This window comes from Pleurodeles waltl, chromosome 4_1, assembly GCF_031143425.1.
Source record: "Pleurodeles waltl isolate 20211129_DDA chromosome 4_1, aPleWal1.hap1.20221129, whole genome shotgun sequence".
Classification (NCBI taxonomy): Eukaryota; Metazoa; Chordata; class Amphibia; order Caudata; family Salamandridae; genus Pleurodeles; species Pleurodeles waltl.
The window spans coordinates 60258667-60330755 of NC_090442.1; positions in this window are offsets into that span (position 1 = coordinate 60258667).

The following is a 72089-nucleotide window of genomic DNA, read 5'->3' on the forward strand; positions in this document are numbered from 1 at the left end:
GTGTGCATGAGAAATTGTTTCATCTGTTTTTTTACCCGCTTGATAGTGGAAAGGAAAACAGATGAAAAGTCTGCTCCGAGCGAGTGGGAGGGGTTTTGCTGCTCCCACCAACTGTGAGCGGACTTACAGTTTGCTCTTGCTTGGTAGGAGTGGTCATAGCTCCCACAAAGGACAGCAAACTATTACGTCCTGAGGGTGGGCACCTCAGGATATAGGGAGCTGGCCCTGGCTCCTGGAGGGCAGCCCCCCTCCTTTCTGTTTGTAGTGCCAGCCTCAGGGAGGTGGTGGTCCCTGGGCCAAAAAAGCCTCCCAGTTATAATTTGGCCATGACCCGTAGAGGAGGTGGTCCCCGGGGGCTTAGTATGGCCCAGGAAGGGGGCTGCCTCCTCTTTTAAAAATTACCATGGCCCCTTGGAGAGGGTGGCCCATGGGGCCCGAAGGGCATTAGAGGGGGGTCTCTGTGGCCCCCCTCTTATTATAAAGGTCAAGCCCTGGGCAGGTGGTGGTCCCCGGGGCTGGATAATGCCTACAAAGAGGGGCTGCGCAACCTGTCCCTGACATTTACATATTGACCTGGCCCTGGGGAGGTGGCAGTCCCTGGGGCCCATACTGGCCGTGAGGAGGGAGGCCACATGCGCCCCCTCCACATTATATATATAAAAACTGTATAAGATATGCCCCCAGGACTTGGCCCACCCAGGGGCCCAAATAGAAACAAGCACAGGAGACCATGCTTGTTTTTTTTCAATTTTCCCCGGATCCACAGATCCTTTGTGGTGTTGCAGGAAATGTACTTTAAATGAATGCATTTTGGCCCTGGCGGGGTCCCTAAGGGACCCTGCGCCAGGCCTGGGTGGGGGGGTCAGGGTAATCTTACCCTGTCCCCTTCTCTTGCCTAGACGTCCTGTCTAAAGTGGTGTCAGCCAATCAGATCTCAGCATGAGATCTGTCAGATCCGTTAAGGCTCCACAACCCTAGATATACAATTTTGTTTTTTCTTTAATTACTCTAACACTTATTAATGGATTTTCACCAAATCATAAAGAGGGCTCTATTTGGACCAAGAACGAACTTTCTGACAAATGTATTGTCATTCCGTCCAGCGGTTCAGGCTGTAGTCGTGTCTAAAATACCTATGTGAAATTGCATGGGGAAAACACATTTTGGGACCCACCATTTTTGCTATCCTCCACTTGACTAATCAGCCCAAAACATTCAAGACAGCAGCTGACGTGAGTGATGTATTAGTTTTGTAAGTTTCCTGAATATTCATCAAACAGAGCCAAAGCGGCAAAAAAATGCTTTTCCTCTGGAAACTACGGGTCTGAGCTACAGTTTGGCGAAAGGGCACTGAGCAAGGAGCCAGGGTATGGTTCTGTGTCTACAACAGCCATGCTGACTGTCAGTGTGAAGCACAACTTGCTGTTTGAGATGCATGGCCGGACCTACAGAGAGTGTGACGGGATGCCTTTTGTGACACTTTGCAGGTGGCAGTGAGACAGGGCTTCTGGCACAAATGGACCTAAGCCCCCCGTTCTCAACAGTGTTTTGGGGTATTGTAAAGTGGGAGTGCTCCAGCCAGTCACACTGTTTGTAGGAGTGGGAGGAGTTCTGCAGAATATCGCAGAGTTTTTATGTAACTCTGTGGAATTCTGAGGAGTAAAACACTGTGAGTTCTGCCAACCCCTAGTATATAAATATTACTTATATATTAATATATATGTATATATATATATATATATACATATATATATATACACTAACCATAGTGTTGCAATTCATGAATTATTTAATTAAATAAAAAATAAATGAATTCCTTAATCTTAAAAGACTGGGTGGAGTCATGGTTAGCACATGTTGAAGTTTCGTCTTTCACATATTTACAGCAAACAGTTGTTGCGTTTAAAACACCCACTAAGTTTATTTCCCATCCATGTTAAAGATTTCTTCATTGTAAACCTAATAGGGAGATACTATGTTGGAGTGATACTAAGTGTATCGGCTGTCATGTCATTATCAAGGGACTTTTGGCAACAAGCCTTGCCAGATCATAATCCATTGTTAAAACAGCCCAATAGTTTCTTACAACATTACATAAAAATCTCACTCTATTGACTTTTTTTACATTTATGCTTATGTTTCAATTATTGAGTGCCTAACTGGAAAGGTAAAAAAGAAAACATGTGCCTTAAAAGAAGGCAGTGTAATGACAAAGTAAGGACGTCATGCTCCACGGATAGGACAAACACAAGAAGGAAAGCCGCACAGCCAGTCTTCGAAGCAGGTTTGACTGCATTGATAGGTTGATTTATTAAAAGCAAAAAATAGGCCAGTGAGTCAATATGTAGCTAAATATTTCTTAATCAGTGATATGACTTAGCTTTCCTAGATGCCTAGATGCATAGTTGCAAGTGAGTATAGGTTACTCAATAAAAAATGCAAACATAGGTCACAACTTTCCATGAAAACAACAATCAAGTAATTAATTGAAAATTGTTGTTAAAAAATGAACAGCTTCTACAGGAATTGAGTGCGAGGTTGAGTGAAAAGCTGCTGCTGGTTAGTGTAGGGAGGGTATTGTGGCAGTGAGGGTGGTGGTGAAGGTGGTAGCAGAGAGGGTGGTGGTGGCGAGGGTGGTTGTAGTGAGGGTGATCAATGTGGCTGTGGCGGTGAGGGTTGATGATGATGGCTGTTAGGGTGGTGGTGGTTAGGGTGTGGTTGCTGCGAGGGGGATGAGAGTGATGGTGGCAAGGGCAGTGGGGGTAAGTGTGGTGTTGTGGTTAGGGTAGTGGTAATACTATGATAGTGATAGTAGGGTGTTAGTGGTAAGGTGGTGGTGGTGGTACAATGGTGGTAATGATGAGGGGGTTGTGGTGGTTGGGAGGATGGTGATGGTGAGGGTGGTGGTGGTTGTGGTTGTGGCGAGGGTGTTGTTGAGGGTGGTTGAGGTTTGAATGGTGGTTATAGTGGTGGTGGGTAGGGTGGTGGTGATGGTTAGAGTGGTGCTTAGGGCAGGGGTGGTTACGGTGCTCAAGGCAGGGTAGTGGTGGTTATTAGAGTGGTGGTGGATAGGGTGGTGGTGGTGGTGATGATGGTTAGGGTGGTGGTGATTAGGGTGGAGTGGTGGTGTTTAGTGTATGGTGCCAGTGGTTATGGTAGAGTTGTGGTAGTTAGGGTGATGGTGGTTAGAGTAGTGGTGGTGGTTGTGGTTGGGGTAGTGTGTAGGGTGGTAGTAAGGGGTGGGGTTGATGGATGGAGGTGGAAGAGGGTGGAGTGTGATGGATAGTGGTAGTAGAGGGTGGGGTGGATGGATGGAGATGGTAGGAGTAGGGTGGTGGAAGATAGTTTTAGTGGTAGTCCAAGGTTGGTGGAGGGTGGTGGTGGGCTGGTTAGGGTGTTGGTGGTTAGGTTCGTGGTGGGTGTGGTGGCTAGGTTGGTGTTGGTTACAGTGGTGGCAGATTGGTGGTAGGATAGTTGTGGTAACATAGTGGTAAGGTGCTGGGTTGTAGGGTGATGTGATGGTGAGGTTGGTAGTGGGTTGTGTTGTGGTTGGACTGGTGGTAGTTAGGATGTTGGTGAGGGGTGGTGCTGGTGGCTATGGTAGTGATGGTTGCTAGGGTGGTGGCTAGGATTTGGTGGTGGTTAGGATGTTGGTGGTGCCTAGTGGAGGTAGTTATGGTGGTGGTGGTAAGGGTGGTTGAAGAGGTGGTGAGTAGGGTGGTGGTAGTGTGGTGGTTAGGGTATTGGTTAGGGTGGTGGTTATAGTAATGAAAGGGAGGGGGTAATAGAGTAGGAGAAGTGGTGGAGCGGGAGGGTGGAGGTTAGGGTAGCAATGACGGTGTTGAGGATGGAAGTGGTTAGGCTGATGGTTAAAGTGGTTGTGGTGGAAGTAATGGTGAGTTCAGTAGTCAAGGGATGGCGATTAGAGTGGTGGGTATAGTGGCAGAAGGATAGGTTTATAGGGTGGTGGTATGGTGGTGGGGAAGTAGAGTTGTTGAGGATGGCAGTGGTGGTTAGGAGGTGGTGGTTAGGCTTGTGGTTAGAGTGGTGATGGTAGTTGCTAGGGTGGTGGTTAGGATATCTGTGGTGGTTATGATGGTGGTGGGTAGGGTATTTGTGGTTAGGTAAGTAGTGTTTGTGGTGGTAGTTAGGGTGATGGTGGTGGTTAAGGTACAGTGATGTGGTGGTTAGGGTGGTAGTGACGGTGGTTAGGGTAGGGTTCTGGTGATAGTGATAGCCAAGGTAGGGTAATGGTGGTTAAGGTAGGGTGGGGGTGGTTGAGGTGGTGGTGGTTGGGGTGGTGCTCAAGGTGGTGGTGATTATGGTGGTGGTGGTATTTTGGGAGGTGGTGGTAGATAAGGTGGTGATTAAGGTGGTGGGGTGGTCATCGTGGTGGTAGGCTGGTGGTATGGAAGTGGTGGTAGGTTAGTGTTAGGCTGGTTAGGGAGGTGGTGGTTAGGGTGGTTGTAGGGTGATGGTAGGGTGGTGATTGGGTGGTGGGGATGGTGGTTGTAGAGTGGTGATAGGGTGGTGTTAGGGTGGTGATGGTGATATTGGTAGGTTGGTAGTGGTAGGGTGGTGATAGGGTGGTGGTAGACTGGTAGGGTGGTGGAAGGGTGATGGTGCTTGTAAGTTGGTGGTGATCAGGTGGTGTAGTGGTAGTGTGGTGGTGGTAGCATGTTGCTACGGTGGTGGTAGGTGGTTGTGGTAGAGTGCTAGTGTCACTGTATTGCTATGGTGGTAGTACTAGGGTTGTGTGGTGGGGTGGTAGGGAGAGGATAGGGTGGTATTTGTAGGGTTAGGATAGGTTGTGGTAAAGGGGTGGTAGTGTGATTGTGGTAGAGTGGTGTTCATAGGGTGGTGGTGGTATGTTAATGGTAAGGTTAATATGGGAGGGTGTTGGTGGTAGGCTGGTTAAGGTGGTGGTTAGGGTGGTAGTATTGTGATGGTAGGGTGGTGATGGGGTGGTGGGGATGGTAGTTGTAGGGTAGTGGCGCTGATGGGGTGGTGTTAATGCAGTGGTGGCAATTCTGGTAGGGGTAGGATGATAATAGGGTGCTGGTAGACTGGAAGGGTGGTGGTGATAGGATGTCATGGTGGTAGGGTGGTGTTGTTGCTAAGTTGGTGGTGGTCAGGCGGTGTGGTGGTAGTGGTACGGTGGTGGCAGGCTTTTGCTAGGGTGGTGGTGGTAGGTGGTGGTAGGGAGGTAGTGGTAGGGTGGTAATGGTACAGTGGTGCTAGGGTGGTGGTGGAAGGGTTGTGGTGGTGGGTAGTAGGGCGAGGAAAGGGTGGTGTTGGTAGGGCTATGACAGGAGTGTTGGTGGCGTGATTGTAGTAGGGTGGTGTTCATATGGAGGTGGTAGGGTTATTATGGTAGGGTGTTGGTGGTAGAGTGGAGGTAGGGTGGTGGTAAGGCAATAGGGTGTTAGTGTGGTGGATGTAGGGTGGTAGTGGTAATGTGGTGATGGTCATACAATGGTAGAGTCGTGGTAGGGTGGTAAAGTGGTGGTGGAAGAGAGGTGGTAGTGGCGGTAGGGTGGTTGTGGCAGGCTGGTGGTAGAGAAGCGGTGGTAGCGCCGTGGTATGGTGGTGATAGTGATTAGATGTTTGAAGGGTGATGATAATGGAGTTGTGGTACAGTGGCAGTGTGGTGATAGGATGATTTTAGCATGGCTGTGATAGAGTGGTGGTGGCAGGGTACTGATAGGATGGTTGTGGAAGAGTGATGGTAGGAATGATGCAGTAGAGTGGTGGCAGTAGGGCGGTGGAAGGGTAACTTGGTAGGATGGTTCTGGTAGGGTAGTAGGGCATTGCTATAGTGGTGGTAGGGTGGGACTGGTGTTAGGGTGATAAAGTGGTGGTGGTGACAGGCTGGTTGTGGTGGGTTGGCAGTAGTGTGCTGGTTGTGGTAGGGTGGTAGTGGTGGGGTTGTGGTAGTGTGGTGAGGGTGTTGAGTGTAGTAGCAGCAGTTAGGGTGGTGGTTAAGGTACTGGTGGTGGTTATGGTATTTAGGGAGGTTTGGGTATAGAAGTGGTTAGGGTGCTGACAGTTAAGGTAGGGTGGTAGTAGTTAGGGTGGTGGTGGTAAGGGTGGTAGTGATGATAGTTACAGTAGGGTGGTGGTGGTAGTGGTTATGATAGGACTGTAGTGGTTTGGGTACATTGGCAGTGATGATTAAGGGTGTTTTTGTTATGGTGGTGGTTGGGGTTGTAGTGGTTAGGATGGTGGTGTTGGTTAGGGCAGTGTTCATGGTGGTTAGGGATGTGGCAGGATGGTAGTGATGGTAGGGGAGTAGTAGCAGGGTAATGGTGATAGGGTGGTGGTGGTGTGGATGGAGGTGGTTGGCTGGTTATAGTGATGGTTTTAGTGGTTGTTCTTATTGCAGTTGTTAGGGTAGTAGTAGGGGGATGGTAGGGCAGTAGTGATGATAGGGTGGCATTAGGGTGGTGGTGGTGATGGTTATGGGTGGTGCAGTAGTGGTAGAGTAATAAGGTAGTGGTGGTAGTAGGTAGGAGGTGAGAGGGTTGTGATGGTTTGATGGTGATGTAGTAGGTTGGTGGTGGTGGTAGTGATAGCATGTTGGAGCTAATATGGTGTTCCTAGGGTGGTGGTGGTAGAGTGGTGGTAGTAGGGTGACAGTATTGTGGTATTGTTAGAGTTGTGGTAAAATGGTTATGCTAGGGCTTTAGGGTGGCTGCAGTAAGGTGCTGGTGGTATGGTGGTTGTGTAGGTGGTAGTGGGGTGGTAGGGTGAAGGGTGGTACGGTGAATGTGGTACGGTTATGGTAGGTTGGCGGTGGAAAGGGGTTGGTAGTAGAGTGGTTGTAGTGTGGTGGTGGTAGGGGGTTGGGCCCATGGTAGTAGGGTGATGGTTGTTTTAGGGTGGTGGGTTTGTGGTAGAGTGGAAGTGATTGGGAGGTAGTGGCAGTAGGGTGTTGGAAGGATGGCAGTGGTAGGGGGGTGGGGTTGTTCAAAGGTGGTGGTGGTAGGGTGGTAATAGGCTGTTGTTAGTAGGGTGGTGGTAGGGGGATTGTGGTAGGGTGGTTGTAGGATGGTAGTAGGGCGACTGCAGTGGGATGTTGGTGGTAGGGTGATTGTGGTAGGGTGGGGGTAGAGAGATTGTGGTGGGTGGTAGAGGTGCAGTGGTGGTAGAGTGATTGTGGTATGGTGGTGCTGGTAGGGTGATGGTGGTAGAGAGGGTGTAGGGTGCTACTGGAATGGTGGTGGTAGGGTGGTAGAGTGTTAGTATGATGGTGTGGTGGTAGGCTGGTGGTGATAAGGTGGTAGAGTAGTGGAGGGGTGAAAGAATGATGGTATTAGGGCAGCAGAGAGGTGGTGGTCGTATGGTGGTGGTGCCAGATTGGTCGGTAGGGGGTATTGGGTAGTGGGTGTAGGTAGTGGATGTTGTAGGTTATGCATTTGGTGTGCCTGTGTATGCCTCAGTGGGTGTGTGTGAGTGAGTTTGTTTAGATTTTATAATCCTATATGCACCCATACAAATATAACCCCAACAACATTTTTCAGAAAGTCTACATGGAATAGCATTTTAAACAGGCAAAAGGAAATTTTGAAAAAAGACAGCTTTGGAGATGGGATAATACGTAGATGAAGTAAAATGTATTTGAAAAATGAGACATGAAGCGTTATGAGGCCCTGTTAATGACAGATGTGCCATATAGAATACATATCATAATAACCAGTTATATTGTGAAACACTGCTCGTTATCCTAAACACATTGTGCAACCACGAACAGGGCCCTGCTCTTTACCCACCCCAATTAAGTCAGGAAGCATTTATCTCATCCCACATTTGCCTTGTCGGCCACACACAGCGTGAATCAGCCTGCGTGCATTGTGCATCAGCAGCACACAGCAATGCAGGACTTGCAGTGTCACTTGTACCTTTTCAATGTTCAACTCCGCATTTGTGGAGACAAGGTGCTGCGTATTAAAAAGGCAGTTCTGTCTCAAAGCTCCACACATGTTATGCGCCCACTTAGGGGTACATGAATGTCGTGGAGGTTGTGAAATTGTGCCTATGAGTTAGTAGGTGGTGAGCCAGTGGTTTGCTTTAGGGCAATCATGGGTGTTTCAGGGGCACACAGTCACCATAAATGTTCCTTTTCTGTCTGACACTAACAATGACAAAATAACATTATGTGCAACGTTGGTTGCCACAAACCTCACATGATGTGCTAGTTTTATGTAAAATAGGATTAGCCGCAGTACGGTCAACACTGTGGCTTTTTTTAATAATCCTTTTGGCACAACACGGAGAGGGGTGGGAAGGTGAAAAGGGGAAAGCAACAATGTAGAGCCGGATGGGAGAGGGAGATGGTCAGCAAACACATGCACTCTAACTGAGTGCTGCAAGTAATATATAAAAAATAAAGTAACTCCAAAAGCTCAAGAGTAGTGGAAGGACATTGGGTGTTGCAAGAAAGAAGAACCTGGGAAACACACAAAGGGAAAGTGAGGCTGGCACATGCTGACCAAAGAGAAGCAAGGAAATGAAACTGAAGGTGAAGCCAACATTAGTAACTGAAGAGAGGGCTATCAACCCCTTTAAGTAAGCAAAACGTCCTGCAAGGGTCAGTGAGAAGGCTCGGTGGGGGACAAATAGCTAGAAATCACTGTTAAAAATATACCAGGGCAAGCCAACGTGCTCCCTTGGGAAATAGGAGACTTCCACGCACTAAAAAGTCAAACCACTCATGAGCTAAACAGCTTAGAAAAACAGGGAGAGGCAAAGGGGGAGAGCAGGGCTTCTGGGTGGACAGAAAACATCAGTTTGGAGATCTGAGGCCTTCAATGATTTAGGATGGGGAACAAACTGTGTTAGCAAGAAGGTGGTGTTTGAAACAGAAAATACTCAATGTATCTATTTATTTACTGTTCTTTAAAGTAGGTAGACTAGGATTGCGGGGTCTATCTATTGTGGCTTTTTCCTTGTTTGGCATTTGGCCTGGCAGTTCGGGCTGGACTGTTCCCATGGAAGCAGGGTCAAGACTGATTTGCCTATGGCTGGGTCCAAACTAGGATGGCATGATGGGCAAAGAAACAATTGATTGAGATGCAGCCCAAGCGAGTGCCAGTGGCTGAGATTAATTCAGGCATTCCATCCATCACTTTGTTGTTTTTGCATCCTCCTTGTTTGGGGCAAAAAGTAAGCAACACAGGGTTTCTAACACTGGTTACTCATTTCTCCAAAGCATTTTCAAATCTTTTTCTGATTTAGCTCCACTGCTTCTGTTAGAAGACACTCTGATGCTTTTATCATTCTTTCTGTGTGAACCTCGTTACACTCCTGCTGAGCATCCACCCCCCAAGAAGTCATGCTGCGCGATGACTTGACCTTGCACATGTTACTCATTGTAGCAGAACAGTGAAGGGAACACCCGCAGGTAATACTGACTTGAGCTCAGAAAATAGTAGATTATTCATTCGCTGGGAAGCGGAAAGAGCTATGGATTATCAACATGCAACTAAGACACACCAGGAAAGGAAAAGAGCAGATATGAAAAGTAAGATAGTGCAAGCAGCACCACTCATTGACTCTTCAGTGACTACAGTAACTAGCGATGTCCAGTGATGCTGGGTGGCCAAGCCTTTGAGTGGTTCATGTGAGAAAGGATCCGTTTTTTCCATCCATGCTTTAAGATGATAATGAAGTCTGGCTTTATTACCACTAAAAATAGATTTCAAAAGTTACTATGATTATCTCTTGGTTAGACAAGTTCCAGAGAAGCACCATCCCTGGATAACGTTTCCCTGTTGCTTCCAACCACCATGCACCCTTCAAGTTGGTCGTCACGGCTGAAATGTCCACTGGTGGGGTGGACCGCTGCGGACATCACACTGGTCTTCTGATCTTATATCCAAACACATTCACTATAACCAAGAAAGCAGTTGGATAGGAGCTCCAGGAAGGATCTCTCCACTGGCCTCTACAGATGGGCCTCTGGGTCACCTCAAAGGCTCCTACCATGTTTCCATAACTGGCCCTTGCACCGCTTTCCCCAATATGTTCGATTGAGTCCCTGTAGAAAACAAGGACATCAACCCCCCATATGGCTATGACACTGGTGGTCTCCTGAGTGGATGTTGCGCTACACAGCTCTCTACCTGGCTTCAGTGGGCAAAGATTGGCAACTGGCCTGCCTGAGCGGAAGCCATTGACACCCATTTGCCCTCTACAAGCTTTCTGCGTCCCCATGGCGTAGCAGCTGAGAGCTCTGTGGTCACCCGCGTGGAGGCCAAAGAATACATGCGCCTGACTGCGGTCTAACCTAATGGATTCCTGGCCAACAATCTGCCCCTGACCGACTTGTAAAGTGTGGCTTTTGGACGGGTGCTGCTTGTGTCAGGGAACACCAACCAAAGACATAGCAAGTCAGCAGGGGGTCTCAATGGAAGCATCTGGGACCGTCCACTCGTCCTCATTAAGGCTTGAGCAAACAGACGTGCACCAAGTCCTCCTCCAGTCATAGATACATTCAATAGCCACATGGCAGCCATCTTGCAGGCTCACCTGATGGGGAAATTCCAGATCTAGACTGCACAAGCATTTTGATGGATTTCACCTTGTGGGGGTGACATCTCATTTCTAGAGAAAGCCCCAGCATTCATCTTTGCTGGACAGTTCTAACCTTGTGCAGTAATAAAGCACTGGACATATAAAGTTTTCCTGTTAGCTTTGTGAAATGTACTGTGAATTTATAACTATGGTTATGCAATTTGAATATGTTCTTTTGAGAATATGGAAACTTTCCATCTGTAAATGGTTGCATGCAGTGAATGATACATGTGAGCAGGTCTTTTGAAAACCTTATAAACGGTTCTTTTGCAAAGCGCCCTGATAACCATTTGGGTCTTGTTTGCACATTATTTAAAAGTGAAAAATAAATAAATACATATTTGTGCTATTGAATGAAGTACTTAGTTTAGAGATCCATATGTGGCGGGATATACATGGTTTTGGGATACCATGATTTTATTCTATTTGTAGAATTATTTGTGGTTTTAAAATTCTCTGTATTATAGTATGTTTTCAATTTAATTTGAAATCATTATTTTTAGGTACCTACACATTTTTCTTTTTTCTGTTTCAATGTTTTGTATACTTCCTTATTCTTTTCTCCTGTTGTACTTTAAATTTATCAGGCCGATCTGTTCAATCAATAGAGCTGTGATCATTGTCTCTGCATAATAAATGCATGCCACACGTCTCTAATTAATAGCCGTAATTCGGCTACAGTATTCTCACAGGCTTGTCACTTCTTGTTTCTGACACATGGCTGCAATGTTTCTGAATGAGGTCGGTGTCCAGCTTCTTGGAAAGCACAGTCACCCTAAAACGACCTCAGTGCATTACAAATAACTTCATGCGGAAGGGCGCAAGGGAGAACAGACTTAGAAAGATTCCTGCAAAGGATAAGGACACCAGCAAGCAGCGACCCATGAACTCCCCAACATTATACTAACATTTACAAGATAATCCTAGGTCTGGAGAAGCAGACACCCAACTCAGAGGTAGTTAACTGGCCTGGGTGGAATTGAAACTACGCCGACGTAATTTGCGTAATTACAAAATTTCGTGTTTGTGTTTGTAATACAAAATTCACAAAATTACTCCACTTTCCACAGCTATGCACCAATTCGCAGTTTTTGTGTACTTTTTTAGCACGATGTGCATTGTTACCTCAAATATAGACGTGTGGAGGCACTATGGGCTAACATTTACCCCTAAATGATGGGTTTGCATGTCCTGTAATTACGCATAATTTTCATGAACTTTAGCAGAAGTGCGTGAAAGAAACCTACACGAATTTCTCACAGTCATAGTCAGTAAATGTGCCATACTCCCAGGAAAGTTCCAGCCTCCTACCTGCTCCTAGTGCTGCCAAGAGCAGCTTGCCTGTCTGTGCCTGCAGATGCCACGTCCAGACCCCGGACAAGTAAAGCACCCCCACCCACTAGGCCTTAAACTGGTAAGAGTTCAGGTCATTGCCATTTGCAACGTAAAACAATATTGCTCGTGTTAATCCCACGGTAGTTGTAAGTAGTGGATTAATCAGCACCTCTAAGTCTCCTAAACAAGCCACAGTCACTAATAGCCGCCTGAGAGGGGAGTAGGGCGCTGAGAGACCTGTTGGCGGGAGTGGGGAGATGTCATTGGCTGACAAGGTGTCTCACTTTCTAAACGATATGAAGAAGCTTGGATTTGTGGCAGGCATGGACTGGGATCCAGTGGGGATCCTTGAGGGTTGGGGAGGGATGGCCATGTTTGTATTGACTCATAACCAGATCTGATGTCTGGAGTGGGGTCCCAGGGGGTGCAGTGTCAGGTCATCATGCCCATAGCTTTGTCCCCATCAGTGAGGCAGGGGACAAGAGGCTTTGCATTGGAACAGATGGTTTGGTTAAGGAGAAGGGGTTGAGTGTCCTTGAGGAGAACAGGTTGGACAATGCATTGGGTTCTGATCTGGTACCTGGTGGACTGGACCTTTTTTAATGTGTTCATTGAAGCACATCAGGGATTAACGTGGAAGCCCAAGAATTGTGGCTCAATAGGCAAAAGAAGGAGAGTCGCCTGAAGCTTCAGTGGGACTGAACCAGAGGCTCAGGTGTGCCTTTGTTTATGAGAATAACCTCAGGGGCATATTGGCACACCGGCGGCGCAGAGTGCAGACCCCTATCTACGAGGCCACTCAGTGTCACTTTGCTTGGCTTTTCATGGCCTCCTAGATATGGTGTAAGGCAAAGCAGTGCAAGTCACTGTGTTGCCTTACTTTGCATGAGGCGGGCATTCCGAGGGCGTTGTTGTGGGTTTTCCCATGCAACATCCATGGGGTTCGACCCATTCCCCCATTTACAAGTCTTTATAAACCTGGGAATGTGTCAAAACCGTGTTCCTTGCCAGCGACGGTGTAACGAGAAGAAATGTTTACTTGTGCTGCAGCATTCTGCGTGCTGGTGTTCCTAATTACTTGAGCAATTTTCCAAGAGGTGTCAATAAGTAACTAATAACTCTGAGAACTCTGGGTTTGCATGTCCTGTGATTACGCATACATTTCTCACCCTCGTAGCCAGTAAATGTGCCATGCTCCCAGGAAAGTGCCAGCCTCCTACCTGCTCCTAGTGCTGCCAAGAGCAGCTTGCCTGTCTGTGCCTGGAGATGCCATGTCCAGACCCCGGACAAGTAAAGCACCCGCACCCACTAGGCCGTAAACTGGTAAGAGTTCAGGTAACTGCTGTTTGCAACGTAAAACAATATTGCTCTTGTTAATCCCACAGTAGCTGTAAATAGTGGATTAATCAGCACCTCTGAGTCTCCTAAACAAGCCACAGTCACTAATAGCCGCCTGGGGCCATCCCTCCTCATGAAACAGGAATAATAGACATTTATACAGCATTCACCACAAACTAAATTACCAATTAACTTTTACACTTCCCATATTACTTATATTACCCAACTCCATGACTCCTTCTAAAGACTTCCGAAGATTGTAAACCTGTGTGGTCCTATCATGTTTGAAAGCTTTGAGATTAAGTTTTCAGAGAGATTTCAGCAGCAGGTGCTCAACCCACTGAGCTATGACAATGGTGCCTAACACTGAGAGCCATCATCCTGTCTGTAAGGATTAGAGAGTGGAAATTGCTGGGCTGTGGAGGAATGAAAGGAATACAAAGCACTAGTGATAGGCCCTTTGGGGGGACCTAGTGGAATACAGTTACTGGAGAGAGGAGTAGGGTGCCGAGAGACCTGTTGGGGGAGTGGGGAGATGTCATTGACTGACAAGGTGTCTCACTTTCTAAACAATATGAAGAATCTTGGATTTGTGGCAGGCCTGGACTGGGATCCAGTGGGGATCCTTGAGGGTTGGGGAGAGATGGCCATGTTTGTATTGACTCATAACCAGATCTGATGTCTGGAGTGGGGTCCCCGGGGTGCAGTGTCAGGTCAACATGCCCATAGCTTTGTCCCCATCAGTGAGGCAGGGGACAAGAGGCTTTGCATTGGAACAGATGGTTTGGTTAAGGAGAAGGGCTTGAGTGTCCTTGAGGAGAACAGGTTGGACAATGCATTGGGTTCTGATCTGGTACCTGGTGGACTGAACCTTTTTTAATGTGTTCACTGAAGCACATCAGGGATTAATGTGCAAGCACAAGAATTGTGGCTCAATAGGCCAGAGAAGGAGAGTCACCTGAAGCTTCAGTGGGACTGAACCAGAGGCTGAAGTGTGCCTTTGTTTATGAGAATAACCTCAGGGGCATATTGGCACCCCGGCGGCGCAGAGTGCAGACCCCTATCTACGAGGCCACTCAGTGTCACTTTGCTTGGCTTTTCATGGCCTCCTAGATATGGTGTAAGGCAAAGCAGTGCAAGTCACTGTGTTGCCTTGCTTTGCGTCAGGGGGGCATTCCGAGGGCGCTGTGGTGCGTTTTCCCACGCAACATCCAGTGGGTTTGACCCATTCCCACATTTACAAGTCTCTATAAACCTGGGAATGCGTCAAAACCGTGTGCCTCCCAGGGAAGGTGTAACAAGAAGAAATGTTTTCATTTTGTCCCGTTTTTTCCTCTTTCCATTTGTGCTGCGTTATGCAGCACACATAGAGGGCCTGATTCACAAAGATAAACTTAGACCAAAAATCTAACTTCACTCATATTAAAGTTAGACTTTTAGGCTAAGTTTTGACTTCTGGTCTAAACTTAGAACAAGTCTAAAATTAGATCAAAAGTCTACCTTTACTGGTAGTAAAGTGAGACTTTAGGTTTAAACTTAAGCCTTTGGTCATATTTACTTTTGTAAATCGGGACCATAAAGAGGAAAGCCTCTCCAGTGATTGTTTTTGTGCCGGAAGGTGCCCTTTCCTGCACAAAAGCAATCCCGATTACAACGCAGGCACCATGGTGCAAGGCTGCCTGCATTGGCGCTAAGCAGTCAATTGTGTGCCAGTGCAGGGGGAAGGGATAGGAATGTACTATTTCGTAAATATGGGGCTTATTTACAAGCCTCAGGGCAAGGGAGCGTGCTGTGCTGCCCTGAGCCACAGTGAAAGGGCAGAAATACACCATATCTACAACTTATGGCACATTTCTTTTGTGTCCCCCTACACAGGCTCAAAATGGGCTGCCTAACGCCGATGCAGGCACCCTTGCACCATGGTGCAAGGATGCCTGCGTCGCAGACACGATTGTTTTTGTGTAGGAAGGGACACCTTCCCTAAACACACAATCCATGGAAGTGTTTTCCTCTTCCTATGTGTGCTGCACAAAAAAACGAGGCGAAATAAAGATATTTTCCTTGTTGTGCCTCCCCTGGGAGGCGTAAGATTTTTGACACATTCCCAGATTCAAGTTGCCTTGTAATTCTGGGAATGTGCCACAACCCACAGCAACGCCCATGGAATGCTTCCGTGATGCAGTGTGAGGCAACTCAGCGACTTGCACTGCGCTGCCTTACACCATCTGCAAGGCCATGAAATTGGCTTTGCATGCATTGTAAATATGGGTCTGCACTATGCACTAATGGTTCATCAGGAAAAGTGATGCACCAGCGGCGCACAAGGCTTGTAAATAAGCCGCAGTGCATTTCTGTCCTTTTCCTGTGGCGCAGGGCAGCAATGTCACTGCCACTTTGTAGTAAATAGGCCCCCAGTCTAGTGCTTAGAGCAGTACATGTGCATCACAAGGGGCGTGCCAAGAATGGACGAAAGGAAGAGTGTCTTAGGTGTGTGGGGGTACCATGCCCATCAAGAGTGGTGCTTGTGTGAGTCCCATGAGTGTGTTTGTGTGTGTCTGACCTGTTTTTGTATGCGTAATGAGCTGTAGCCGACTTACTCTAACAGGTCTTGAGGCTTTTATGATCTTGTACAGTCTTTAGACTGTGTTAAGGGGGGGACATGAGAGAGGGAACTGACTGCTCAGGAGCAGAGAAGGTCTGCAGGACTTGTTGCAGAGTCTACCAGCATGGCTCATGACGTCATTTGAAGAACTGCTGTTTAAAGTCCCAGTAATTCTGAACTAGCATACAATTGTTTTGTACTTTCACAGTTTTATAAAATGAGAACTTGCCCTAGGGGCGTTCAGAGCTTTACAAGAGTACTTGTCCACATTACAGATGTTTTTGCCACTGGGAAAGTTGTTCCAAAGTAAGTAAACCGAGTGGCTTTAGGTGAGTGGATGTCTGACAATGTTGGTGTTCATTTGCTTAAAGCTGCAATGAACTAATTATGTTCTGCAGATAAATCATGTTACTTGTGCTGCAGCATTCTGTGTGCTGGTGTTCCTCATTACTTGAGCAATTTTCCAAGAGGTGTCAATAAGTTACTAATAACTCTGAGAACTCTGGGGTTGCATGTCCTGTAATTACGCATACATTTCTCACACTCATAGCCAGTATATGTGCCATGCTCCCAGGAAAGTGCCAGCCTCCTACCTGCTCCTAGCGCTGCCAAGAGCAGCTTGCCTGTCTGTGCCTGGAGATGCCATGTCGAGACCCCAGAAAAGTAAAGAGTTCAGGTAACTGCTGTTTGCAACGTAAAACAATATTGCTTGTGTTAATCCCACGGTAGTTGTAAATAGTGGATTAATCAGCACCTCTGAGTCTCCTAAACAAGCCACAGTCACTAATAGCCGCCTGGGGCCATCCCTCATCATGAAACAGGAATAATACACATTATGCAGCATTCACCACAAACTAAATTACCAATAAACTCTTACACTTCCCATATTACTCATATTACCCAACTCCGTGACTCATTCTAAAGACTTCAGAAGATTGTAAACATGTGTTGACCCTATCATGCTTGAAAGCTTTGAGATTATGTTTTCAGAGAGATTTCAGCAGCAGGTGCTCAACCCACTGAGCTATAACAATGGTGCCTAACACTGAGAGCCATCATCCTGTCTGTAAGGATTAGAGAGTGGACATTCCTGGGCTGTGGTGGAATGAAAGGAATACAAAGCACTAGTGATAGGCCCTTTGGGGGGACCTAGTGGAATACAGTTACTGGAGAGAGGAGTAGGGCGCTGAGAGACCTGTAGGGCGCTGAGAGACCTGTGGGGGGGAGTGGGGAGATGTCATTGACTGGCAAGGTGTCTGGCTTTCTAAATGATATGAAGAATCTTGGATTTGTGGCAGGCCTGGACTGGGATCCAGTGGGGATCCTTGAGGGTTGGGGAGAGATGGCCATGTTTGTATTGACTCATAACCAGATCTGATATCTGGAGTGGGGGCCCAGAGGGTGCAGTGTCAGGTCAACATGTCCATAGCTTTGTCCCCATCAGTGAGGCAGGGGACAAGAGGCTCTGCATTGGAACAGATGGTGTGGTTAAGGAGAAGGGGTTGAGTGTCCTTGAGGAGAACAGGTTAACCCCTTCGCTGCCAGGCCTTTTCCCCTCCTGTGCCGAGCCTTTTTTTGGCTATTTGGGGCAGTTTGTGCTTAGGCCCTCATAACTTTTTGTTCACATAAGCTACCCATGCCAAATTTGCGTCCTTTTTTTCCAACATCCTAGGGATTCTAGAGGTTCCCAGACTTTGTGGGTTTCCCTGAAGGAGACCAAGAAATTAGCCAAAATATAGTGAACATTTGTTTTTTTTTAAAACAAATGGGAAAAAAGGGCTGCAGAAGGCGGCTCGTGGTTTTTTCCCTGAAAATGGCATCAACAAAGGGTTTGCGGTGGCAAGAACACCATCTTCCCAGCTTTCAAGAACAGGCAGACTTGAATTGAAAAACCCAATTTTTCAATACAACTGTGACATTTTACTGGGACATACCCCATTTTTACTATTTTTTTGAGCTTTCAGCCTCCTTCCAGTTAGTGACCAAAATGGGTGTGAAACCAATGCTAGATCCCAGAAAGCTAAACATTTCTGAAAAGTAGACACAATTCTCAATTCAGCAAGTGGTCATTTGTGTAGATCCTACAAGTGTTTCCTACAGAAAATGACAGCTGAAAAAAATATATATTGAAATTGAGGTAAAAAAACAGCCATTTTTCTCCACGTTTTACTCTGTAACATTTTCCTGCAATGTCAGATTTTTTAAAGCAATATACCGTTACATCAGCTGGACTCTTCTGGTTGCGGGGATATATAGGGCTTGTAGGTTCATCAAGAACCCTAGGTACCCAGAGCCAATAAATGAGCTGCACCTTGCAATGGGTTTTTATTCTATACCGGGTATACAGCAATTCATTTGCTGAAATATAAAAAGTGAAAAATAGGTATCAAGAAAACCTTTGTATTTCCAAAATGGCCACAAGATAAGGTGTTGAGAGGCAGTGGTTATTTGCACATCTCTGAATTCCGGGGTGCCCATACTAGCATGTGAATTACAGGGCATTTCTCAAATAGACGTCTTTTTTACACACTGCCTTACATTTGGAAGGAAAAAATGTAGAGAAAGACAATGGGCAATAACACTTGTTTTGCCATTCTGTGTTCCCCCACGTCTCCCGATAAAAATGGTACCTCACTTGTGTGGGTAGGCCTAGCGCCCACAAAAGGAAATGGGCCAAAACACAACGTGGACACATCACATTTTTTTCCCAGAAAACAGAGGTGTTTTTTACAAAGTGCCTACCTGTGGATTTTGGCCTCCAGCTCAGCCGGCACCAGGGGAAACCTAGCAAACCAGAACATTTTTTAAAACTAGACACCTAGGGGAATCCAAGATGGGGTGACTTGTGGGGCTCTGACCAGGTTCTGTTACCCAGAATCCTTTGCAAACCTCTAAATTTGGCCACAAAAACACTTTTTCCTCTCATTTTGGTGACAGATAGTTCTGGATTCTGAGAGGAGCCACAAATTTCCTCCCGCCCAGCGTTCGCCCAAGTCTCCGGATAAAAATGGTACCTCATTTGTGTGGGTAGGCCTAGCGCCCACGAAAGGAAATGGCCCAAAACACAACGTGGACACATCACATTTATTCCCAGAAAACAGAGGTGTTTTTTACAAAGTGCCTAGCTGTGGATTTTGGCCTCTAGCTCAGTCAGCACCTGGGGAAACCTAGCAAACCAGCACATTTTTCAAAACTAGACACCTAGGGGAATCCAAGATAGGTTGACTTGTGGGGCTCCGACCAGGTTCTGTTACCCAGAATCCTTTACAAACCTCAAAAATTGGCTAAAAAACACACTTTTTCCTCTCATTTCAGTGACAGAAAGTTCTGGAATGTGAGAGGAGCCACAAATTCCTTTCCACCCAGCGTTCCCCCAAGTCTCCCAATAAAAATTGTACCTCACTTGTGTGGGTAGGCCTAGCGCCCACGAAAGGAAATGACCCAAAACACAACGTGGACACATCCCATTTTTTCACAGAAAACAGGTGTTTTTTACAAAGTGCCTACCTGTGGATTTTGGCCTCTAACTCAGCCGGAACCTGGGGAAACCTAGCAAACCAGCGCATTTTTTAAAACTAGACACCTAGGGGAATCCAAGATGGGGTGACTTGTGGGGCTCTGACCCGGTTCTGTTAACCAGAATCCTTTGCAAACCTTAAAATTTGGCCAAAAAAACACTTTTTCCTCTCATTTCGGTGACAGAAAGTTCTGGAATATGAGAGGAGCCACAAATTTCCTTCCACCCAGTGTTCCCCCAAGTGTCCCGATAAAAATGGTACCTCACTTGTGTGGGTAGGCCTAGCGCCCACGAAAGGAAATGGCCCAAAACACAACGTGGACACATCAAATTTTTTCACAGAAAACAGAGGTGTTTTTTACAAAGTGCCTACCTGTTGATTTTGGCCTCTAGCTCAGTCGGCACCTGGGGAAACCTAGCAAACCAGCACATTTTTCAAAACTAGACACCTAGGGGAATCCAAGATAGGTTGACTTGTGGGGCTCCGACCAGGTTCTGTTACCCAGAATCCTTTACAAACCTCAAAAATTGGCTAAAAAAAACACTTTTTCCTCTCATTTCAGTGACAGAAAGTTCTGGAATGTGAGAGGAGCCACAAATTCCCTTCCACCCAGCGTTCCCCCAAGTCTCCCAATAAAAATGGTACCTCACTTGTGTGGGTAGACCTAGCGCCCACGAAAGGAAATGGCCCAAAACACAACGTGGACACATCACATTTTTTCACAGAAAACAGGTGTTTTTTACAAAGTGCCTACCTGTGGATTTTGGCCTCTAACTCAGCCGGCACCTGGGGAAACCTAGCAAACCAGCGCATTTTTTTAAACTAGACACCTAGGGGAATCCAAGATGGGGTGACTTGTGGGGCTCTGACCCGGTTCTGTTAACCAGAATCCTTTGCAAGCCTTAAAATTTGGCCAAAAAAACACTTTTTCCTCTCATTTCGGTGACAGAAAGTTCTGGAATCTGAGAGGAGCCACAAATTTCCTTCCACCCAGTGTTCCCCCAAGTGTTCCAATAAAAATGGTACCTCACTTGTGTGGGTAGGCCTAGCGCCCACGAAAGGAAATGGCCCAAAACACAACGTGGACACATCACATTTTTTCACAGAAAACAGAGGTGTTTTTTACAAAGTGCCTACCTGTGGATTTTGGCCTCTAGCTCAGCCGGCACCTGGGGAAACCTAGCAAACCAGCACATTTTTGAAAACTAGACACCTAGTGGAATCCAAGATCGGGTGACTTGTGGGGCTCTGACAAGGTTCTGTTACCCAGAATCCTTTGCAAACCTCAGAATCTGGCCCAAAAATAACTTTTTCCTCTCATTTCGGTGACAGAAAGTTCTGGAATATGAGAGGAGCCACAAATTTCCTTCCACCCAGCGTTCCCCCAAGTCTCTGGATAAAAATGGTACCTCACTTGTGTGGGTAGGCCTAGCGCCCACGTAAGGAAATGGCCCAAAACACAACGTGGACACATCAAGTTTTTTCACAGAAAACAGAGGTGTTTTTTACAAAGTGCCTACCTGTTGATTTTGGCCTCTAGCTCAGTCGGCACCTGGGGAAACCTAGCAAACCAGCACATTTTTCAAAACTAGACACCTAGGGGAATCCAAGATAGGTTGACTTGTGGGGCTCCGACCAGGTTCTGTTACCCAGAATCCTTTACAAACCTCAAAAATTGGCTAAAAAAAACACTTTTTCCTCTCATTTCAGTGACAGAAAGTTCTGGAATGTGAGAGGAGCCACAAATTCCCTTCCACCCAGCGTTCCCCCAAGTCTCCCAATAAAAATGGTACCTCACTTGTGTGGGTAGACCTAGCGCCCACGAAAGGAAATGGCCCAAAACACAACGTGGACACATCACATTTTTTCACAGAAAACAGGTGTTTTTTACAAAGTGCCTACCTGTGGATTTTGGCCTCTAACTCAGCCGGAACCTGGGGAAACCTAGCAAACCAGCGCATTTTTTAAAACTAGACACCTAGGGGAATCCAGGATGGGGTGACTTGTGGGGCTCTGACCCGGTTCTGTTGACCAGAATCCTTTGCAAACCTTAAAATTTGGCCAAAAAAACACTTTTTCCTCTCATTTCGGTGACAGAAAGTTCTGGAATATGAGAGGAGCCACAAATTTCCTTCCACCCAGTGTTCCCCCAAGTGTCCCGATAAAAATGGTACCTCACTTGTGTGGGTAGGTCTAGCGCCCACGAAAGGAAATGGCCCAAAATACAACGTGGACACATCAAATTTTTTCACAGAAAACAGAGGTGTTTTTTTACAAAGCGCCTACCTGTTGATTTTGGCCTCTAGCTCAGTCGGCACCTGGGGAAACCTAGCAAACCAGCACATTTTTAAAACTAGACACCTAGGGGAATCCAAGATAGGTTGACTTGTGGGGCTCCGACCAGGTTCTGTTACCCAGAATCCTTTACAAACCTCAAAAATTGGCTAAAAAACACACTTTTTCCACTCATTTCAGTGACAGAAAGTTCTGGAATGTGAGAGGAGCCACAAATTCCCTTCCACCCAGCGTTCCCCCAAGTCTCCCAATAAAAATGGTACCTCACTTGTGTGGGTAGGCCTAGCGCCCACGAAAGGAAATGGCCCAAAACACAACGTGGACACATCACATTTTTTCACAGAAAACAGGTGTTTTTTACAAAGTGCCTACCTGTGGATTTTGGCCTCTAACTCAGCCGGAACCTGGGGAAACCTAGCAAACCAGCGCATTTTTTAAAACTAGACACCTAGGGGAATCCAAGATGGGGTGACTTCTGGGGCTCTGACCCGGTTCTGTTAACCAGAATCCTTTGCAAACCTCATAATCTGGCCAAAAAATTACTTTTTCCTCTCATTTCGGTGACAGAAAGTTCTGGAATATGAGAGGAGCCACAAATTTCCTTCCACCCAGCGTTCCCCCAAGTCTCCGGATAAAAATGGTACCTCACTTGTGTGGGTAGGCCTAGCGCCCACGTAAGGAAATGGCCCAAAACACAACGTGGACACATCAAGTTTTTTCACAGAAAACAGAGGTGTTTTTTACAAAGTGCCTACCTGTTGATTTTGGCCTCTAGCTCAGTCGGCACCTGGGGAAACCTAGCAAACAGCACATTTTTCAAAACTAGACACCTAGGGGAATCCAAGATAGGTTGACTTGTGGGGCTCCGACCAGGTTCTGTTATCCAGAATCCTTTACAAACCTCAAAAATTGGCTAAAAAAAAACACTTTTTCCTCTCATTTCAGTGACAGAAAGTTCTGGAATGTGAGAGGAGCCGCAAATTCCCTTCCACCCAGCGTTCCCCCAAGTGTCCCAATAAAAATGGTACCTCACTTGTGTGGGTAGACCTAGCGCCCACGAAAGGAAATGGCCCAAAACACAACGTGGACACATCACATTTTTTCACAGAAAACAGGTGTTTTTTACAAAGTGCCTACCTGTGGATTTTGGCCTCTAACTCAGCCGGAACCTGGGGAAACCTAGCAAACCAGCGCATTTTTTAAAACTAGACACCTAGGGGAATTCGAAGATGGGGTGACTTGTGGGGCTCTGACCCGGTTCTGTAAACCAGAATCCTTTGCATACCTTAAAATTTGGCCAAAAAAACACTTTTTCCTCTCATTTCGGTGACAGAAAGTTCTGGAATATGAGAGGAGCCACAAATTTCCTTCCACCCAGTGTTCCCCCAAGTGTCCTGATAAAAATGGTACCTCACTTGTGTGGGTAGGCCTAGCGCCCACGAAAGGAAATGGCCCAAAATACAACGTGGACACATCAAATTTTTTCACAGAAAACAGAGGTGTTTTTTACAAAGTGCCTACCTGTTGATTTTGGCCTCTAGCTCAGTCGGCACCTGGGGAAACCTAGCAAACCAGCACATTTTTCAAAACTAGACACCTAGGGGAATCCAAGATAGGTTGACTTGTGGGGCTCCGACCAGGTTCTGTTACCCAGAATCCTTTACAAACCTCAAAAATTGGCTAAAAAAAACACTTTTTCCTCTCATTTCAGTGACAGAAAGTTCTGGAATGTGAGAGGAGCCGCAAATTCCCTTCCACCCAGCGTTCCCCCAAGTCTCCCAATAAAAATGGTACCTCACTTGTGTGGGTAGACCTAGCGCCCACGAAAGGAAATGGCCCAAAACACAACGTGGACACATCACATTTTTTCACAGAAAACAGGTGTTTTTTACAAAGTGCCTACCTGTGGATTTTGGCCTCTAACTCAGCCGGCACCTGGGGAAACCTAGCAAACCAGCGCATTTTTTTCAACTAGACACCTAGGGGAATCCAAGATGGGGTGACTTGTGGGGCTCTGACCCGGTTCTGTTAACCAGAATCCTTTGCAAGCCTTAAAATTTGGCCAAAAAAACACTTTTTCCTCTCATTTCGGTGACAGAAAGTTCTGGAATCTGAGAGGAGCCACAAATTTCCTTCCACCCAGTGTTCCCCCAAATGTCCCGATAAAAATGGTACCTCACTTGTGTGGGTAGGCCTAGCGCCCACGAAAGGAAATGGCCCAAAACACAACGTGGACACATCACATTTTTTCACAGAAAACAGAGGTGTTTTTTACAAAGTGCCTACCTGTGGATTTTGGCCTCTAGCTCAGCCGGCACCTGGGGAAACCTAGCAAACCAGCACATTTTTGAAAACTAGACACCTAGGGGAATCCAAGATGGGGTGACTTGTGGGGCTCTGACCAGGTTCTGTTACCCAGAATTCTTTGCAAACCTCAGAATCTGGCCAAAAAATAACTTTTTCCTCTCATTTCGGTGACAGAAAGTTCTGGAATATGAGAGGAGCCACAAATTTCCTTCCACCCAGCATTCCCCCAAGTCTCTGGATAAAAATGGTACCTCACTTGTGTGGGTAGGCCTAGCGCCCACATAAGGAAATGGCCCAAAACACAACGTGGACACATCAAGTTTTTTCACAGAAAACAGAGGTGTTTTTTACAAAGTGCCTACCTGTCGATTTTGGCCTCTAGCTCAGTCGGCACCTGGGGAAACCTAGCAAACCAGCACATTTTTCTAAACTAGACACCTAGGGGAATCCAAGATAGGTTGACTTGTGGGGCTCCGACCAGGTTCTGTTACCCAGAATCCTTTACAAACCTCAAAAATTGGCTAAAAAAAACACTTTTTCCTCTCATTTCAGTGACAGAAAGTTCTGGAATGTGAGAGGAGCCACAAATTCCCTTCCACCCAGCGTTCCCCCAAGTCTCCCAATAAAAATGGTACCTCACTTGTGTGGGTAGACCTAGCGCCCACGAAAGGAAATGGCCCAAAACACAACGTGGACACATCACATTTTTTCACAGAAAACAGGTGTTTTTTACAAAGTGCCTACCTGTGGATTTTGGCCTCTAGCTCAGCCGGCACCTGGGGAAACCTAGCAAACCAGCACATTTTTGAAAACTAGACACCTAGGGAAATCCAAGATGGGGTGACTTGTGGGGCTCTGACCAGGTTCTGTTACCCAGAATCCTTTGCAAACCTCAGAATCTGGCCAAAAAATAACTTTTTCCTCTCATTTCGGTGACAGAAAGTTCTGGAATATGAGAGGAGCCACAAATTTCCTTCCACCCAGCGTTCCCCCAAGTCTCTGGATAAAAATGGTACCTCACTTGTGTGGGTAGGCCTAGCGCCCACGTAAGGAAATGGCCCAAAACACAACGTGGACACATCAAGTTTTTTCACAGAAAACAGAGGTGTTTTTTACAAAGTGCCTACCTGTTGATTTTGGCCTCTAGCTCAGTCGGCACCTGGGGAAACCTAGCAAACCAGCACATTTTTCAAAACTAGACACCTAGGGGAATCCAAGATAGGTTGACTTGTGGGGCTCCGACCAGGTTCTGTTACCCAGAATCCTTTACAAACCTCAAAAATTGGCTAAAAAAACACTTTTTCCTCTCATTTCAGTGACAGAAAGTTCTGGAATCTGAGAGGAGCCACAAATTCCCTTCCACCCAGCGTTCCCCCAAGTCTCCCAATAAAAATGGTACCTCACTTGTGTGGGTAGACCTAGCGCCCACAAAAGGAAATGGCCCAAAACAAAACGTGGACACATCACATTTTTTCACAGAAAACAGGTGTTTTTTACAAAGTGCCTACCTGTGGATTTTGGCCTCAAGCTCAGCCGGCACCTGGGGAAACCTAGCAAACCAGCGCATTTTTAAAAACTAGACACCGAAGGGACTCCAAGATGGGGTGACTTGTGGGGCTTTGACCAGGTTCTGTTAACCAGAATCCTTTGCAAACCTCAAAATTTGGCCAAAAACCACTTTTTCCTTTCATTTCGGTGACAGAAAGTTCTGGAATCTGAGAGGAGCCACAAATTTCCTTCCACCCAGTGTTCCCCCAAGTGTCCCGATAAAAATGGTACCTCACTTGTGTGGGTAGGCCTAGGCCCACGAAAGGAAATGGCCCAAAACACAACGTGGACACATCACATTGTTTCACAGAAAACAGAGGTGTTTTTTACAAAGTGCGTACCTGTGGATTGTGGCCTCTATCTCAGCCGGCACCTGGGGAAACCTAGCAAACCAGTGCATTTTTGAAAACTAGACACCTAGGGGAATCCAAGTTGGGATGCCTTGTGGGGCTCTGACCAGGTTCTGTTACCCAGAATCCTTTGCAAACCTCAAAATTGGGCCACAAAAACACTTTTTCCTCTCATTTCGGTGACAGAAAGTTCTGGAATCAGAGAGAAGCCACAAATTTCCTTCCACCCAGCGTTCCCCCAAGTCTCCCGATAAAAATGGTACCTCACTTTTGTGGGTGAGCCACTGCCCGCGAAAGGAAATGCCCCAAAACACTATCTGGACACATCAAAATTATCAAATACAAAACTACCTGTTTTTGCGGGGGCACCTGCGTTTTGGTCCTGGGCTCAGCAACCTTCTAGAGCAGTGGTCTTCAAACTTTTTAATGCCGCGCCCCCCAAATTGAAAAGTAAAAACCATTGGGCCCCCCTCAGAATTTCTCACAATTATTGTAGAAAGATGGCAATCTTTAAATAAGTCTAAACCTATTTAAACATTACAGTTAAGTGCTGTTACCTTTTTAAAACTGCAATAACATGCTTCTGCTTAAAACAAAGGCATGTTATCTGTATAATATTTATTTTGGCCAGAGTTTGGCACCCCCCCTGGGATCACTTGAGGCCCCCCTAGGGGGGCCCGCCCCCCAGTTTGAAGACCTCTGTTCTAGAGAAACCTACCAAACCCAGACATTTCTGAAAACTAGACACCCGAGGGAGTCCAGTGAGGTGTGACTTGCGTGGATCCCCCAATGTTTTCTTACCCAGAATCCTCAGCAAACCTCAAATTTAGCTAAAAAATCAAATTTTCCCCCATTTCTGTGTGGGATCACTGCACTGGGACACATTTCATACTACCCAATGTTCCCCTCAGTCTCCCGGTAAAAATGATACCTCATTTGTGTAGGTGGGCCAAGTGCCTGTGAAAGGTAAGAGCCAAAAACATGTCGACATTGAGGGGGAGCCAGAGGGGATCCAAAAGGGCAGTTTGCAAAAAAACATTTTTAGGCTGACAAGTGCAGCAGAATTTTTATCGGTATAGATGAGACAATGCTGGGTGGTAGGAATATTGTGGATTCCTGCAGATTCCGGAAGGTTCCATCACAAAAACGTGGGAAAAAGGTGTGATTTCCAACAAAGTTGGAGGTTTGCAGGGGATTGTGGGTACAAAAATGGTGCGGAGTGCATGTGAAACACACCACCCTGAAATCACCCAGATGTTTAGTTTTCAGATGTGTCTAGGTCTTGTGGATTTTTCTACATGGCAGCGTCCCAAAGTCCATAAAGTGCAGCCCTCACCATTCCAAGTGGGACGATTTTGAGAGTAAGCCAAGCTCTCATGGCCCAAATGTAAAACTAAAACCCAAAATAATCAAATGTCTTCTTGCTTGCTGTGGGATAAGATGTTTTAGAGTGCGGGGAGAGCTGAAAGACTGTTACCCCCTTCAGTTGAGGTGGGAGCGTAACCAGGCCCATACTGGTATGGTAGCCACCTCCCCAATATATATATTTTTTTTAAATTCCCTGGCATCTAGTAGACTTTCTGCCCCCCCACCGGGGTGAGGATCAGGGGTAATTGCCCCATCTGCCCACTGGTGGGCAGAACAACTTTGGCCCCATTTATTTGGGGTGGGGTTATGGCCAAACCCCCAACCTCTTATTTTTGAAAAAAAAACTTCCCTGGCCTCTGGTGGTCTTTCTGCCCCTCAGATGGGCCTTCCAAAAATAGGCATGGGGCAGATATGGCAACAGTAATGTGCCCCCATGGGGAGCAATCCTTACCCAAGGGGCTGACCCCTAAAGAAAACACACACATACACACACACCAATCCCTGGTGCCTAAGTGGTTTCTGCCCCCAAGGGGGCAGATTGGCCTAAAAAAAATTGGCTGATCTGCCCCCAAAGGGGGCATAAATGGTCTAAATACAATTTGCCCCCCAGGGGAGTGACCCTTGACTAAGGGGTCGCTCCCCACCTCTAAAAAAACAAAACAAAAAAAAATCAATTTTGTTTTTATCCCTGGCGCCTAGAGGTTTCTGCCACACCTGGGGGCAGATCGGCCTAATAACAATAGGCGAATCTGCCCTCAGTGGGGGCAGAAAAGGCCTAAAATAAATTTGCCCCCGCCTCCCACGGGGAGCGACCCTTGCCTCAGGGGTCCCCCCACCTCTAAAAAACAAAAACAAAAATATATATTTTTTTATACCTGGAGCCTAGAGGCTTCTGCCCCCCAGGGGGCAGATCAACCAAATAGCAATAAAATAAATTTAACCCCCCCCCCTCCCAGGTAGCGACCCTTGCCTAAGGGGTCGCTCCCCACCTCTAAAAAACAAAACAAAACAAAAAATCCCTCAAAAATGTATCCCTGGCGCCTAGAGGCTTGTGAAGATTGGCCTAGTAACAATAGGCCGATCTGCCCTCGGGGGGCAGAAATGGCCTAAAAAATATTTGCCACCCTGCCCCCCCCAACCCCCTTGGGGATGGACTCTTGCCTACGGGGTCGCTCCCCTTGCGTGACATTGGCGCAAAAAAAAGATCCCCGGTGCCTAGTGGTTTCTGCCCCCCTTGGGGGCAGATTGACCTAAAATCGGCCGATCTGACCCCAAAGGGGGCAGAAATAGCCTAAATACAATTTGCCCCTCCAGGGGAGGGATCATTGCCTAAGGGGTCGCTCCCCATCTGTAAAACAACAACAACAACAAAAATCCACGGTGCCTAGTGGTTTCTGCTTGGGGGCAGATCGGACTAATTAAAATAGGCTGATCTGCCCCCCCAGTGGGCAGAAATGGCCTAAAATAAATTTGCCCCCAAGAGGAGCAACCCTTGCCTAAGGGGTCGCTCCCCTTACGTGAAATTCACAAAAAACAAAAAAACTTCCTGGTGTCTAGTGGTTTCTGTCCCCCTTGGGGGCAGATTGGCCTCATAAAAATAGGCCAATCTGCCCCCAAGGGGCGCAGAAATGGCCTAAATATAATTTGCCTCCTAGGGGAGCGACCCTTGCCTAAGGGGTCGCCCCCACCTCTAAAAAACAAAAACAAAACAAAAATAAAAACAAAACAAAAACAAAACAAACAAAAAAAAATGATCCCTGGTGCCTAGAGGTTTCTTCCCCCCCGGGGGCGGATCGGCCTAATAGGCCGATAGGGGGGGCAGAAAAGGCCTTAAAAAAATGCCCCCCTGGGGAGCGACCCTTGCCCAAGGGGTCGCTCCCTTTATGCCAATTTCATACATAAAAAAAATCCCTGGTGTTTAGAGGGCATTTTAGCAGCCGGATTGCTTTGCAATCCGGTTGCTAAAATGCTCAGAGAGACTTCAAAGGGAAGGAAATTCATTTCCTTCCCTTTGAAGCCTCTCAGGCCTCCTCCACGTGATCGGAAGAGAAATGCTGATAGGAGGAGGCCTCTGTGAGATCAGAGCGCGATCGCGCACTAATGTCACAAGGGGGGTGGGGGGCCAGGGGGCTGTCGGGGGTGGAAAGGGCTTCCCCTTCCATCCCTGCCTTTGGGGGGTGGGAGGGAAGAACACAGATGGTTCCACAACTGGCCCTTGCACCGCTTTTCCCAATATGTTCGATAGAGTCACTGTAGGAAACAAGGACATCAACCCCCGGATGGCTATGACACTGAGAGACAGATGGTCTCCTGAGTGGATGTTGCACTACACAGCTCTCTACCTGGCTTCAGTGGGCAAAGATTGTCAACTGGCCTGCCTGAGTGGAATCCATTGACACCATTTGCCCTCTACAAGCTTTCTGTGTCCCCATGGCGTAGCAGCTGAGAGCTCTGTGGTCACCCGAGTGGAGGCCACAGAAGACACGCGCTTGACTGCGGTCTAACCTAATGGATTCCCGGGCAACAATCTGCCCCTGACCGACTTGCAAAGTGTGGCTTTTGCATGGGTTCTGCATGTATTAGGGAATGCCATCCAAAGACGTGGCAGGTCAGCAGGGGGTCTCAGTGGAAGCATCTGGGACCGTCAACTCATCCTCATTAAGGCTTGAGCAAACAGACGTGCACCAAGTACTCTTCTAGTTATAGATACATGTGTTAAAAACATGGCAGCCATCTTGCAGGCCTACAGATCTAAGAATGTCCTCAAAACGGGAACCCGTCCAAAAGGCTTTGGAAGCCATAGCACCTCTGGAAGAGTGAGCTCCAAAAGTGGAGGTATCAATCCCAGCCAAAGACATGATCCACTTAACCCAGCGGGCCAAAGTACCCGAAGACACAGGCTTATAAGGTTTCCTGAAGGAAATAAGCAATTGATGAGTTGAGGACGTTCTTAGATGAGCAGTCATGAGTTCATAAGCTTTTAAACATTGTGCAACACATAATTTAGGATGATCCGGAAAGTATGGATAAAAAACAGACTGTAAATGTGTTTTTGTTCTTCGAGACACAGTAAATAACACACCAGAAGGAGTAAACTGTCTTGCGGAGATATCTAGAGCTTTGACATCAGAAAGTCGTTTAATAGAAATAAGGCACAACAACATAGTGAGTTTGGCCGACAACATCTTCAAAGAAAGGGAAGAATTGTCGGGCCATGAGAGGAAAAAATTCAGAACTACATTAACATCCCATAACAATCTGTATTTAGGTAACGGAGGATTGGCAAACTTTACTCCCTTTAAAAGACGACAAATAAGCGGGTGTTCACCCACCGGTTTTCCGTTGACAAACTGGTGATTAGAAGAAATGGCTGACCTGTACAAATTAATAGTACGATATGCTTTGCCCTTACTAGCCTCAGCGGCAAGGAAATTCACTATAAAGGTGACATCTGCTGAAAGGGAATCAATGTGTTTTCCCAGACACCAGTTATGCCATAAAGCCCAAGCTGACTTATAAGCTTTTGTTGTTCCAGGAGCCCAGGACTGTCTGATGTATTCCGAAGCTTGTGACAAAATGAGAGGGAAATGTTGGGAATTCCCGAAATTTTCCATGCTGAAAGAGACAGGATGTTGTCGAGAATGAGGTTGTGCGGACGTTGCAGAGAATCCAATAGAAGGTCTGGGAAAGAAGGGATGAGAAAAGGAAAATCTATGGCTAATTCCAGAAGAGTTGGGAACCAAATCTGGGATTGCCAGAAAGGGGCAATAAGAATTAAAGTAGCTTGCTGACGGCGGACCTGAGCTAACACCCTGCTGATCATAACAAAGGGGGGAAAAGCATATGAAAGGAATTTCGACCAATCTTGAAGGAATGCATCAGAAGCTAGGGCCAAAGGATCCGGAAGCCAGCCGAATAATTGAGGGAGTTGTGAGTTGAGATGAGATGCAAACAAATCAATCGTCATGGACCCCCATTTGTTCTGAAGAAAATGGAAGATCGTGGGATGGAGCTTCCAATCGCTTGAGTCGTGGAGATGACGAGAGTGCCAATCGGCAACAGAGTTGAGAGTTCCCGGAAGATACTCTGCATGAACCGAAATTTGGCTTGTAAGGCAAAATTCCCAAAAGCTCTTTGCTAATTCTGCTAGGGGTTTGGATCTTGTACCTCCGAGATGGTTTATGTAACGGACCGCTGAAATATTGTCCATCCTGAGAAGGATAGCGCAACAGACTTTTTTCTTTGCGAGACTTCTGATTGCAAAGGAGCCTGCAAGCATCTCTAAACAATTGATATGCAATATGGACTCCTCTAACAACCATGAACCTCCAGTCGAGATTGTGCCACAGCGGGCCCCCCAGCCGGTTAGACTTGCATCTGACTCTAATACAAGATCTGGGGCTGATGGAAAGATAGTTCTCCCGTTCCAAGCGTCTAAATGGTCTGTCCACCATTGCAACTCTGTACGGGAATCGTAATCCAGAGGAATCACGTCTGCATAAGAAAGCCCTTTGCGTAAATGTTGAATCTTTAGACGCTGAAGTGCCCGGTAATGCAAGGGACCTGGAAATATGGCCTGTATGGAAGAGGAAAGAAGAACGACGACGCGAGCGAGAGATCTTAGGGAAATGGATGAATGACGTAATACTTGAAGAATCTCTGACTTTATAGATTTTATTTTTGCAGAAGGGAGAAGTAGGGTGGCCGAAACTGAGTTAATTAGAAAACCTAAGAATTCTATACTTTGGGTAGGAAGAAGAAGAGATTTCTCCTTGTTGATAATGAATCCCAAGTCCGAGAGGAGAATACAGGTTAGATTGAGGTGCGTTGTGAGTAATTGTGGCGATTGACTCATGAGGAGAATATCGTCTAGATAGATGAGGAGCCTTACACCCTGAGCTCTGAGGTGTGCCACCACTGGCTTCATGAGTTTGGTGAAACACCATGGCGCTGAGGAAAGACCGAAAGGTAGAGATGTAAAGTGGAAGAATTGATCGAGCCATTGGAATTGGAGAAACTTCCTGTGTTCTGGATGTATCGGAATGACCAAATAAGCGTCCTGCAAATCCAAACGAACCATCCAATCGTTCTGCAATAGGGAATCCCTGAGATGGAGGATAGTTTCCATCTTGAAGTGGCGGTAAACAACAAACTGGTTGAAAAACTTGAGATTGATAACAGGTCGCATCTTCTTGTTCTTCTTTTGAACCAAGAAAATGGAGCTGGTGAAGCCTGCAGGATCTGGGTGAGTGAGAGCAATAGCCTGCTTCTGGAGAAGGGACTGAACTTCCGAAGAAATAAGAGCAAACATGTCTGTAGAGAAACGAGGAAGAGGAGGGGCGATGGTTTGCACTGGGATTGAATAGAATTCTATCATATAACCCTGAACAGTGCTTAGAACCCAAGGATCTGAGGTGATTAATAACCAATTTGGGAGAAAATGACAAAGACGACCGCCCACGGAGATATGAGAAAGGAAAAGATTTACCTGTTTGGTTGGTATTTCTGGTATTTTTGAAGCCTCTGGTGCGAAACCCTCTGGTCCTTTGCGGATAAAACTGAGGTCTGAATTCTTGGTATCCTGTGTTGTAATTTCCACGGGAGCCTTGATTGTAGTAGGAGCGGCCGGCAAAGCGGCTCCTGCCGCTGCCGGTCCTGACAAAAACCTGCTGATGAAATACCTTCTTTAAAGACTGTTGAGCCTTGTCAAGCGAGGTGAAAGTGGCTACGTATTTGCCTATTTCTTTAATAAAATTGTCACCAAATAAAAAACCCTCGGTTTTTACCTGAGGTTGGAGAGTGGCCAGGTGTACCAGTTTGGGATCTAGTTTGAGTAGAATGCCTTTGCGCCTTTCCTGAGAAATAGCCGAATTAGCGTTTCCCAGAAGGCAAACCGACCTCTGGACCCATAAGGACAGTTCTTCGGGATCAATAAAAGACCCGTTAATCCTGGCGGATTCAGCCATGTCAAAAATCCGGGTAAGAGGACCAATGATATCCAATAATTTGTCCTGGCATGAGGACCAGGCTTTATCGATTCCTTTTCTAGGATCTTTGCCGAATTTGGTGAAGAATGTTAAAATGGGTTAGTCAATAATGGGGTAGTGGAAGACTTGTGCACAAGAGAGGGACGAGGACACTCTGATCTGAGATTGGCCCGAGTTTGTTTGTCCAGTGAACTAAATAATTTGGCTGACACATATTCCCCCACATGAGCTGCTGGATACCATTCAGTCGAATTGGGGTGTAAAATGAAGGAGGGATCAAACATAGGCACACCATCGCAATCCAGAAGTGGGTTTGAGGTGCCTGCGTCAGAGGAAGAAAGTTTAGACTTCTTAGGAATGGGCGAGGAGCAAACATCATCATAGTCAGATGGATTGACATCTGAATCTGCATCAGGTACATCGTCATCAGTGTCAGGTATAGAGGAAATTATTAAGGGAGATATAACATGTTTAGTTTTGGCCTTGCGTTTTTGAGCTGTATCTTCTGAAATTTTATTCTCCTTACTTGGAGTCCTTTGAGGAGCCGCGTCCTCTGCCATGGGTGAGGGAACCTCACAAATCTTTAGTGCCGATTTTTGTAAAAACATTTACCTGGGGGAAGGGCGCTGTCTGCAATCCCCTGCAGACTGGGCAGATAAAGACTTGTTGAGCATCTTTAAAACCGAAGATTCTAGATTTTTTGATAATTTATTAATAGAGGTATTGACTGCTTGTTGTACAGAATTTTGAATAAACATATTAATGTCTTGTTTAATAGCAGACACTTCCTCCTGGTCAACCTGAAGGGAAGTGGAACTGCCAGACTCCATATTTGCTATGCAGTACTGAAGGACCAAGAAAAGGATACAAAACCAGTCAAACTAGGCACTTAAGGGTTAATGTGCAAAGGAGGGGGAGTTGCAAAGTCCAATAAGCCCCGCCCCGGGGTGTGAAACTGAGACGGCTCGCAACCAGGCGAAAAAAGGCAGGGGAGCACGTCAAGAAGAGGAGACCAGCAGGTAGGTGAAGCGGTGGGGACGCGCTGAAACAGCTTGAGGGAAACACGAGTAGTCAGGAAACACCCCTCTCCTCAAGCGCGAGCCGAAATAACGGCTGAACGCTTGAGGAGCGGGTGAAACTGTTCCTCGAACGCAGCGCGCGTGAAGGAAGCGCGCCAGGCTACAAAAGAAAAAAATCAATAAAATAAACATGCAGCAACTTGCCGACTGGGCAGAAAAGTTAAAGGAAACACCAGTTCACACAGCGCGCGTAAACACACCAGAAAATATAAAGACAGGATAGCATTTACTATATAATATACAAATAACACGGAGTAATGAAGAAAAATGACTTAACTGGCTGCGAGCAGCAAGAAAAGAGGGCTGTTCGCAGTCCAGTTACGTCATAATACCATACATTAATGTTCATTGGTTACTGTTTATGGACTTCAGATTGTTTCCCATTGGCTGGTTTTCTCTACGCCCATGGGAATTGTAGTTTCTTTACTTGCTGCTGTTTTATTAAAGCAAGAAAAGAACGCATAATAGGAGCCTCCGGTCTTGTCATAAAATTCTAACCTCGTGCAGTAATAAAGTACTGGACATATAACGTTTTATTGTTAGCTTTGTGAAATGTACTGTGAATTTGTAACTATTGTTCTGCAATTTGAATATGTTCTTTTGAGAATATGTGCTTTTGGAAACTGTTCTTCTGTAAATAGTTTCATGCAGTGAATGATGCATGTGAGCAGGTTTTTGAAAACCGATTCAACGGTTCTTTTGCAATGCGCCCTGATAACTATTTGGGTCATGTGTGCACATTATATAAAAGTAAAAAAATACATAAATACCTATTTGTGCTCTGGAATGAAGTATTTAGTTTAGAGATCCACATGTGGCGGGATGTACAGGGTTGTGGGATACCATGATTCTATTTTATTTGTAGAATTATTTGTGGCTTTAAAATTCTATGTAATATAGTTTGTTTTCAATTTAATTTGAATTCATTTTTTTAAAGTACCTACACAGTTTTCTTTTTTTCTGTTTCAGTCTTTTGCATACTTCCTTATTCTTTTCTCCTATTGTACTTTGAATTTATCAGGCCGATAGCTTCAATCAATAGAGCTGTGATCATTGTTTCTGCCTAATAAATGCATGCCACACTTCTCCAATTAAGAGCCGGTAATTCGGCTACAGCATTCTCACAGGCTTGTCACTTCTTGTTCCTAACACATGACAATTTGTCTCTGAATGAGGTCGGTGTCCAGCTTCTTGGAAAGCAGAGCCACCCTAAAACGACCTCAGTGCATTATGAATACCTTCATGTGGAAGGGCGCAAGGGAGAACAGTCTTAGAAACATTCCTGCAGAGGGTGAGGGCACCAGCAAGCAGCGACCCATGACCTCCCCAACATTATCACTGCAAGACTCACATTTACAAGATAGTCCTAGATGTGGAGAAGCAGACACCCAACTCAGAGGTAGTTACCAGGCCTGGGTGGAATTTAAATTACGCCGAAGTAATTTGTGTAATTACAAAATGTCGTGTTTGTTATACAAAATTAACGAAATTACTCCACTTCCCACAGCTATGCACCAATTCGAATTTTTTTGTGAACTTTTTTAGCACAATGTGCATTGTTACCTCAAAAATAGAGGTGTGGAGGCACTTAGGGCTCAAATATACCCCTAAACGATGGGTTTGCATTTCTTGTAATTACGCATAATTTTGATGAACTTTAGCAGAATTGCGTGAAAGAAACTTTCACGAATTTCTCACACTCATAGTCAGTAAATGCGCCATGCTCCCAGGAAAGTGCCAGTCTCCTACCTGCTCCTAGTGCTGCCAAGAGCAGCTTGCCCGTCTGTGTCTGGAGATGCCATGTCCAGACCCCGGGCAAGTAAATCACCCGCACCCACTAGGCCTTAAACTGGTAAGAGTTCAGGTAACTGCTGTTTGCAACGTAAAACAATATTGCTCTTGTTAATCCCACAGTAGCTGTAAATAGTGGATTAATCAGCACCTCTGAGTCTCCTAAACAAGCCACAGTCACTAATAGCCGCCTGGGGCCATCCCTCCTCATGAAACAGGAATAATAGACATTTATACAGCATTCACCACAAACTAAATTACCAATTAACTCTTACACTTCCCATATTACTTTTATTACCCACCTCCATGGCTCATTCTACAGACTTCAGAAGATTGTAAACCGTGTGGCCCTATCATCCTTGAAAGCTTTGAGATGAAGTTTTCAGAGAGATCTCAGCAGCAGGTGCTCAACAAACTGAGCTATAACAATGGTGCCTAACAGAGAGAGCTATCATCCTGTCTGTAAGGATTAGAGAGTGGAAATTGTTGAGCTGTGGAGGAATGAAAGGAATACAAAGCACTAGTGATAGGCCCTTTGGGGGGACCTAGTGGAATACAGTTACTGGAGAGGGGAGTAGGGCGCTGAGAGACCTGTTGGGGGGAGTGGGGAGATGTCATTGACTGACAAGGTGTCTCACTTTCTAAACGATATGAAGAATCTTGGATTTGTGCAGGCCTGGACTGGGATCCAGTGGGGATCCTTGTGGGTTGGGGAGAGATGGCCATGTTTATATTGACTCATAACCAGATCTGATGTGTAGAGTGGGGTACCAGGGGGTGCAGTGTCAGGTCAACATGTGCATAGCTTTGTGCCCATCAGTGAGGCAGGGGACAAGAGGCTCTGCATTGGAACAGATGGTTTGGTTAAGGAGAAGGGCTTGAGTGTCCTTGAGGAGAACAGGTTGGACAATGCATTGGGTGTTGTTCTGGTGCCTGGTGGACTGGACCTTTTTTAATGTGTTCATTGAAGCACATCAGGGATTAACGTGGAAGCGCAAGAATTTTGGCTCAATAGGCAAGAGAAGGAGAGTCACCTGAAGCTTCAGTGGGCCTGAACCAGAGGCTGAAGTGTGCCTTTGTTTATGAGAATAACCTCAGGGCATATTGGCACACAGGCGGCGCAGAGTGCAGACCCCTATCTACGAGGCCACTCAGTGTCACTTTGCTTGGCTTTTCATGGCCTCCTAGATATGGTGTAAGGCAAAGCAGTGCAAGTCACTGTGTTGCCTTGCTTTGCGTCAGGGGCATTCCGAGGGCGCTGTGGTGGGTTTTCCCAAGCAACATCCATGGGGTTTGACCCATTCCCACAATTACAAATCTCTATAAACCTGGGAATGCGTCAAAACCGTGTCCTTCGCCAGGGAAGGTGTAACGAGAAGAAATGTTTTCATTTTGTCCCGTTTTTTCCTCTTTCCATTTGTGCTGTATTATGAAGCACACATAGAGGATCTGATTTACAAAGGTAAACTTAGGCCAAAAGTCTATTTTTAGACCAAAAGTCTAACTTCATTCATAATAAAGTTAGACTTTTAGGCTAAGTTTAGACTTTTGGTCTAAACTTAGAACAAGTCTAAACTTAGACCAAAAGTCTCACTTTACTGGTAGTAAAGTGAGACTTTAGGTTTAAACTTAAGCTTTTGGTCATATTTACTTTTGTAAATCGTGACTGTAGGAGGCTGGCCTGGCTTATAGTGGGTACCTCATGGTACTTCCACCTTGTGCAGGTCCAGTTATCCCTTATTAGTAGATTAGTAGTATTCTAGCAGTTTAGGCTGATAGAGGTACCTATAGCAGAGCAGCTTCGGCTGAACTAGGAGACATGCAAAGCTCCTACTATACCACTTATATCATATAGCACTATATCATAATAATCACAAAACTGAGAGCTACTAAAAATAAAGGTACATTATTTTAGTGACAATGTGCCAAAAATATCTCAGAGGATATACTCCCTTAGGAGGTAAGTAAAATACACAAAATATACACACAACCAAGATCAGGTAAGTAAACAGTTAGAAAAGTAGTGCAAACACTGTAGAATACAATAGGATGCAGTAGGCCTAGGGGCAACACAAACCATATACTCTGAAAGTGGAATGGGAACCACTTAGGGACACCTGGCCTAGTGTAGTGTGTCGAGAGGGTCGCTGGGAGTGTAAGAAAACACTAAAGCCCATATTTATACTTTTTTTGTGACGCATTTGCGCCGCTTTTTGACGCAAAAGCGGCGCAAACTTACAAAATACAATTGTATTTTGTACGTTTGTGGCGCTTTTGCATCAAAAAGCGGCGCAAATGGAGCACGAAAAAAGTATAAATATGGGCCTAAGGGTGTCCAAGATACCCCACCCCAAGACCCTGAAAAGTAGGAGTAAAGTTATCCTACTTCCCCAGAAACACACTAAAGTCGTGATAGGAGATTCTGCAAAGACCACAACAGACTGCAAAGCACTGAAGACGGATTCCTGGACCTGAGGACCTGCAAAGGAAGGGGACCAAGTCCAAGAGTCACAAAAGTGTCCAGGGGGACAGGAGCCCAATAAACCCCGGATGAAGGTACAAAATGGCTGCTTCTGGGCGGAAGAACCTGAAGATTCTGCAACAACGGAAGATACCAGGAACTTCTCCTTTGCACAGAAGATGTCGGACGGATTGCTGGAGGATGCAGAGTTGTTTCCATGCAAAAATACCGCAAACAAGCCTTGCTACCTGCAAAGGTCGCTGTTGAAGAAAATGGGTGCTACCCAGGCCCAGGAAGGACCAGGAGGTCGCCCCTTAGAGGAGGAGACAGAGGGGGCGCTCAGCAACACAGAGAGCCCACGTAGAAGCAGTCAGAACCCGCAGAAGCACTTGAACATGGGTTCAAGAAAACTGAGCACGGCAGTCGTCTCAACACCACAAAGGAGGGTCCCACTAAGCCGGTGGGCAACTCAGCGAGTTGAGCAATGCAGGATGGAGTGCTGGGGACCTGGGCTGTGCTGTGCATGAAGGATTCCTTGCAAAAGTGCGCAGAAGCCCTAGCAGCTGCAGTTCACTCAGTGCACAGGATTACTGTCTGGCGTGGGGAGGCAAGGACTTACCGCCACCAAATTTGGACAGATGGACCACTGGGCTGTCGGGGTCACTTGGATCCAGCTCCTGTGTTCCAAGGAGCACGCGCATCAAGATGAGAGGGGACCCAGAGGACAGGTGAAGCAGAAGTTTGGTGCCTGCGTTAGCAGGGGGAAGAGTCCTTCGACCCACTGGAGATTTCTTCTTGGCTTCCAGTGCAGGGTGAAGGCAGACAGCCCTCAGAGCATGCACCACCGGGAAACAGTCGAGAAAGCCGTCGGGATTAGGCGCTACAATGTTGCTGGTAGTCTTCTTGCTACTTTGTTGCGGTTTTGCAGGCGTCCTGGAGCAGTCAGCGCACGATCCTTGGCAGACGTCGAAGAGGGAGATGCTAAGGAACTGTGGTGAGCTCTTGCATTCGTTATGTGATGAGAAACCCACAGGAGAGACCCTAAATAGCCCTCAGAGGAGGATTGGCCACCTAGGCAGGTAAGCACCTATCAGGAGGGGTCTATGACGTCACCTGCTGGCACTGGCCACTCAGAGGCCTCCATTGTGCCCTCACACCTCTGCATTCAAGATGGCAGAGGTCTGGGACACACTGGAGGAGCTCTGGGCACAACCCCTGGGGTTGTGATGGACAGGGGAGTGGTCACTCCCCTTTCCTTTGTCCAGTTTCACGCCAGATCAGGGGCTGGGGGATCCCTGAACCGGTGTAGACTGGCTTATGCAAGGAGGGCACGATCTGTGCCCTTCAAAGCATTTCCAGAGGCTGGGGGAGGCTACTCCTCCCCTGCCCTTAACACCTATTTCCAAAGGGAGAGGGTGTAACAGCCTCTCTCAGAGGAAATCCTTTGTTCTGCCTTCCTGGGACTGGGCTGCCCAGACCCCAGGAGGGCAGAACCCTGTCTGTGGGTTGGTAGCAGCAGTAGCTGCAGAGAAAACCCCAGAGAGCTGGTTTGGCAGTACCCGGGGTCCATGCTGGAGCCCCGGGGATGCATGGGATTGGCACCCCAATACCAGATTTGGCATGGGGGGGACAATTCCATGATCTTAGACATGTTACATGGCCATATTCAGAGTTACCATTGTGAGCCTTCATATAGGTATTGACCTATTTGTAGTGCATGCGTGTAATGGTTTCCCCGCACTCACAAAGTCCGGGGAAATTGCCCTGAACTATGTGGGGACACCTTGGCTAGTGTCAGGGTCCCCTCACACTTAGTAACTTTACACCTAACCTTCACCAAGTGAGGGCTAGACATTCAGGTGACTTATAAGTTCCTTAAGTGCAGTGTAAAATGGCTGTGAAATAACGTGGATGTTATTTCACTCAGGCTGCAGTGGCAGTCCTGTGTAAGAATGGTCTGAGCTCCCTATGGGTGGCAAAAGAAATGCTGCAGCCCATAGGGATCTCCTAGAACCCCAATTCCCTGGGTACCTAGGTACCATATACTAGGGAATTATAAGGGTGTTCCAGTGTGCCAATCAGAATTGGTAAAAATGGTCACTAGCCTGCAGTGATGATTTTAAAGACAGAGAGAGCATAAGCACTCAGGTTCTGGTTAGCAGAGCCTCAGTGATACATTTAGGCACCACACAGGGAGCACATTCAGGCCACAACCTATGAGCACTGGGGTCCTGGCTACCAGGATCCCAGTGAGACAGGCAAAAACAAACTGACACACAAGTAAACATGGGGGTAACATGCCAGGCAAGATGGTACTTTCCTACAGGGACCATAAAAAGGAAAGCCTCTCCATTGATTGTTTTTGTGCTGGAAGGTGCCTTTTCCTGCACAAAAACAATCCTGATTACAACGCAGGCACCATGGTGCAAGGCTGCCTGCGTTGGCACTAAGCAGTCAATGGTGTGCCAGTGTAGGAGGAAGGGACAGGAATGCACTGTATTTCGTTAATACGGGGCTTATTTACAAGCCTCGTGGCACATGGCTGAAATACACCATATCTACAACATATGGCACATTTTTTTTCTGTCCCCCTGCACAGGCTCAAAAAGGGCTGCCTAACGCTGATGCAGGCACCCTTGCATCATGGTGCAAGGATGCCTGTGTCGCAGACACAGTTGTTTTTGTGTAGGAAGGGGCACCTTCCATAAACACACAATCCATGGAAGGTTTTTCCTCTTCGTACGTGTGCTGCACAAAAAAACGAGGCAAAATAAAGATATTTCTCCTTGCTGAGCCTCATCTTGGGAGGCGTAAGATTTTTGACACATTCCCAGATTCAAGTTGCCTTGTAATTCTGGGAATGTGCCACAACCCACAGCTATGCCCATAGAATGCCTCCCTGATGCAGTGTCAGGCAACTCAGCGACTTGCACTGCGCTGTCTTACATCATCTGTAAGGCCATGAAATTGGCTTTGCATGCATTGCAAATATGGGTCTGCAACATGCGCTGCTGGTTCATCAGAAGAAGTGATGCACCAGCGGCGCACAAGGCTTGTAAATAGGCCACAGTGCATTTCTGTCCTTTTCCTGTGGCGCAGGGCAGCAAGGTCACTGCCACTTTGTAGTAAATAGGCCCCCAGTCTTGTGCTTAGAGCAGTACATGTGCATCACAAGGGGCACGCCAAGAATGGACGAAAGGAAGAGGGTGATAGGTCTGTGGGTGTAGCCCGCCCCCCAGGAGTAGTGCTTGTGTGAGTCCATGTGTGTGTTTGCGTGTGTCTGATCTGTTTCTGTTTTCGTATGCGTAATGAGCTGTAGCCAACTTACTCTAACAGGTCTTGAGGCTTTTATGATCTTGTACAGTCGTTACACTGGGTTAAGGGGGGGGCATGGGAGAGGGAACTGACTGCTCAGGAGCAGAGAAGGGCTGCAGGGCTTGTTGCAGAGTCTACCAGCATGGCTCATGGCGTCATTTGAAGAACTGTTTAAAGTCCCAGTAATTCTGAACTAGCATACAATTGTTTTGTACTTTCACAGTTTTATAAAATGAGAACTTGCCCCGGGGCACTCAGAGCTTTACAAGAGTACCTGTCCACATTACAGATGTTTTTGCCACTGGGAAAGTTGTTCCCAAGTAAGAAAACCGAGTGGCTTTAGGTGAGTGGATGTCTGACAATGTTGGTGTTCATTTGCTTAAAGCTGCAATGAACTAATTCTGTTCTGCAGATAAATCATGTTACTTGTGCTGCAGCATTCTGTGTGTTGGTGTTCCTAATTACTTGAGCAATTTTCCAAGAGGTGTCAATAAGTAACTAATAACTCTGAGAACTCTGGGTTTGCATGTCCTGTGATTACGCATACATTTCTCACCCTCGTAGACAGTAAATGTGCCATGCTCCCAGGAAAGTGCCAGCCTCCTACCTGCTCCTAGTGCTGCCAAGAGCAGCTTGCCTGTCTGTGCCTGGAGATGCCATGTCCAGACCCCGGACAAGTAAAGCACCCGCACACACTAGGCCGTAAACTGGTAAGAGTTCAGGTAACTGCTGTTTGCAACGTAAAACAATATTGCTCTTGTTAATCCCACAGTAGCTGTAAATAGTGGATTAATCAGCACCTCTGAGTCTCCTAAACAAGCCACAGTCACTAATAGCCGCCTGGGGCCATCCCTCCTCATGAAACAGGAATAATAGACATTTATACAGCATTCACCACAAACTAAATTACCAATTAACTTTTACACTTCCCATATTACTTATATTACCCAACTCCATGACTCATTCTAAAGACTTCAGAAGATTGTAAACCTGTGTGGTCCTATCATGTTTGAAAGCTTTGAGTTTAAGTTTTCAGAGAGATTTCAGCAGCAGGTGCTCAACCCACTGAGCTATGACAATGGTGCCTAACACTGAGAGCCATCATCCTGTCTGTAAGGATTAGAGAGTGGAAATTGCTGGGCTGTGGAGGAATGAAAGGAATACAAAGCACTAGTGATAGGCCCTTTGGGGGGACCTAGTGGAATACAGTTACTGGAGAGAGGAGTAGGGTGCTGGGAGACCTGTTGGGGGGAGTGGGGAGATGTCATTGACTGACAAGGTGTCGTGCTTTCTAAATGATATGAAGAATCTTGGATTTGTGGCAGGCCTGGACTGGGATCCAGTGGGGATCCTTGAGGGTTGGGGAGACATGGCCATGTTTGTATTGACTCATAACCAGATCTGATATCTAGAGTGGGGTCCCAGGGGGTGCAGTGTCAGGTCAACATGTCCATAGCTTTGTCCCCATCAGTGAGGCAGGGGACAAGAGGCTCTGCATTGGAACAGATGGTTTGGTTAAGGAGAAGGGGTTGAGTGTCCTTGAGGAGAACAGGTTGGACAATGCATTGGGTGTTGTTCTGGTGCCTGGTGGACTGGACCTTTTTTAATGTGTTCATTGAAGCACATCAGGGATTAATGTGCAAGCACAAGAATTGTGGCTCAATAGGCCAGAGAAGGAGAGTCACCTGAAGCTTCAGTGGGCCTGAACCAGAGGCTGAAGTGTGCCTTTGTTTATGAGAATAACCTCAGGGGCATATTGGCACCCCGGCGGCGCAGAGTGCAGACCCCTATCTACGAGGCCACTCAGTGTCACTTTGCTTGGCTTTTCATGGCCTCCTAGATATGGTGTAAGGCAAAGCAGTGCAAGTCACTGTGTTGCCTTGCTTTGCGTCAGGGGGGCATTACATGGGCGTTGTGGTGGGTTTTCCCACGCAACATCCAGTGGGTTTGACCCATTCCCACAATTACCAGGGTCTGTAAACCTGGGATTGCGTCAAAACCGTGTGCCTCCCAGGGAAGGTGTAACAAGAAGAAATGTTTTCATTTTGTCCCGTTTTTTCCTCTTTCCATTTGTGCTGCGTTATGCAGCACACATAGAGGGCCTGATTCACAAAGGTAAACTTAGACCAAAAGTCTAACTTCACTCATATTAAAGTTAGACTTTTAGGCTAAGTTTAGGCTTTTGGTCTAAACTTAGAACAAGTCTAAACTTAGACCAAAAGTCTCACTTTACTAGTAGTAAAGTGAGACTTTAGGTTTAAACTTAAGCCTTTGGTCATATTTACTTTTGTAAATCGGGACCATAAAGAGGAAAGCCTCTCCGCTGATTGTTTTTGTGCTGGAAGGTGCCTTTTCCTGCACAAAAACAATCCTGATTACAACGCAGGCACCATGGTGCAAGGCTGCCTGCGTTTGGCGCTAAGCAGTCAATTGTGTGCCAGTGCAGGGGGAAGGGACAGGAATGCTCTATTTCGTAACTACGGGGCTTATTTACAAGCCTCATGGCAAGGGAGCGTGCTGTGCTGCCCTGAGCCACAGTGAAAGGGCAGAAATACACCATATCTGCAACATATGGTACATTTCTTTTCTGTCCCCCTACACAGGCTCAAAATGGGCTGCCTAACGCCGATGCAGGCACCCTTGCATCAAGGTGCAGGGATGCCTGCGTCACACACAGGATTGTTTTTGTTTAGGAAGAGACACCTTCCATAAACACACAATCCATGGAAGTGTTTTCCTCTTCCTATGTGTGTTGCACAAAAAAACGAGGCGAAATAAAGATATTTTTCCTTGCTGAGCCTCATCTTGGGAGGCGTAAGATTTTTGAAACATTCCCAGATTCAAGTTGCCTTGTAATTCTGGGAATGTGCCACAACCCACAGCAACGCCCATGGAATGCCTCCCTGATGCAGTGTGAGGCAACTCAGCGACTTGCACCTCGCTGCCTTACATCATCTGTAAGGCCATGAAATTGGCTTTGCATGCATTGTAAATATGGGTCTGCACTATGCGCTGCTGGTTCATCAGGAAAAGTGATGCACCAGCAGCACACAAGGCTTGTAAATAAGCCGCAGTGCATTTCTGTCCTTTTCCTGTGGCACAGGGCAGCGCAGCAATGTCACTGCCACTTTGTAGTAAACAGGCCCCCAGTCTAGTGCTTAGAGCAGTACATGTGCATCACAAGGGGCGCGCCAAGAATGGATGAAAGGAAGAAGGTGATAGGTCTGTGGGGGTAGCCTGCCCCCCAGGAGTAGTGCTTGTGTGAGTCCATGTGTGTGTTTGCGTGTGTCTGGCCTGTTTTCGTATGCGTAATGAGCTGTAGCCGACTTACTCTAACAGGTCTTGAGGCTTTTATGATCTTGTACAGTCTTTACACTGGGTTAAGGGGGGGACATGGGAGAGGGAACTGACTGCTCAGGAGCAGAGAAGGGCTGCAGGGCTTGTTGCAGAGTCTACCAGCATGGCTCATGACGTCATTTGAAGAACTCCTGTTTAAAGTCCCAGTAATTCTGAACTAGCATTCAATTGTTTTGTACTTTCACAGTTTTATAAAATGAGAACTTGCCCTAGGGGCGTTCAGAGCTTTACAAGAGTACTGGTCCACATTACAGATGTTTTTGAAACTGGGAAAGTTGTTCCCAAGTAAGTAAACCAAGTGGCTTTAAGTGAGTGGATGTCTGACGATGTTGGTGTTAATGTGCTTAAAGCTGCAATAAACTAATTATGTTCTGCCAAAAATCATGTTACTTGTGCTGCAGAATTCTGTGTGCAGGTGTTCCTCATTACAGGGGTGTCAATAAGTGACTAATAAATCTGAGAACTAGAGTAGTGGTTCCCTACCTTTTGACTTCTGTGTACCCCTACTTTATCATTACTGGAATCAGGAGACCCCACTGAATCAGTATTGGAATCTGGGGACTCCCTCCCACTGAGTCATTACTGGAAGCCAAGGGACCCTGACCTAAATATTGTCGATGGTTTGAAATCCAAAACAATTCACACAAACAATATAGAAAAAGAATTCATCAAGCACATAGACAAATGATAACACATTTTATTTAATTTCCAAACAAATATAAATAAAAAAAGATAATTTTAATAGGAAGTTTGGAGCTTTTTGAAGTTCAATTGAAGCCACACATCGTCCATACTATATTCTGTTTGATGCCCCTGCGCTGCTCCCACAAATCAATCTGAGGATACTAATTTCACGTCTCCCAATTTCAAATTCCTTGAAATTTACGGTATGTTTTAAAATTTTAAATTGTACATTTAGCCATTTTATTTATATACACTTTAATAATCTGTTAATTATATGTAATTTTCTGAGCAATCGTGGACCCCCTGAAGAGACTTAGCAGACACCGAGGGGTCTCTGGACCACTGAGTGGGCACCACTGAACTAGAGCACTCATTCTTTCTTTGTAACGTTGTTGTTACACTGGCTGCATGACGGAGTTAGAGCAGCCTTTAAAGCCTTGAATGAAGGGATGATCACATGCTTGGTTACATAAAAAACCTTTATACTGACAAAGCTGCTGTATTAGTGTCCTTAAATTTGGTTTAAAAAACACCATAGACGAGTGGGTAACAGTGAGAAGGCTCAGTGGGCGACAAATAGCTAGAAATCACTGTTCAAAGTATACCAGGGCAAGCCAACGAGCTCCCTTGGGAATTAGGAGACTTCCACCCACTCAAAAGTGTACAACAGTCACACCACTCATGAGCTAAACAGCTTAGCAGAACAGGGAGAGGCAAAGGGGTAGAGTAGGGCTTCTGGGTGAGCAGAAAACATCAGTTTGGATATCTGAGGCGTTCAATGATTTAGGATGGGGAACAAACTGTGTTAGCAAGAAGGTGGTGCTTGAAACAGAAAATACTCAATGTATCTATTTATTTACTGTTCTTTAAAGTAGGTAGACTAGGTTTGCGGGTCTATCTATTGTGGCTTTTTCCTTGATTGGTGTTTGGCCCGGCAGTTCGGGCTGGACTGTTCCCATGGAAGCAGGGTCATGACTGATTTGCCTATGGCTGGGTACAAATTGCGGTGGCGTGGTGTTCAAAATAATGATGGAATGGGATGTGGCCCATGCAATTGTCAGTGGCAGAGATTAATTCAAGCATTCCACCCATCACCTTGTTGTTTTTGCATCCTCCTTGTTTGGGGCAAAGAGTATGCAACACAGGGTTTCTAACACTGGTTACTCTCATTTATCAAAAGCATTTTCAATTCTTTTTCTGATTTAGCTCCACTGCTTCTGTTAGACATTCCTCTGATGCTTTTATCATTCTTTCTGTGTCAACCTTGTTACACTACTGCTGAGCATCCACCCACCCCCCCCCCAAGAAGTCATGCTGCGCGATGAATTATCCTTGCACATGTTACTCGTTGTAGCAGAACAGTGAAGGGAACACCTGCAGGTAATACTGACTTGAGCTCAAAAAATAGTAGATTATTCATACGCTGAGAAGCGGGAAGAGCTAAGGATTATCAACATGCAACTAAGACACACCAGGAAAGGAAAAGAGCAGATATGAAAAGTAGGATAGTGACTGATCCTCTCACTCACAATGGACCCCGCCACCGCCAAGATCAACTTCCACACCGGACTTCACGCCATCGCCAACTGGATGGAGGCAAGCTGCCTCAAACTGAACTCGGATAAGACCGAGATCATCATCTTTGGCTCCAACAAATCAGCACGGGACGACTCCTGGTGGCCTGCCACTCTAGGAGCGGCCCCAACGCCCACTACCCACGCATGCAACCTCGGCTTCATACTGGACTCATCGCTCTTTATGACCTAGCAAGTCAACACCATCTCATCCTCATGCTTTAACACCCTCTGCATGCTTCGCAAGACCTTCAGATGTATCCCCATTGAAACCAGAAGAACGGTCACCCACGCCCTTGTTAGCAGTAGACTGGACTATGGCAACGCACTCTATGCGGGAACAACAGCCAAGCTCCAGACAAAACTTCAGCGCATTCAGAACACCTCAGCACGACTCATCCTTAACCTCCCTCGCCACAAACACATCTCAGCCCACCTCAGAGACCTCCACTGGCTCCCCGTCAACAAAAGGATCTTCTTCAAACTCTTGATCCACCCTCACAAGGCTCTCCACGACGCCAGACCTGCCTACCTCAACAAGCGTCTCAACTTCCACGTCCCAACACGCCAGCTCCGCTCCACCAACCTCGCCCACGCCACCGTTCCCCAGGTCCACTGTACCACAGCCGGCGGCAGATCCTTCTCCCACCTCGCCGCGAAGACCTGGAACTCCCTCCCCGTCAACCTACATCTGACCAAGGACCTTCTGACCTTCAGGAAGCGTCTCAAGACCTGGCTTTTTGAGCAGTAACACCCCCCCCCCAGCGCCTTGAGACCCTACCTGGTGAGTAGCTCACTTAACGAATAACTGATTGATTGATTGATAGTGCAAGCAGCACCCTCATACACTCTTCAGTGACTACAATAATTAGTGATGTCTAGTGATGCTGGGTGGACAAACCCTTGAGTGGTTCATGTGGAAAAGGATCCATTGTTTCCATCCATGCTTTTAAGTTTAAGATGATAATGAAGTCTGGCTTTATTACCACTGAAAAAAGATTTCAAAAGTTACTAGGATTATATCTTGGTTCGAGAAGTTCCAGAGAAGCACCATCCCTGGATAACTTTTCCCTGTTGCTCCCAACCACCATGCACCCTTCAAGTTGGTTGTCACAGCAGAAATGTCCACTGGTGGGGTGGACCGCTGTTGACATCACACTGGTCTTCTGATCTTATATCCAAACACATTCACTATAACCAAGAAAGCAGTTGGATAGGAGCTCCAGGAAGGATCTCTCCACTGGCCTCTAGAGATTGGCCTCTGGGTCCCCCCCAAGGCTCCTGCCATGGTTCCACAACTGGCCCTTGCACCGCTTTTCCCAATATGTTCGATAGAGTCACTGTAGGAAACAAGGACATCAACCCCCGGATGGCTATGACACTGAGAGACAGATGGTCTCCTGAGTGGATGTTGCGCTACACAGCTCTCTACCTGGCTTCAGTGGGCAAAGATTGTCAACTGGCCTGCCTGAGTGGAATCCATTGACACCATTTGCCCTCTACAAGCTTTCTGTGTCCCCATGGCGTAGCAGCTGAGAGCTCTGTGGTCACCCGAGTGGAGGCCACAGAAGACAGGCGCTTGACTGCGGTCTAACCTAATGGATTCCCGGGCAACAATCTGCCCCTGACCGACTTGCAAAGTGTGGCTTTTGCATGGGTGCTGCATGTATTAGGGAATGCCAACCAAAGATGTGGCAGGTCAGCAGGGGGTCTAAGTGGAAGCATCTGGGACCGTCAACTCATCCTCATTAAGGCTTGAGCAAACAGGCGTGCACCAAGTACTCCTCCCGTGATAGATACATGCAGTAGAAACATGGCAGCCATCTTGCAGGCCTACCTGATGGGGAAATTCCAAACCCAAACTGCACAAGCATTTTGGTGGATTTCACCTTGTGAGGATGGCATGTCATTTCTACAGAAAGCCCCAGCATCAATCTTTGCTGGACGATGTAGATTTTCCTAGTTTTAATGACGGAAAGTCTTAATTTTATTAAAGACACAGAGGCTAGTATTATGCGTTCTTTTCTTGCTTTAATAAAACAGCAGCAAGTGAAGAAACTACAAATCCCATGGGCGTAGAGAAAACCAGCCAATGGGAAACAATCTGAAGTCCATAAACAGTAACCAATGAACATTAATGTATGGTATTATGACGTAACTGGACTGCGAACAGCCCTCTTTTCATGCGCTTAACACTCAGCTGATACGAAATAAAGGAAAAATAGAAGCCAAAATGAGAACAGCCATAATAAAAGATAATAACTTGGAACAAAAGTTCATAAGTCCAGGAAACTGATGGTGGAGAGAAGCACACTGGAGATCCGCCAGACAGAGAAGAGATTAAGGTGAGATGGAAGGTGTTGATGGAGCATGCACACCATGACTGAAAGGTTTAGGTAGCAGGTTAAACAGACGACGTTGACAGTAAAGGGATGGGAGAAATAAAACAGACAATAGTTACTACAACCAGGGTGGGATAATACTCGCCTCCGTGTCTTTAATAAAATTAAGACTTTCCATCATTAAAACTAGGAAAATCTACATTTTATGACAAGACCGGAGGCTCCTATTATGCGAGGTTAAAGCAAATTAATGACATTCGAAGAAACATTATCTACTGGTTTACAATAAAATACTCTAAAAACATTGTCATTAGACCAATCTGCAGATCTAAGAATGTCCTCAAGACGGGAACCCGTCCAAAAGGTTTTGGAAGCCATAGCACCTCTGGAAGAGTGCGCTCCAAAAGTGGAGGTGTCAATCCCAGCCAAAGACATGATCCACTTAATCCAGCGGGCCAAAGAAGCCAAAGACACAGGCTTATAAGGTTTCCTGAAGGAAATAAGCAATTGATGAGTTGAGGACGTTCTTAGATGAGCAGTCATGAGTTCATAAGCTTTTAAAAATTATGCAACACATAATTTAGGACGATCCGGAAAGTATGGATAAAAAACAGACTGTAAATGTGTTTTTGTTCTTTGAGACACAGTAAATAACACACCAGAAGGAGTAAACTGTCTTGCGGAGATATCTAGAGCTTTGACATCAGAAAGTCGTTTAATAGAAATAAGGCACAACAACATAGTGAGTTTGGCCGACAACATCTTCAAAGAAAGGGAAGAATTGTCGGGCCATGAGAGGAAAAAATTCAGAACTACATTAACATCCCATAACAATCTGTATTTAGGTAACGGAGGATTGGCAAACTTTACTCCCTTTAAAAGATGACAAATAAGCGGGTATTCACCCACCGGTTTTCCGTTGACAAACTGGTGATTAGAAGAAATGGCTGACCTGTACAAATTAATAGTACGATATGCTTTGCCCTTACTAGCTTCAGCGGCAAGGAAATTCACTACAAAGGTGACATCTGCTGAAAGGGAATCAATGTGTTTTCCCAGACACCAGTTATGCCATAAAGCCCAAGCTGACTTATAAGCTTTTGTTGTTCCAGGAGCCCAGGACTGTCTGATGTATTCCGAAGCTTGTGACAAAATGAGAGGGAAATGTTGGGAATTCCCAAAATTTTCCATGCCGAAAGAGACAGGATGTTGTCGAGAATGAGGTTGTGCGGACGTTGCAGAGGATCCAATAGAAGGTCTGGGAAAGAAGGGATGAGAAAAGGAAAATCTATGGCTAATTCCAGAAGAGTTGGGAACCAAATCTGGGATTGCCAGAAAGGGGCAATAAGAATTAAAGTAGCTTGCTGACGGCGGACCTGAGCTAACAACCTGCTGATCATAACAAAGGGGGGAAAAGCATATGAAAGGAATTTGGACCAATCTTGAAGGAATGCATCGGAAGCCAGGGCCAAAGGATCCGGACGCCAGCTGAAGAATTGAGGGAGTTGTGAGTTGAGATGAGATGCAAACAAATCAATCGTCATGGGCCCCCATTTGTTCTGAAGAAAATGGAAGATCGTGGGATGGAGCTTCCAATCGCTTGAGTCATGGAGATGACGAGAGTGCCAATCGGCAACAGAGTTGAGAGTTCCCGGAAGATACTCTGCATGAACAGAAATTTGGCTTGTAAGGCAAAATTCCCAAAAGCTCTTTGCTAATTCTGCTAGGGGTTTGGATCTAGTACCTCCGAGATGGTTTATGTAACGGACCGCTTAAATATTGTCCATCCTGAGAAGGATAGCGCAACAGACCTTGTTCTTTGCGAGGATTCTGATTGCAAAGGAGCCTGCAAGCATCTCTAAACAACTGATATGCAATATGGACTCCTCTAATGACCATGAACCTCCAGTCGAGATTGTGCCACAGCGGGCCCCCCAGCCGGTTAGTCTTGCATCTGACTCTAATACAAGATCTGGGGCTGATGGAAAGATAGTTCTCCCGTTCCAAGCGTCTAAATGGTCTGTCCACCATTGCAACTCTGTACGGGAATCGTAATCCAGAGGAATCACGTCTGCATAAGAAAGCCCTTTGCGTAAATGTTGAGGCCCATATTTATACTTTTTGACGCAAAACTGCGCTAACGCAGTTTTGCGTCAAAAAAATTAGCGCCGGCTAACGCCATTCTGAAGCACCATGCGGGCGCCATATTTATTGAATGACGTTAGCCGGCGTTAGCCGCCGGCGCCGTCTGGTGTGCGTTAAAAAAAACGACGTACACCAGGCAGCGCCGGCGTAGGGGGATATGGGGCTTGGGCGTCAAGAAATGGGGCAAGTCAGGTTGAGGCAATTTTTTCGCCTCAACCCGATTTGCGCCATTTTTTTTTCACTCCCAACCCCCATAGAAATGACTCCTGTCTTAGTAAAGACAGGAGTCATGCCCCCTTGCCCAATGGCCATGCCCAGGGGACTTCTGTCCCCTGGGCATGGTCATTGGGCATAGTGGCATGTAGGGGGGCACAAATCAGGCCCCTCTATGCCACAAAAAAAAACAAAAAAAAAACACTTACCTGAACTTACCTTAATGTCCCTGGGATGGGTCCCTCCAGCCTTGGGTGTCCTCCTGGGGTGGGCAAGGGTGACAGGGGGTGTCCCTGGGGGCATGGGAGGGCACCTCTGGGCTCCTTCAGAGCCCACAGGTCCCTTAACGCCTGCCTTTTGCAGGCGCTAAAAAACGGCGCAAAAGCGGCCGTACGTCATTTTTTTTGACCCGCCCACTCCCGGGCGTGATTTTTGACCGGGAGTATAAATCCGACGCACATGCCTCGGAGTCGATTTTTTAGACGGGAACGCCTACCTTGCATATAATTAACGCAAAGTAGGTGTCCACGCTAAAAAATGACGCTAACTCCATGGACTTTGGCGCTAGACGCGTCTAACGGCAAAGTATAAATATGGAGTTAGTTTTGCGTAGAAATTGCGTTAAAAAAAACGACGCAATTCCGGCGCAAACGGAGTATAAATATGCCCCTGAATCTTTAGACGCTGAAGTGCCTGGTAATGCAAGGGACCTGGAAATATGGCCTGTATGGAAGAGGAAAGAAGACCGACGACGCGAGCAAGGGTTCTTAGGGAAATGGATGAATGACGTAATACTTGAAGAATCTCTGACTTTATAGATTTTATTTTTGTAGAAGGGAGAAGTAGGGTGGCTGAAACTGAGTTTATTAGAAAACCTAAGAATTCTATACTTTGGGTAGGAAGAAGAAGAGATTTCTCCTTGTTGATAATGAATCCCAAGTCCGATAGGAGAGTACAGGTTAGATTGAGGTTCGTTGTGAGTAATTGTGACGATTGACTCATGAGGAGAATATCGTCTAGATAGAAGAGGAGCCTTACACCCTGAGCTCTGAGGTGTGCCACCACTGGCTTCATGAGTTTGGTGAAACACCATGGCGCTGAGGAAAGACCGAAAGGTAGAGATGTAAAGTGGAAGAATTGATCGAGCCATTGAAATTGGAGAAACTTCCTGTGTTCTGGATGTATCGGAACGACCAAATAAGCGTCCTGCAAATCCAAACGAACCATCCAATCGTTCTGCAATAGGGAATCCCTGAGATGGAGGATGGTTTCCATCTTGAAGTGGCGGTAAACAACAAACTGGTTGAAAAACTTGAGATTGATAACATGTCGCATCTTCTTGTTCTTCTTTTGAACCAAGAAAATGGAGCTGGTGAAGCCTGCAGGATCTGGGTGAGTGAGAGCAATAGCTTGCTTCTGGAGAAGGGACTGAAGTTCCGAAGAAATAAGAGTGGACATGTCTGTAGGGAAACGAGGAAGAGGAGGGGTGATGGTTTGCACTGGGATTGAATAGAAATCTATCATATAACCCTGAACAGTGCTTAGAACCCAAGGATCTGAGGTGATTAATAACCAATTTGGGAGAAAATGACAAAGACGACCGCCCACGGAGACATGAGAAAGGAAAAGATTTAACTGTTTGGTTGGTATTTCTGGTATTTTTAAAGCCTCTGGAGCGAAACTCTCTGGTCCTTTGCGGATAAAACTGAGGTCTGAATTCTTGGTATCCTGTTTTGTAATTTCCATGGGAGCCTTGATTGTAGTAGGAGCGGCCGGCAAAGTGTCTCCTGCCGCTGCCGGCCCTGACAAAAACCTGCTGATGAAATACCTTCTTTAAAGACTGTTGAGCCTTGTCGAGCGAGGTGAAAGTGGCTACGTATTTGCCTATTTCTTTAATAAAATTGTCACCAAATAAAAAACCCTCGGTTTTTACCTGAGGTTGGAGAGTGGCCAGGTGTACCAGTTTGGGATCTAGTTTGAGTAGAATGCCTTTGCGCCTTTCCTGAGAAATAGCCGAATCAGCGTTTCCCAGAAGGCAAACCGACCTCTGGACCCATAAGGACAGTTCTTCGGGATCAATAAAAGACCCGTCAATCCTGGCGGATTCAGCCATGTCAAAAATCCGGGTAAGAGGACCAATGATATCCAATAATTTGTCCTGGCATGAGGACCAGGCTTTATCGATTCCTTTTCTAGGATCTTTGCCGAATTTGGTGAAGAATGTTAAAATGGGTTGGTCAATAATGGGGTAGTGGAAGACTTGTGCACAAGAGAGGGACGAGGACACTCTGATCTGAGATTGGCCCGAGTTTGTTTGTCCAGTGAACTAAATAATTTGGCTGACACATATTCCCCCACATGAGCTGCTGGATACCATTCAGTCGAATTGGGGTGTAAAATGAAGGAGGGATCAAACATAGGCACACCTTTGCAATCCAGAAGTGGGTTTGAGGTGCCTGCGTCAGAGGAAGAAAGTTTAGACTTCTTAGGAATGGATGGATCAACATCTGAATCTGCATCAGGTACATCGTCATCAGTGTCAGGTATAGAGGAAATTATTAAGGGAGATATAACATGTTTAGTTTTGGCCTTGCGTTTTTGAGCTGTATCTTCTGAAATTTTATTCTCCTTACTTGGAGTCTTTTGAGGAGCCGCGTCCTCTGCCATGGGTGAGGGAACCTCACAAATCTTTAGCGCTGATTTTTGTAAATTGTTTGACCTGGGGGAAGGGCGCTGTCTGCAATCCCCTGCAGACTGGGCAGATAAAGACTTGTTGAGCATCATTAAAACCGAAGATTCTAGATTTTTTGATAATTTATTAATAGAGGTATTGACTGCTTGTTGTACCGAATTTTGAATAAACATATTAATGTCTTGTTTAATAGCAGACACTTCCTCCTGGTCAACCTGAAGGGAAGTGGAACTGCCAGACTCCATATTTGCTATGCAGTACTGAAGGACCAAGAAAAGAATACAAAACCAGTCAAACTAGGTACTTAAGGGTTAATGTGCAAAGGAGGGGGAGTTGCAAAGTCCAATAAGCCCCGCCCCGGGGTGTGAAACTGAGACGGCTCACAACCAGGCAAAAAAAGGCAGGGGAGCAAGTCAAGAAGAGGAGACCAGCCGGTAGGTGAAGCGGTGGGGACGCGCTGAAACAGCTTGAGGGAAACACGAGTAGTCAGGAAACACCCCTCTCCTCAAGCGCGAGCCGAAATAACGGCTGAACGCTTGAGGAGCGGGTGAAACTGTTCCTCGAACGCAGCGCGCGCGAAGGAAGCGCGCCAGGCTACAAAAGAAAAAAATCAATAAAATAAACATGAGGCAACTTGCCGACTGGGCAGAAAAGTTAAAGGAAACACCAGTTCACACAGCGCGCGTAAACACACCAGAAAATATAAAGACAGGATAGCATTTACTATATAATATACAAATACCACGGAGTAATGAAGAAAAATGACTAAACTGGCTGCGAGCAGCCAGAAAAGAGGGCTGTTCGCAGTCCAGTTACGTCATAATACCATACATTAATGTTCATTGGTTACTGTTTATGGACTTCAGATTGTTTCCCATTGGCTGGTTTTCTCTACGCCCATGGGATTTGTAGTTTCTTTACTTGCTGCTGTTTTATTAAAGCAAGAAAAGAACGCATAATAGGAGCCTCCGGTCTTGTCATAAAATTCTAACCTCGTGCAGTAATAAAGTACTGGACATATAACGTTTTATTGTTAGCTTTGTGAAATGTACTTTGAATTTGTAACTATGGTTATGCAATTTGAATATGTTCTTTTGAGAATATGTTCTTTTGGAAACTGTTCTTCTGTAAATAGTTTCATGCAGTGAATGATGCATGTGAGCAGGTTTTTGAAAACCGATTCAACGTTTCTTTTGCAATGCGCCCTGATAACTATTTGGGTCATGTGTGCACATTATATAAAAGTTAAAAAATACATAAATACCTATTTGTGCTCTTGAATGAAATATTTAGTTTAGAGATCCACATGTGGCGGGATGTACAGGGTTGTGGGATACCATGATTTTATTCTATTTGTAGAATTGTTTGTGGTTTTAAAATTCTATGTAATGTAGTTTGTTTTCAATTTAATTTGAATTCATTTTTTTAAAGTACCTACACAGTTTTCTTTTTTTCTGTTTCAGTCTTTTGTATACTTCCTTATTCTTTTCTCCTATTGTACTTTGAATTTATCAGGCCGATCGCTTCAATCAATAGAGCTGTGATCATTGTATCTGCCTAATAAATGCATGCCACACTTCTCCAATTAAAAGCCGGTTATTCGGCTACAGCATTCTCACAGGCTTGTCACTTCTTGTTCCTGACACATGACAATTTGTCTCTGAATGAGGTCGGTGTCCAGCTTCTTGGAAAGCAGAGCCACCCTAAAACGACCTCAGTGCATTATGAATACCTTTATGTGGAAGGGCGCAAGGGAGAACAGTCTTAGAAACATTCCTGCAAAGGGTGAGGGCACCAGAAAGCAGCGACCCATGACCTCCCCAACATTATCACTGCAAGACTCACATTTACAAGATAGTCCTAGATGTGGAGAAGCAGACACCCAACTCAGAGGTAGTTACCAGACCTGGGTGGAATTTAAATTACGCCGAAGTAATGTCTGTAATTACAAAATGTCGTGTTTGTTATACAAAATTAACGAAATTACTCCACTTCCCACAGCTATGCACCAATTCGAAGTTTTTTGTGAACTTTTTTAGCACAATGTGCATTGTTACCTCAAAAATAGAGGTGTGGAGGCACTTAGGGCTCAAATATACCCCTAAACGATGGGTTTGCATTTCCTGTAATTACGCATAATTTTGATGAACTTTAGCAGAATTGCGTGAAAGAAACTTTCACGAATTTCTCACACTCATAGTCAGTAAATGTGCCATGCTCCCAGGAAAGTGCCAGTCTCCTACCTGCTCCTAGTGCTGCCAAGAGCAGCTTGCCCGTCTGTGCCTGGAGATGCCATGTCCAGACCCCGGACAAGTAAAGCACCCGCACCCACTAGGCCGTAAACTGGTAAGAGTTCAGGTAACTGCTGTTTGCAACGTAAAACAATATTGCTCGTGTTAATCCCACAGTAGCTGTAAATAGTGGATTAATCAGCACCTCTGAGTCTCCTAAACAAGCCACAGTCACTAATAGCCGCCTGGGGCCATCCCTCCTCATGAAACAGGAATAATAGACATTTATACAGCATTCACCACAAACTAAATTACCAATTAACTCTTACACTTCCCATATTACTTTTATTACCCACCTCCATGACTCATTCTACAGACTTCATAAGATTGTAAACACGTGTTGGCCCTATTATCCTTGAAAGCTTTGAGATGAAGTTTTCAGAGAGATCTCAGCAGCAGGTGCTCAACCCACTGAGCTATGGCAATGGTGCCTAACAGAGAGAGCCATCATCCTGTCTGTAAGGATTAGAGAGTGGAAATTGCTGAGCTGTGGAGGAATGAAAGGAATACAAAGCACTAGTAATAGGCCCTTTGGGGGGACCTAGTGGAATACAGTTACTGGAGAGGGGAGTAGGGTGCTGAGAGACCTGTTGGGGGCAGTGGGGAGAACGATATGAAGAATCTTGGATTTGTGGCAGGCCTGGACTGGGATCCAGTGGGGATCCTTGAGGGTTGGGGAGAGATGGCCATGTTTGTATTGACTCATAACCAGATCTGATATCTAGAGTGGGGTACCAGGGGGTGCAGTGTCAGGTCAATATGTCCATAGCTTTGTCCCCATCAGTGAGGCAGGGGACAAGAGGCTCTGCATTGGAACAGATGGTTTGGTTAAGGAGAAGGGCTTGAGTGTCCTTGAGGAGAACAGGTTGGACAATGCATTGGGTGCTGTTCTGGTGCCTGGTGGACTGGACCTTTTTTAATGTGTTCACTGAAGCACATCAGGGATTAATGTGCAAGCACAAGAATTTTGGCTCAATAGGCCAGAGAAGGAGAGTCGCCTGAAGCTTCAGTGGGCCTGAACCAGAGGCTGAAGTGTGCCTTTGTTTATGAGAATGAACGCAGGGGCATATTGGCACACCGGCGGCGCAGAGTGCAGACCCCTATCTACGAGGCCACTCAATGTTACTTTGCTTGGCTTTTCATGGCCTCCTAGATATGGTGTAAGGCAAAGCATTGCCAGTCACTGTGTTGCCTTGCTTTGCGTCAAGGGGGCATTACATGGGCGTTGTGGTGCGTTTTCCCACGCAACATCCATGGGGTGTGACCCATTCCCACAATTACAAGGGTCCATAAACCTGGGAATGTGTCAAAACCGTGTCCTTCGCCAGGGAAGGTGTAACGAGAAGAAATGTTTTCATTTTGTCCCGTTTTTTCCTCTTTCCATTTGTGCTGTATTATGAAGCACACATAGAGGATCTGATTTACAAAGGTAAACTTAGGCCAAAAGTCTATTTTTAGACCAAAAGTCTAACTTCATTCATAATAAAGTTTGACTTTTAGGCTAAGTTGAGACTTTTGGTCTAAACTTAGAACAAGTCTAAACTTAGACCAAAAGTCTCACTTTACTGGTAGTAAAGTGAGACTTTAGGTTTAAACTTAAGCTTTTGGTCATATTTACTTTTGTAAATCGTGACTGTAGGAGGCTGGCCTGGCTTATAGTGGGTACCTCATGGTACTTACACCTTGTGCCAGGTCCAGATATCCCTTATTAGTAGATTAGTAGTGTTCTAGCAGTTTAGGCTGATAGAGGTACCTATAGCAGAGCAGCTTCGGCTGAACTAGGAGACATGCAAAGCTCCTACTATACCACTTATATCATATAGCACTACATCATAATGATCACAAAACTGAGAGCTACTAAAAATAAAGGTACATTATTTTAGTGACAATGTGCCAAAAATATCTCAGAGGATATACTCCCTTAGGAGGTAAGTAAAATACACAAAATATACACACAAACCAAGATCAGGTAAGTAAACAGTTAGAAAAGTAGTGCAAACACTGTAGAATACAATAGGATGCAGTAGGCCTAGGGGCAACACAAACCATATACTCTGAAAGTGGAATGTGAACCACTTAGGGACACCTGGCCTAGTGTAGTGTGTCAAGAGGGTCGCTGGGAGTGTAAGAAAACACTAAAGCTCATATTTATACTTTTTTTGTGACGCATTTGCGCCGCTTTTTGACGCAAAAGCGGCGCAAACTTACAAAATACAATTGTATTTTGTAAGTTTGTGGCGCTTTTGCATCAAAAAGCGGTGCAAATGGAGTGCGAAAAAAGTATAAATATGGGCCTAAGGGTGTCCAAGATACCCCACCCCAAGACCCTGAAAAGTAGGAGTAAAGTTATCCTACTTCCCCAGAAACACACTAAAGTCGTGATAGGAGATTCTGCAAAGACCACAACAGACTGCAAAGAACTGAAGACGGATTCCTGGACCTGAGGACCTGCAAAGGAAGGGGACCAAGTCCAAGAGTCACAAAAGTGTCCAGGGGGATAGGAGCCCAATAAACCCCGGATGAAGGTACAAAATGGCTGCTTCTGGGCGGAAGAACCTGAAGATTCTGCAACAACGGAAGATACCAGGAACTTCTCCTTTGCACAGAAGATGTCAGACGGATTGCTGGAGGATGCAGAGTTGTTTCCATACAAAAATACCACAAACAAGCCTTGCTACCTGCAAAGGTCGCTGTTGAAGAAAATGGGTGCTACCCAGGCCCAGGAATGACCAGGATGTCGCCCCTTGGAGGAGGAGACAGAGGGGGCGCTCAGCAATACAGAGAGCCCACGTAGAAGCAGTCAGAACCCGCAGAAGCACTTGAACTTGGGTTCAAGAAAACTGAGCACGGCAGTCGTCTCAACACCACAAAGGAGGGTCCCACTAAGCCGGTGGGCAACTCAGCGAGTTGAGCAATGCAGGATGGAGTGCTGGGGACCTGGGCTGTGCTGTGCATGAAGGATTCCTTGCAAAAGTGCGCAGAAGCCCTAGCAGCTGCAGTTCACGCAGTGCACAGGATTACTGTCTGGCGTGGGGAGGCAAGGACTTACCGCCACCAAATTTGGACAGATGGACCACTGGGCTATCGGGGTCACTTGGATCCAGCTCCTGTGTTCCAAGGAGCACGCGCATCAAGATGAGAGGGGACCCAGAGGACAGGTGAAGAAGAAGTTTGGTGCCTGCGTTAGCAGGGGGAAGAGTCCGTCGACCCACTGGAGATTTCTTCTTGGCTTCCAGTGCAGGGTGAAGGCAGACAGCCCTCAGAGCATGCACCACCGGGAAACAGTCGAGAAAGCCGTCAGGATTAGGCGCTACAATGTTGCTGGTAGTCTTCTTGCTACTTTGTTGCGGTTTTGCAGGCGTCCTGGAGCAGTCAGCGCACGATCCTTGGCAGACGTCGAAGAGGGAGATGCTAAGGAACTGTGGTGAGCTATTGCATTCGGTGTGTGATGAGAAACCCACAGGAGAGACCCTAAATAGCCCTCAGAGGAGGATTGGCCACCTAGGCAGGTAAGCACCTATCAGGAGGGGTCTATGACGTCACCTGCTGGCACTGGCCACTCAGAGGCCTCCATTGTGCCCTCACACCTCTGCATTCAAGATGGCAGAGGTCTGGGACACACTGGAGGAGCTCTGGGCACCACCCCTGGGGTTGTGATGGACAGGGGAGTGGTCACTCCCCTTTCCTTTGTCCAGTTTCACGCCAGATCAGGGGCTGGGGGATCCCTGAACCGGTGTAGACTGGCTTATGCAAGGAGGGCACCATCTGTGCCCTTCAAAGCATTTCCAGAGGCTGTGGGAGGCTAATCCTCCCCTGCCCTTAACACCTATTTCCAAATGGAGAGGGTGTAACAGCCTCTCTCAGAGGAAATCCTTTGTTCTGCCTTCCTGGGACTGGGCTGCCCAGACCCCAGGAGGGCAGAAGTCTGTCTGTGGGTTGGTAGCAGCAGTAGCTGCGGTGAAAAACCCCAGAGAGCTAGTTTGGCAGTACCCGGGGTCCATGCTGGAGCCCCGGGGATGCATGGGATTGGCACCCCAATACCAGATTTGGCATGGGGGGGACAATTCCATGATCTTAGACATGTTACATGGCCATATTCAGAGTTACCATTGTGAGCCTTCATATAGGTATTGACCTATTTGTAGTGCATGCGTGTAATGGTTTCCCCGCACTCACAAAGTCCGGGGAAATTGCCCTGAACTATGTGGGGACACCTTGGCTAGTGTCAGGGTCCCCTCACACTTAGTAACTTTACACCTAACCTTCACCAAGTGGGGGGTAGACATACAGGTGACTTATAAGTTCCTTAAGTGCAGTGTAAAATGGCTGTGAAATAACGTGGACGTTATTTCACTCAGGCTGCAGTGTCAGTCCTGTGTAAGAATGGTCTGAGCTCCCTATGGGTGGCAAAAGAAATGCTGCAGCCCATAGGGATCTCCTAGAACCCCAATTCCCTGGGTACCTAGGTACCATATACTAGGGAATTATAAGGGTGTTCCAGTGTGCCAATCAGAATTGGTAAAAATTGTCTAGCCTTCAGTGACGATTTTAAAGACAGATAGAGCATAAGCACTGAGGTTCTGGTTAGCAGAGCCTCAGCGATACAGTTAGGCACCACACAGGGAGCACATTCAGGCCACAACCTATGAGCACTGGGGTCCTGGCTACCAGGATCCCAGTGAGACAGGCAAAAACAAACTGACACACAAGTAAACATGGGGGTAACATGCCAGGTAAGATGGTACTTTCCTACAGGGACCATAAAAAGGAAAGCCTCTTGTAAAGAAATGGCTCCCTGTTGCAGTTACCCCCCACTTTTTGCCTGATACTGATGCTGACTTGACTGAGAAGTGTGCTGGGACCCTGCTAACCAGGCCCCAGCACCAGTGTTCTTTCACCTAAAATGTACCATTGATCCCACAATTGGCACACCCTGGCATCCAGATAAGTCCCTTGTAACTGGTACCTCTGGTACCAAGGGCCCTGATGCCAGGGAAGGTCTCTAAGGGCTGCAGCATGCATTATGCCACCCTAGAGACCCCTCACTCAGCACAGCCACACTGCTTACAAGCCTGTGTGTGCTAGTGAGAACAAAATGAGTAAGTCGACATGGCACTCCCCTCAGGGTGCCATGCCAGCCTCTCACTGCCTGTGCAGTATAGATAAGACACCCCTCTAGCAGGCCTTACAGCCCTAAGGCAGGGTGCACTATACCATAGGTGAGGGTACCAGTGCATGAGCACTGTGCCCCTACAGTGTCTAAGCAAAACCTTAGACATTGTAAGTGCAGGGTAGCCATAAGAGTATATGGTCTGGGAGTCTGTTTTACACGAACTCCACAGCACCATAATGGCTACACTGAAAACTGGGAAGTTTGGTATCAAACTTCTCAGCACAATAAATGCACACTGATGCCAGTGTACATTTTATTGTAAAATACACCACAGAGGGCACCTTAGAGGTGCCCCCTGAAACTTAACCAACTATCTGTGTAGGCTGACTGGTTCCAGCAGCCTGCCACACTAGAGACATGTTGCTGGCCCCATGGGGAGAGTGCCTTTGTCACTCTGAGGCCAGTAACAAAGCCTGCACTGGGTGGAGATGCTAACACCTCCCCCAGGCAGGAGCTGTAACACCTGGCGGTGAGCCTCAAAGGCTCACCCCTTTGTCACAGCCCAGCAGGGCACTCCAGCTTAGTGGAGTTGCCCGCCCCCTCCGGCCACGGCCCCCACTTTTGGCGGCAAGGCTGGAGGGAACAAAGAAAGCAACAAGGAGGAGTCACTGGCCAGTCAGGACAGCCCCTATGGTGTCCTGAGCTGAAGTGACTCTAACTTTTAGAAATCCTCCATCTTGCAGATGGAGGATTCCCCCAATAGGGTTAGGATTGTGACCCCCTCCCCTTGGGAGGAGGCACAAAGAGGGTGTACCCACCCTCAGGGCCAGTAGCCATTGGCTACTAACCCCCCAGACCTAAACACGCCCTTAAATTTAGTATTTAAGGGCTACCCTGAACCCTAGAAAATTAGATTCCTGCAACTACAAGAAGAAGGACTGCCTAGCTGAAAACCCCTGCAGAGGAAGACCAGAAGACGACAACTGCCTTGGCTCCAGAAACTCACCGGCCTGTCTCCTGCCTTCCAAAGATCCTGCTCCAGCGACGCCTTCCAAAGGGACCAGCGACCTCGACATCCTCTGAGGACTGCCCCTGCTTCGAAAAGACAAGAAACTCCCGAGGACAGCGGACCTGCTCCAAGAAAAGCTGCAACTTTGTTTCCAGCAGCTTTAAAGAACCCTGCAAGCTCCCCGCAAGAAGCGTGAGACTTGCAACGCTGCACCCGGCGACCCCGACTCGGCTGGTGGCGATCCAATACCTCAGGAGGGACCCCAGGACTACTCTAAGACTGTGAGTACAAAAACCTGTCCCCCCTGAGCCCCCACAGCGCCGCCTGCAGAGGGAATCCCGAGGCTTCCCCTGACCGCGACCCTTTGAATCCTAAGTCCCGACACCTGGGAGAGACCCTGCACCCGCAGCCCCCAGGACCTGAAGGACCGGACTTTCACTGGAGGAGTGACCCCCAGGAGTCCCTCTCCCTTGACCAAGTGGAGGTTTCCCCGAGGAATCCCCCCCTTGCCTGCCTGCCGCGCTGAAGAGATCCCTAGATCTCCCATTGACTTCCATTACAAACCCGACGCTTGTTTCTACACTGCACCCGGCCGCCCCCGCGCTGCTGAGGGTGAAATTTCTGTGTGGGCTTGTGTCCCCCCCGGTGCCCTACAAAACCCCCCTGGTCTGCCCTCCGAAGACGCGGGTACTTACCTGCAAGCAGACCGGAACCGGGGCACCCCCTTCTCTCCATTCTAGCCTATGTGTTTTGGGCACCACTTTGAACTCTGCACCTGACCGGCCCTGAGCTGCTGGTGTGGTGACTTTGGGGTTGCTCTGAAGCCCCAACGGTGGGCTACCTTGGACCAAGAACTGAACCCTGTAAGTGTCTTACTTACCTGGTAAAACTAACAAAAACTTACCTCCCCCAGGAACTGTGAAAATTGCACTGTGTCCACTTTTAAAACAGCTATTTGTCAATAACTTGTAAAGTATACATGCAATTTTTATGATTTGAAGTTCCTAAAGTACTTACCTGCAATACCTGTTGAATGAGATATTACATGTAGAATTTGAACCTGTGGTTCTTAAAATAAACTAAGAAAAGATATTTTTCTATACAAAAACCTATTGGCTGGATTTGTCTCTGAGTGTGTGTACCTCATTTATTGTCTATGTGTATGTACAACAAATGCTTAACACTACTCCTTGGATAAGCCTACTGCTCGACCACACTACCACAAAATAGAGCATTAGTATTATCTCTTTTTGCCACTATCTTACCTCTAAGGGGAACCCTTGGACTCTGTGCATGCTATTCCTTACTTTGAAATAGCACATACAGAGCCAACTTCCTACACCTCTCCATTGATTGTTTTTGTGCTGGAAGGTGCCTTTTCCTGCACAAAAACAATCCTGATTACAACGCAGGCACCATGGTGCAAGGCTGCCTGCGTTGGCACTAAGCAGTCAATTGTGTGCCAGTGTAGGAGGAAGGGACAGGAATGCTCTGTATTTCGTTAATACGGGGCTTATTTACAAGCCTCGTGGCACATGGCGGAAATACACCATATCTACAACATATGGCACATTTTTTTTCTGTCCCCCTGCACATGCTCAAAAAGGGCTGCCTAACGCCGATGCAGGCACCCTTGCATCATGGTGCAAGGATGCCTGTGTCGCAGACACAGTTGTTTTTGTGTAGGAAGGGACACCTTCCCTAAACACACAATCCATGGAAGGTTTTTCCTCTTCGTACGTGTGCTGCACAAAAAAACGAGGCGAAATAAAGATATTTCTCCTTGTTGTGCCTCCCCTGGGGAGAAATAAGATTTTTTAAACATTCCCAGATTTAAATTGCCTTGTAATTCTGGGAATGTGGCACAACCCACAGCAACGCCCATGGAATGCCTTCATGATGCAGTGTAAGGCAACTCAGCGACTTGCACTGAGCTGCCTTACACCATCTCTGTAAGGCCATGAAAATGTCTTTGCATGGCATTGTAACTATGGGTCTGCACTATGTGCTGCTGGTTCATCAGAAAAAGTGATGCACCAGTGGCGCACAAGGCTTGTAAATAAGCCGCAGTGCATTTCTGTCCTTTTCCTGTGGCGCAGGGCAGCGCAGCAAGGTCACTGCCATTTTATAGTAAATAGGCCCCCCAGTCTTGTACTTAGAGCAGTACATGTGCATCACAAGGGGCGTGCCAAGAATGGATGAAAGGAAGAGGGTGATAGGTCTGTGGGGGTAGCATGCCCCCCAGGAGTAGTGCTTGTGTGAGTCCATGTATGTGTTTGTGTGTGTCTGACCTGTTTTTGTATGCGTAATGAGCTGTAGCCAAGTTACTCTAAGACATCTTGAGTTTTTCATGATCTTATACAGTCTTTAGACTGGGTTAAGGGGGGAACATGAGAGAGGGAACTGACTGCTCAGGAGCAGAGAAGGTCTGCAGGGCTTGTTGCAGAGTCTACCAGCATGGCTCATGACGTCATTTGAAGAACTCCTGTTTAAAGTCCCAGTAATTCTAAACTAGCTTACAATTGTTTTGTACTTTCACAGTTTTATAAAATGAGAACTTGCCCCAAGGGGCGCTCAGAGCTTTACAAGAGTACTTGTCCACATTACAGATGTTTTTGCCACTGGGAAAGTTGTTCCCAAGTAAGAGAAGCGAGTGGCTTTAGGTGAGTGGATGTCTGACAATGTTGGTGTTCATTTGCTTAAAGCTGCAATGAACTAATTATGTTCTGCAGATAAATCATGTTACTTGTGCTGCAGCATTCTGTGTGCTGGTGTTCCTAATTACTTGAGCAATTTTCCAAGAGGTGTCAATAAGTAACTAATAACTCTGAGAACTCTGGGTTTGCATGTCCTGTAATTATGCATACATTTCTCACCCGCGTAGCCAGTAAATGTGCCATGCTCCCAGGAAAGTGCCAGCCTTCTACCTGCTCCTAGTGCTGCCAAGAGCAGCTTGCCTGTCTGTGCCTGGAGATGCCATGTCCAGACCCCGGACAAGTAAAGCACCCGCACCCACTAGGCCGTAAACTGGTAAGAGTTCAGGTAAATGCTGTTTGCAACGTAAAACAATATTGCTCTTCTTAATCCCACGGTAGCTGTAAATAGTGGATTAATCAGCACCTCTGAGTCTCCTAAACAAGCCACAGTGACTAATAGCTGCCTGGGGCCATCCCTCCTCATGAAACAGGAATAATAGACATTTATACAGCATTCACCACAAACTAAATTACCAATTAACTTTTACACTTCCCATATTACTTATATTACCCAACTCCATGACTCATTCTAAAGACTTCAGAAGATTGTAAACCTGTGTGGTCCTATCATGTTTGAAAGCTTTGAGTTTAAGTTTTCAGAGAGATTTCAGCAGCAGGTGCTCAACCCACTGAGCTATGACAATGGTGCCTAACACTAAGAGCCATCATCCTGTCTGTAAGGATTAGAGAGTGGAAATTGCTGGGCTGTGGAGGAATGAAAGGAATACAAAGCACTAGTGATAGGCCCTTTGGGGGGACCTAGTGGAATACAGTTACTGGAGAGAGGAGTAGGGTGCTGAGAGACCTGTTGGGGGAGTGGGGAGATGTCATTGACTGACAAGGTGTCTCACTTTCTAAATGATATGAAGAATCTTGGATTTGTGGCAGGCCTGGACTGGGATCCAGTGGGGATCCTTGTGGGTTGGGGAGAGATGGCCATGTTTGTATTGACTCATAACCAGATCTGATATCTAGAGTGGGGTCCCAGGGGGTGCAGTGTCAGGTCAACATGTCCATAGCTTTGTGCCCATCAGTGAGGCAGGGGAAAAGAGGCTCTGCATTGGAACAGATGGTTTGGTTAAGGAGAAGGGGTTGAGTGTCCTTGAGGAGAACAGGTTGGACAATGCATTGGGTGTTGTTCTGGTACCTGGTGGACTGGACCTTTTTTAATGTGTTCACTGAAGCACATCAGGGATTAATGTGCAAGCACAAGAATTGTGGCTCAATAGGCCAGAGAAGGAGAGTCGCCTGAAGCTTCAGTGGGCCTAAACCAGAGGCTGAAGTGTGCCTTTGTTTATGAGAATAACCTCAGGGCATATTGGCACCCCGGCGGCGCAGAGTGCAGACCCCTATCTACGAGGCCACTCAGTGTCACTTTGCTTGGCTTTTCATGGCCTCCTAGATATGGAGTAAGGCAAAGCAGTGCAAGTCACTGTGTTGCCTTATTTTGCATCGGGGGCATTCCGAGGGCGCTGTGGTGGGTTTTCCCACGCAACATCCATGGGGTTTGACCCATTCCCACAATTACCAGGGTCTATAAACCTGGGAATGCGTCAAAACCGTGTGCCTCCCAGGGAAGGTGTAACGAGAAGAAATGTTTTCATTTTGTCCCGTTTTTTCCTCTTTCCATTTGTGCTGCATTATGCAGCACACATAGAGGGCCTGATTCACAAAGGTAAACTTAGACCAAAAGTCTAAGTTTAGACAAAAAGTCTAACTTCACTCATATTAAAGTTAGACTTTTAGGCTAAGTTTTGACTTCTGGTCTAAACTTAGAACAAGTCTAAAATTAGATCAAAAGTCTACCTTTACTGGTAGTAAAGTGAGACTTTATGTTTAAACTTAAGCCTTTGGTCATATTTACTTTTGTAAATCGGGACCATAAAGAGGAAAGCCACTCCACTGATTGTTTTTGTGCCGGAAGGTGCCCTTTCCTGCACAAAAACAATCCTGATTACAACACAGGCACCATGGTGCAAGGCTGCCTGCGTTTGGCGCTAAGCAGTCAATTGTGTGCCAGTGCAGGGGGAAGGGACAGGAATGCATTGTATTTCATAAATACGGGGCTTATTTACAAGCCTCAGGGCAAGGGAGCGTGCTGTGCTGCCCTGAGCCACAGTGAAAGGGCAGAAATACACCATATCTACAACTTATGGCACATTTATTTTCTGTCCCCCTGCGCAGGCTCAAAATGGGCTGCCTAACGCCGATGCAAGCACCCTTGCATCATGGTGCAAGGATGCCTGTGTCGCAGACACAGTTGTTTTTGTGTAGGAAGGGATACCTTCCCCAAACACACAATCCATGGATGTTTTTTCCTCTTCCTATGTGTGCGGCACAAAAAAACGAGGCGAAATAAAGATATTTCTCCTTGTTGTGCCTCCCCTGGGGAGGCGTAAGATTTTTGACACATTCCCAGATTTAAATTGCCTTGTAATTCTGGGAATGTGCCACAACCCACAGCAACGCCCATGGAATGCCTCCGTGATGCAGTTTCAGGCAACTCAGCGACTTGCACTGCGCTGCCTTACACCATCTCTGTAAGGCCATGAAATTGGCTTTGCATGCATTGTAAATATGGGTCTGCACTATGCGCTGCTGGTTCATCAGAAGAAGTGATGCACCAGCGGCGCACAAGGCTTGTAAATAAGCCGCAGTGCATTTCTGTGCTTTTCCTGTGGCGCAGGGCAGCAATGTCACTGCCACTTTGTAGTAAATAGGCCCCCAGGTCTTGTGCTTAGAGCAGTACATGTGCATCACAAGGGGCGCGCCAAGAATGGATGAAAGGAAGAGGGTGATAGATCTGTGGGGGTAGCATGCCCCCCAGGAGTAGTGCTTGTGTGAGTCCCATGTGTGTGTTTGTGTGTGTCTGACCTGTTTTTTTATGCGTAATGAGCTGTAGCCGACTTACTCTAACAGGTCTTGAGGCTTTCATGATCTTGTACAATCTTTAGACTGGGTTAAGGGGGGAACATGGGAGAGGGAACTGACTGCTCAGGAGCAGAGAAGGGCTGCATGGCTTGTTGCAGAGTCTACCAGCATGGCTCATGACGTCATTTGAAGAACTGCTGTTTAAAGTACCAGTAATTCTGAACCAGCATTCAATTGTGTTGTACTTTCACAGTTTTATAAAATGAGAACTAGCCTCAGGGGCACTCAGAGCTTTACAAGAGTACCTGTCCACATTACAGATGTTTTTGCAACTGGGAAAGTTGTTCCCAAGTAAGTAAACCGAGTGGCTTTAAGTGAGTGGATGTCTGACGATGTTGGTGTTAATGTGCTTAAAGCTGCAATGAACTAATTCTGTTCTGCCGATTAATCATCTTACTTGTGCTGCAGCATTCTGTGTGCAGGTGTTCCTCATTACAAGGGTGTCAATAAGTGACTAATAAACCGGAGAACTAGAGTAGTGGTTCCCTACCTTTTGACTTCTGTGTACCCCTACTTTATCATTACTGGAATCAGGAGACCCCACTGAATCAGTATTGAAATATGGGGGCCTCCTCCCACTGAGTCATTACTGGAAGCCAAGGGACCCTGACCTAAATATTGTCGATGGTTTGAAATCCAAAACAATTCACACAAAAAATATAGAAAAAGCATTCATCAAGCACATAGACAAATGATAACACATTTTATTTAATTTGCAAACAAATATAAATAAAAAAGATAATTTTAATAGGAAGTTTGGAGCTTTTTGAAGTTCAATTGAAGCCACACATCGTCCATACTATATTCTGTTTGATGCCCCTGCGCTGCTCCCACAAATCAATCTGAGGATACTGATTTCACGTCTCCCAATTTTGAAATTCCTTGAAATTTACGGTATGTTTTAAAATTTTAAATTGTACATTTAGCCACTTTATTTATATACACTTTAATAATCTGTTAATTATATGTAATTTTCTGAGCAGTTGTGGACCCCCTGAAGAGAGTTAGCAGACACCCAGGGGTCTCTGGACCACTGAGTGGTAACCACTGAACTATAGCACTCATTCTTTCTCTGTAAAGTTGTTATTACACTGGCTGCATGACGCAGTTACAGCAGCCTTTTAAGCCTTCAATGAAGGGCTAATCACATGCTTGGTTACAAAAAAAAACTTTATACTGACAAAGCTGCTGTATTAGTGTCCTTAAATTTGGTTTAAAAACACCATAGACTAGTGGGTAACAGTGAGAAGGCTCAGTGGGTGACAAATAGCTAGAAATCGCTGTTTAAAGTATACCAGGGCCAGCCAAAGGGCTCCCTTGGGAATTAGGAGACTTCCACCCACTACAAAGTGTCCAACAGTCACACCAATCATGAGCTAAACAGCTTAGCAGAACAGGGAGAAGCAAAGGGGTAGAGTATGGCTTCTGGGTGGGCAGAAAACATCAGTTTGGAGATCTGAGGCCTTCAATGATTTCGAATGGGGAACAAACTGTGTTAGCACGAAGGTGGTGCTTGAAACAGAAAATACTCAATGTATCTATTTATTTACTGTTCTTTAGGTAGACTAGGATTGCGGGGGCCTATCTATTGTGGCTTCTTCCTTGTTTGGCGTTTGGCCTGACAGTTCGGGCTGCACTGCTCCCATGGAAGCAGGGTCAAGACTGATTTGCCTGTGGTTGGGTCCAAACTGGGGTGGCATGATGGGCAAAGAAACGATGGATTGGGATGCGGCCCATGCAATTGCCAGTGGATGAGATTAATTCAGGAATTCCATCCATCACCTTGTTGTTTTTGCATCCTCCTTGTTTGGGGCAAACAGTATGCAACACAGGGTTTCTATCACTGGTTACTCTCATTTATCAAAAGCATTTTTAATTCTTTTTCGGATTTAGCTCCACTGCTTCTGTTAGAAATTCCTCTGATGCTTTTATCATTCTTTCTGTGTCAACCTTGTTACACTATTGCTGAGTGTTAGAAATGGATTTTTTTGGTTGGCAGTCAGGTTACCCTCTGTCCAAGCAAGAACCCTCACTCTAGTCAGGGTAAGTCACACACAATCCAAGATTATCCTGTGCCCACCCTCTGGTAGCTTGGCACGAGCTGTCAGGCTTAACTTAGAAGGCAATGTGTAAAGTATTTGTGCAATCAATCATAGAATAACACAATATAGCACCACAAAAATACACCACACAGTGATTAGAAAAATATATAATATTTATCAGGAAAATTGTAGGTCAAAAACGAAAAAAGATGCAATGTGAAATTGTAGGGATATCACTGGAAAGTGATATCAAGTGTTTTAAGTCTTTAAAAATCAATCAAAGTCTCTTTCAAGCACAAAGTACATGGTTTGGAGTGGAAAATCTCCACAAAGGGGCTGCAGAAGAAGAGATACATGGAAAAATGGTGTGTGTGTCGATTTCTCCCCAACACACACGGACTTGCGTCGTTATTTTTCACGCGGGGAAGTCGTGCGTCGTTTTCCGGCACGCGGACAGTCTCTTTATATGGGTCGCGGGGATTACCAGATGTCCCGGGTCTGTGCGTGGATTCTCCGGCTTGTTTTCCGGCTGCGCGTCGTTCCGCGGGGCTGTGCGTCGAAGTATTACTCTCACGGCAGGCGTTGCATTGATTTCTCCTCTGAAGTTGGGCGGCGTTGTCCTTGCGAGGCCGTGCGTCGAACTTCCGGTCGCCCCGAAGGCGTCGCGACGATCAGCGTCGGTGTGCGGCGTTTTTCTCGCCGTGGAACAAGCTGTGCGTCGAAAATTTCACCGCACGAAGAGTCCAAATGAAAAAGAGAAGTCTTTTTGGTCCTGAGACTTCAGGGAACAGGAGGCAAGCTCTATCCAAGCCCTTGGAGAGCACTTTCACAGCCAGACAAAAGTACAGCAAGGCAGCAGGGCAACAGCAAGGCAGCAGTCCTTTGTAGAAAGCAGTCAGGTGAGTCCTTTAGGCAGCCAGGCAGTTCTTCTTGGCAGGATGCAGGTTCTGGTTCAGGTTTCTTCTCCAGCAAGTGTCTGATGAGGTGGGGCAGAGGCCCTGTTTTATACCCAGATGTGCCTTTGAAGTGGGGGAGACTTCAAAGAGTGGCTAAGAAGTGCACCAGGTCCCC